The 72,089-nt window shown below is 37.7% G+C and overlaps 1 protein-coding gene across 2 annotated transcripts; it reads right to left on the bottom strand.

Annotated features, from left to right (window-relative positions):
- Positions 1-17,543: 17,543 nt before the first annotated feature.
- On the bottom strand, positions 17,544-71,294 carry tll1 (tolloid-like 1). Of its 2 annotated transcripts, none has more exons than XM_073841869.1 (21): positions 71,117-71,294; positions 58,763-58,873; positions 52,121-52,220; positions 49,306-49,439; positions 49,111-49,228; positions 44,112-44,290; positions 42,552-42,657; positions 42,323-42,447; positions 40,076-40,191; positions 39,770-39,872; positions 39,538-39,654; positions 37,434-37,579; positions 36,657-36,852; positions 36,433-36,558; positions 35,806-35,966; positions 35,485-35,665; positions 31,687-31,812; positions 25,919-26,046; positions 23,721-23,934; positions 22,283-22,533; positions 17,544-22,178 (listed from the first exon to the last, which is right to left on the bottom strand). In XM_073841869.1, exons 1-21 carry the CDS (start codon positions 71,292-71,294, stop codon positions 22,044-22,046), a joined length of 3,051 nt encoding a protein of 1,016 aa, XP_073697970.1. In that variant the 3' UTR covers positions 17,544-22,043. The 2 variants fall into 2 exon arrangements, with proteins under 2 accessions (XP_073697970.1, XP_073697969.1); XM_073841868.1 differs by having other exon boundaries at positions 49,306-49,476; positions 52,140-52,220.
- Between the last annotated feature and the right edge of the window lie 795 nt (positions 71,295-72,089).

The following is a 72,089-nucleotide window of genomic DNA, read 5'->3' as shown; positions in this document are numbered from 1 at the left end:
ATCAAAACAGGTTTAGGTCTTTTCAGGTATTATGGGATTGCATGTTGGTGCCTGTATATTTGATTGCCATACATTTCATAGTTTGTATTTGCTAAAATCAAAAAAGTATTTTACAGTAAAAGTGCACATAATACATTAAAGCAATGTTTCATTTGCAATTTTCACTGTATATGATATCTTACAGTTAACCAAGCTTTTATTAGGTGTCATCAAAAACTACAAAAACAGTAAAATTTCTCTATTTGACTTGTGTGCTACATTATAAGACTCTTAAAATATGACTTTATGGAAGCTTTGTTAGAAGAGAAGATTAGTATAGTATAGTATATACACTACCAGTCAAAAGTTTTTGAACAGTAAGTTTTTTAAAGTTGTTTTTTTTTTTTAAAAGAAGTCTCTTCTGCTCACCAAGCCTGCATTCATTACAATTTTGAAATATTTTTACTATTTAAAATAACAGTAATCTATTCCTGTGATTTTAAAGCTAAAAATATTTATTATTATGCTGAAAACAGCTGAGTAGAATTTATCAGGTTTCTTTGATGAATATAAAGTTCAGAAAAACTGCATTTATCTGAAATAGAAATCTTTTGTAACATTATAAATGTCTTTGTCATCACTTTTGATCAATTTAAAGCATCCTTGCTAAATAATAGTATTAATTTCTATAATTTCTTCCACTGACTCCAAGCTTTTGAATGGTATAGTGTACAAAGCTTTTTATATCGGATAAACGCTGATATTTGGAATTTTCTATTTAAAGAATCCTGAAAAAATAAACTGTTTTAAATGTTGATAATAATAATAATGAAAAATGTTTCTTAAACAGCAAATCAGCATATTAGAATAATTTCTGATGGATCATGTGACACTGAAGACTGCCAAAAGTAATGATGCTGAAAATTTAGCTTTGATCACAGCAATAAATTACATTTAACAATATATTGAAATAAAAAGCAGTTAATTTAAACAGTAAAATTATTTTACATTATTACTGCTTTTGCTGTATTATGGATCAAATAAATGCAGGTTTGGTGAGCAGAAGAGACTTCTTTAAAAAAACATAAAAAATCAAAAACTGGTAGCGTAGTCTGTTCTTCAATCATCATGTTTCGTCTCATTTTTTGTCCCTTAACTTGACAACTTCATTGTAACAAAAGCTATTTCTGTACATTTTTACTATTGTGTTACACAGGAAAAAGAGCAATAGCCAAGTCTTTAGAATTACTTATGGTAAAAAATAAATAAATTCATTGATTTTGTACACATTATTCCTTTAAGACAAATAGTTTGTTGTTAAAACAAGCAGCTATTGTCAAAGGTGCAGACAGACTGAAATAGTTCCTTAAGGTAATAACTCCAGATTTGAACTATTAAATATGATAAATACTCTCTATAGCTGTCCATCGTTTGCGATGATGACACTTGCTTCGGGATTGGGGGGGGGGGGGGTAAACGACTTTGCCGTTGATGCCACTTCTCCTGGGCATTGAGGCCGATCCTTGAGCCGCACACTCGTCCGCAGGTGGTACAGGGGAAACCAGAGGACAGAGGAGCCCCGACTGCCCTCTGGTGTCTTTGTCTGTGTCTCTCGGCTCTCCGCTGTTGGTCTTTGTTGAGGATTTGTGAAACTGCTTGGGCACAGGTAACCTGCCAGGCTGATCTGTCATGTGCCAGAGCTTCAAGCTGCATAGGATTGATGTTGGAATGCTTGAAAAGTCCCTTAATGTGGTTCTTATAGCGCTTCTTTTGTCCACCAGCTGCTCGTTTGAGTCCTTGCAGTTGGCCGTAGAGGACTTGGCGAGGCAAGCGGTGGTCCAGCATACGGATGGTGTGCCCTATCCACCGTAGGTGTTTCTTAGCCACAGCGGCTTCCATGCAGATAGAGTTAGTGCTCTGTAAGATTTCCGCATGTTGGACTCGGTCCATCCAGGAGAGGCCGAGGATCTTCTGGAGGCAACGGATGTGGAAGGATTGCAAGAATGGGATATGTCCGCTGTATGGAGTCCATGTTTCCGCGCCATAAAGCAGGGTGGAGACACACACGGCATTATAAACAGCAACCTTGGTGCTGACCTTTAGGTTTCGGTTTTCAAAAACCCTGCTACGAAGGCGACCAAATGATGAAGATGCTTTTTTGATTCGGGTGTGTATTTCCATATCAAGGGAGGAGCAAGAGGACAGAGTTGAACCAAGGTAAATGAACTGATCTACATTTTTAAGTGGGACGCCGTTTATATGGAAGCTGGGGGGTGGAGAGGTTTGAGAGAAGATTTGGGAAATAACTTCAGTTTTTTTAATGTTAACCTGAAGACCAAAGGATTGGTAAAGACTGGCTATTGTGTTGAGGGCGTGCTGCATGGATTCAGGACTATGTGCTAGAATCGCGCAGTCATCAGCATATTGTAGTTCAACTATACAGCAGGATTTGGTCTTTGTGTAGGCCTGCAACCTCCGGATTTTAAAGAGGCTTCCATCAAGGCGGTGTTCAAAAAGAACACCGTCCTTGTGTCCTAAGGCACAGTGAAAAAGATGAGTGATGGCAGAGAGAAGGAGGTTGAAAAGGACTGGGGCCAAGACACAGCCCTGCTTCACCCCAACATTAACATTAAAGAACTCTGACTGAAGTTCTCCTGTGGTAACTCTGGCTTGCATCCCATTGTGCAGCTGCTGTAGAATGTAGAATGTTAGGGAACTTGGGTGATACCCCAAGTTTGAAAAGCTGTTTCCAGAGCATCTCACGGTTGATAGTGTCGAATGCTTTGCTGAGGTCAATGAAGGCTATGTATGTAGAGGTCTGTACACTGCTCTCTGCTTTTTTTCTAGCAACTGCCTTAAGACAAAAATCATGTCAATGGTGGATCTAGTCTTCCGGAAGCCACATTGCGTTTCCGGGAGTGCAGCTTCCGAGATGTACTTAACTAGCCTATTGAGCATGATTTTTGCCAGAACTTTCCCTGCGATGGAGAGGAGGGAGATTCCGCGGCTGTTGCCACACACGGCTCTGTCCCCTTTTTGTTTGTAGATGACGGCAATATTGGCATCCTTCCAGTCTTGTGGGAGGATCTCACATTCCCAGATGTGACAAATGAGGAGGTGCAGGCGGCGTGTAAGGAGGTACCCTCCATGTTTGAAGACCTCTGCCGGAATGCCATCTGGTCCAGCACTTTTATTGTTTATAAGACTCGCAATGGCTTGGCGTGTCTCAAGGAACTGAGGGGGATTATTGAGATGTGTGACTGGTGGTACGTCAGGGATGTTATCCAGGATAGAAATGTCAACAGGGTTATTGCGGTTGAGGAGAGTCTCAAAATGGTTTGCCCAGCGGGCAAGGATCTCATGGTGGTCCTTGATAAGAGACGAGCCATCAGCTGAACGAACTGGAGCATTCGCTCTCTTCCTAGGGCCGTAGAGAGTTTTGATGGCATCATAGAAGCCCTGTGAGTTGTTGCAATCTGCCATGCGCTGTATCTCTTCTGCCTTCTTCACCCACCAAGTGTCCTCCATGATCCGGAGGGTACGCTGGATTTTAGATCTTGCTGCATTAAAGGTGGCTTTCAAGGTAGGAGATCCAGGGCAGGACAGGAGAGCTTTATGGGCATCATGTTTTATTTTAAGAAGTGTCTGTATCTCAGCCGAATTGCTGTCAAACCAGTCCTGGTGGTGTTTCCTCGACTGGCCCAATGCCTCTGAAGCTGCACTGTAGATGGCTTGGCGCAGCGCTGGCCAGTCGGCTGATTCCTCAGGGATCTTTTTGAGGTTACCAGCGAGGAGCTGTCGAAGAAGGTCTCGTGAGGTGGGGCTATTGAGTGCTGAGTAATTGATTTTTTTGTTTTGGGGCTGTCCTCTGACCACGGGGTCTAATACTCATGAGGAGTTTGGATCTGACCATGCGGTGGTCAGTCCAACACTCTGCTCCGCGCATGACTCGAGTGGAGAGGACATCTTTCCGGTCATTTTGACGGACTATTACGTAGTCTAGGAGGTGCCAATGTTTTGAGCGTGGGTGCTGCCAGGTGGTTTTGAATCTGTTCTTCATCTGAAATATGGTGTTGGTGATGACCAGTTGGTGTTCTGCACAGAGAGAAAGGAGCCGGAGGCCGTTGTCATTCATCTTTCCAACTCCGTGCCGGCCAATTACCTTATCCCATACCAGGTGCTCCATGCCCACTCTGGCATTAAAATCTCCCAAGAGGATGAGTTTGTCTGTGGCTGGTGCTTGTCTTATGGCAGAGTCGAGGGCAAGGTAAAAGTCCTCTTTGATGTTAGACTCGGCAGCAAGCGTTGGTGCATAGGCACTAATAAGGGTGGCAAAGCATCCTTTTGCAAGGGGGATGCGCCAGGTCATAAGCCTCTCATTGATGCCGACAGGGGATTCAGGGATATGCTGCAGCAGTTTGGACTTCACTGCAAAACCAACTCCATGGATCCGGCAAGTGCCTTCGGGGACCCCTTTCCAGAAGAAAGTGTACCCTGCACCAACCACCGTCAGGGAGTCCTCTCCATGAAGTCTGGTCTCACTGAGGGCTGCAACATCGATGTTGTACCTTGCTAGCTCTAGGGCCACAAGTGCTGTTCTACGATTGTCAGGTGTTTTAGCCAGGTCCAACAAGGTGCGGACATTCAATGTAGCAATGCTCAGGTGTCTATTTCTTTCTTTTTTTTTTCGACTGCATGGTGGGATGCTCCGGCGGTTGCGGTTTACCGCCCGGAGTGAATGGGGCAGACATTTTTTGAACCACCTTTTCCAGGTCCTTCCCCATCTCAGGGCTGAGCAGCGTGGAACTGCTCAGTCGCAATAGAAGCTGCCGAGGCAATGTGCTGCTCCATCCCACAATTGCAATGACCATCACTCCATTGCCGCCTGTGTGCATGGTTTGGCTAGGCACTCCTAGCCACATCCTTGGCCTGTGCCTGCCACCATTCCACATCGCCACAGGACTTGTAGGTGGGGGGAGCAAGGGGGAAGCAAGAGGCTTGCACATAGGTAAGGATTAAGGTGAAGGTGCAGGTGTGCATTCCACACTCCCACCATCTTGGCTCCTTCCAGATAGACCTCCGGTGGCATGAGAGAACCCATGACGACCTTCGTCTGAAAGGAGTTGCAGGGGGCTGCCGGTAGCCCGGTCTGCTGGGTTCCGCCTGTGTCTGTCCCCAAAGGCAGATTTGTCATCAGGGTTTACTCCCTTAGCCACTGTACCCCTCCGGGTTACCCACGTGGCGGTGGGACTGCCTTCTTCAGACTTTGCCGCCCTTATGGTGGTTTCTCTCACATCCGCCATTTTCCGGCGACTCCATCGTTGAGGCATTTGGGATCACTCTCAGTCTGGCCTCTATCCTTTGACCTGTTCGGCATGGGTGGCCCTACCAGAAGTACAAGACTCCCGCCGACATAGCTCTAGGGGTCACAGAGACGCGCAAAGTGCCCCACCACGATAAGGTGGTGATCCCGTCGAGACACATGATAAATACAATGCATGCTGTCTATGCAGGGTACAAAAGCTCTCGGATTTCATCAAAAATATCTTAATTTGTGTTCCTAAAATAAACAAAAGTCTTAGAAGTTTATAACAACATGAGGGTGAGTAATCAATGAATTTTCGTTTTTGAGTGAACTATCCCTTTAATGTAAAGTATTTGGTTTTATCTACTATGCCTGAGTTGTTGGCTAACTAAGCGCTGTTGAACACTGCTGCTGGAAGCTTTATCTTCATGTTTCATTTCTACAGCTGTATTAGAAGAGGAAGAAACATTTCCCCCATCCTCGCTCTCTCTGACTCTTTGTCTCTGTCCTTTCCTCCAATTTAATGTGAAAATCATTAGCTTCGATCAATGACTGTTCCACCTCCCTTATCTTGTGTGGAGCAAGCTGGCGGATTTTTTCTGCCCATATCAGCGTTTAAAAAGCCCATTAAAAATGAAGTGGTCACATGGTCAACACAACTCTTCTCCGCCGCTCATCGATTCATAGTTTCTGTTATGATTGCCCTGTGCAGTTTTTATCAGAATGGATTTAAATGGGTTTTCACCCAAGCACAGATTTTACTGTAAATGCAAAATACTGTCCCTAACCTTCCCTAGAGGTCATATTGATCTATTTGTGTCTATGTGTGTGAGTGTGTCTACAGTTCCCAGTAGAAAACTGATGGAGGTGGAATTGCATTGGGTAATAAACTATTTCCAGCATCGCTTAGCAACCAGAGCAAATAGAAGACTAGAGAGAGTTATAGTTTTTAAGTACTTGATGGCACACTTAAAGCAGATGCCACTTTGTCCAATTCTGAGTCTTTAAAGAGACAGACACACACCTCACTGATGCTTCCAGGGTCTCAAAATGATTTTAGTTTTTTTTTTACAAAACCTTCTTGCATTAGGCACATGCAGCCTGGTCTCATGATGAAAATGTACCTCTGGTAAATTTTTTGCAAGATGCAAAATACATACCGCCATGTTTCGGCATATTCAATGTGAAATGTCTACTGAGCAGCACTAAAAGAGTGTTCTTTTTTTTTTTCTCCGGAACAGATGAACATACATATGGTTTGTATGTGTCACCACAGGTCTGACATAAAAATATCTGTTGATTGTCGTTATGACTCTAATGCTCTGTGATGTTTTAAAATAACATACTGTAATGTATAATGATGGTATACCATCTGCACTACACCTAAACCTACCTGATAGAATGAACAAAAGTTTTAGTTTGTTTTTTGATCTCTCATCTTTCAGCTCTTTCATCGGGAGTCATGTTTTCTACAGCTGTAATCAACGATTACAAGTGCTCGCTGTTTTACCACCTCTAGTGTTCATTTTTGTTGGAAACTGCGGTGATATGTACTTATTGGTATGTATTTCGTGTCTTGCAAAAAAGTTCCCAGAGGTACGTTTTCATCATGAAGACCAGGTAGCACACATCACAAAGACCACATTAGCCACTGAAAGACAATGAGAAATACAATTGGTTCAATTAAAAACAATTGTTTCATTAAAAAAACATCTGTCAATCCATCAAAGCTGTGCATCATTTCTAACTGAATTGGGAAAGTCTTTTAAAATTCCATTTATATTGCTGAAACTAAATTGAGGCAACAAACAGGATGCAAAATTGTGGTTAAAAGTTGAATTTAAGGCATGAAAATATAACTAAACTTTAAGTGTAGGTTTAGTAAAATATTTAATTGATTTTTCGACTGAAAGAAAGACATGAACATCTTGGATGACATGGGTAAGTAAATTATCAGGAAATGTTCATTCTGTCTAAAACTGTCAACTGGAGCTTTTAAATCTGTGGTGGAAGGAAGTATGTCTACATACAAAATGTTTTTAAGACAGTCATTGTGCCATCAAACTGTTGTATACATGACATACTTCTGTTGGCAGTATTTTATCATTAATAAACTCAAATGTTTCTGGATATACTGAAATACCTCATATGTTGTTTTAACATGTTTGTGGGTAAAAATTAAGGTTTTTGAAGAAAACATTCCAAGTTTCTTTTCGACTGAAGAAACAAAGACATGAACATCTTGAATGACACAGGGCGAGTAAATTATTGGGAAATTTTAATTCTGGTGTGAGCTAATCCTTTAACAGCTCGAAAACATCATGAACGAACACTGAGTGCTTTTGTCACATATTGGTCGTCTTGTCATCATTAACTCTTGCACTACACATCATGGACTTCATTCCCCACAAGCCACTGCACTAATCACTGCATTCACCTGCTCCTTGTTTCTCACTGCACTGATTACCGCTCACAGCTGCACCTCATCACACTGACTGCATTTAAGCTTCTCACACACACAGCCACCTTGCGAAGTCTTATTGTACCGTATGGTCTGTATTTCCGAGCGTTTCTTCCCGAGTTTGTTTTCCCTGTGTTTTGATTCCTGGACTCCCTCCCGTGTTTGATTCTTGCTGCCAGCCCCGACCTTTCTGCCTGTTTTTTGACGACGATTTCTGCCTGCCCCTTTGTGTTTGTTTTGTTTCAAATGCTGCAAATGGATCCGTACGTCTCTGACCTTCCTTGTGACAGCTTTATTGAAAGCTTTTTGTATTACTGTATTAAAAGCTTTCTGTATTACGTACAGTATTATGAGAGAAATGGACTGAGCGAGTGTGATCTCACAAAATTTGATGACTAATGAAACTCCTGTGATTTTCTTTGAATTGTATTTTTCTTTTCTTGTTATTCTGATTTAAAGGTGCCATAGAATAGAAAACTGTGTTTACCTTGGCATAGTTAAATAATAACAGTTCAGTACATGGACATGACATACCATGAGTCTCTATAAATCTATATAAATCTAGTGTTTGCAAAAGACCACCGAAAAATAGGTCAATTCCAACATAACACCGACTGTTACGCAATAGTCCCGGGATCATTAATAGTTACGCCCCCAACGTTTGCATCGCCCAATTAGGGCTGCACGATTAATCGCACAATGTTGTGAGGCGCGTTTAGTCAATGAAGCCGGTACTTTGATTAGTAGTAAATCTCCATCACGTGCATTCAGCTGGAGCGGCAATTAATACAGAGACGTAAATCACTGACAAGCTACGCCAAATCAGGCTCAAAATCACATTCTTGAGCACGATTTTGAGCGCAATTTGGCGTAGCTTGTCAGTGATTTACGCCTCTGTGTATTAATTGCCGAACGCTGAACGCGCGTGCTGAACTCACGTGATGGAGATTTACTACTAATCAAAGTACCGGCTTCACTGACTAAACACGCCTCACAACATCGTGCCATTAATCGTGCAGCCCAACGCCCAATCATCGGTAACGTCAGCACATCAGTAAAACAAGGCAAGCCACTGAAGGGACACGGTTAGCTTAATGCTAGCGCTAGCCTGTTACATTGCAGTACAAAAGATTTCACTTACCACATAAACAGAGAGACGACTGCGCTGATGATGGTGAATGATGGAGAAATAATTGCGCTGATGATGGTAAATGATTTACAGATCCTGAGTATCACTGAAAAGCTGAACTTGTGTGGTAAGTAAGCACTCCCTCTGCATTATAACTTTACACAGAGCACATGCGATCACAGTAATGAGACTAAAATGTCGGCGATTCAAAACGGCAGATTCAACAAACCACACATTAAAAGCGGCTAGAGCTCCTAATTAAATATATATTTTTATCCATGTGCCAGCTATAGAGATGAGCAGCTCTGTGAAACAGCCAATCAGAGCAGAGCTCATTAATATTCATGAAGCTTCCAAATAAGGCAATAACAGCATTTCATTCTAGGGACAAATCCTAGGGTTGTAAATGGACCTGTAAAACCGTTTCTGGAGATTGTCTGCCCGTTCTTATGCCATATACCTTCTATGTAGATATCAGAGAACAATTTAAAATATTGTATAAATGCATTCTATGGCACCTTTAAATTTCAATTTAACATCCTGTGTGATAAACAATTCAATTCAGTTCAGTTGAGTTCACACTCATTAATTGAAAGGAAGTCAACTCAAAATTGTGCCCAACAAAACTGCAGTCCACATCATAATCATATCAACCGACAACCCACAAAAGGACCAGGAAATTTATTCTAATTTGTCTAACATCCAAAATAAAATGACTGGGTTTCCATGTCTGTCAATGATCAGGCAGGTTAATCCATTAATTGACAGTGTAGAAAAATAATCAGGTATGCAGCATAGCAACAGAAGAACTAAACCTTCCACAACAGGTGTGTGCAGAAAATCAGGCGTGTGTTTCCTGGAATAACTGTGTGTGATTGTGTGGGAATAAAGGGGCTTTCCAGTTATCTGAGAGGTGGGTGATAAAAGGCTTTTACTGGCAGACAAAAAGAGTGTAATCATCATCATGATTAAAAAGAGGAAGCTGCTCAGGGAGAGAGAGAGCGAGAGGGGAAAGGAGGAGAAGAGAGGAGAGAGATGAGGAAAGCAGAGGTTGTTTTCCACTGAAACTGTGTTGTTTATAGAGGTGACGCCTGTGTATGTGTGTGTGTGTTTTGCACAGATCAATGTAACTCATCCACTTAAATCTCCTGATCCATTCATCAATACAAACTAATGAAACAACCAGACACAGACAGACACAAATAGAGAGATGGGGGAGTAAAGGAAAATCAGAAATAAAGACAGTATAAAGAAATGGAATTATACACATATATAGCATTAGAACAATGACATGTAGCTAAATCTTATGCCACTGAATGAGCTTTCAAGGTTATAAATACAAATGTAATTGTCATATACAACAATATCACAAGCGTTATAGAGTACTTTCACAATGCGCCATTAATCAACCATATTGCCAGCACTGAAAGTAAACAATGCCACTGAACTGAATGAAACTGGCAAATTTTGCTGATTATTGCTGCCGAAATTGGTCAATTGTTGTCATGTTTTGGGCTGTACTAATCAGTCGGACCAGGAAAAACATTTGGAGTACTATAGTCTACGCCAAAATATGAGGTTCCAAAAGTGCCAAAAAAAAAAAGAAGAAAAAGTTGATTGCTTTGTGCTTTGTACTATACATTTGTCTTTGTCTGCAGTCACTGCTTACTTGTTTAGGTAATTCAGTATATGTTGACATGCTGTGCAAGTAATCGAAATTCAGTTTTGATTTTGGCTTCAAACAATCATGAAAATACAGTAATCGAGATGAAATGATTATTGCACCCCATTCTGCCCCCTTTCCAGTGGTGCGTTTTAGCTCCTCTATAAAAGCCTAATTTCACATGCAAATCAGCAAAATCATGTAACGTGACTTTCATAAAATGGGACGTGCTTGATTTATTAATATATCTTTGATGTTGCGTTTTTAAAAGTGCAAAAGAAAACGACGGAGACGGAGCAGAACACTGACATGTAAAGTTAGCTCAAGGTGCGCATCTAAACGGTCAACAACACACAAAAATATTTCAAAATGAGGCGCTTGGTGATTATTCATGTAAACCCTTGTCAGTTATGTCTTAAATGATCATAAACAGTTGAGACTGAAAGTACGTGTGTAACAGTATATTGGATCCGTGTGGCTCTGAAAGCGGCAACCAATAATATTCCTTCTGCCGTCTCTGTGCTTAATATTAATAGAACATAAAAATTAATGTTAATGTTTTCCTGCTGTCTTTTTCTCTGTTGTTTTTACTGTCATCCTGTTCTGTCATCTTATTCTGTTGTTCTTACTTTTCGTCTTGTTCTGTCGTCCTGTTCTGTCATCCTAACTGTCATCTTGTTCTGTTGCCCTGTTCTTTCATCCTAACTGTCATCATAAGCTTCTTCAGCGCAGTAAAGTTAGTTCTGTCATGACAACTCTCAGAAAAGTTTAGCATGGTAATGGATATGACAATGTTAATGTATTTGGTCTTGGCGGAATAGATCTGCTTCGCTGCTGCAAGCAAGTACAGAACTTGCTACTGCTAAAGCATATGGCGATATGGTGCTGTAAGTAGGGGTGGGCGATATGACCTAAAATTAATATCACGGTATTTTTCATCTTTTGAACGGTGACGGTATAATATCACGGTATTACTTTTTTTGGTACATTTTGGGAGAAGCAACCTGTCCTGTCCCTTTAATATTTGAATAAAGTTAATATTTTTTATAATATAATATGTAAATGGTAGGTATCCTTATCAAAAAGAGACATGGGAGAGTATGCATTCTTAACATATTTATTTTGCAAAAAACCTAAAGATCTTACTTAACAGTGTACAACAAAACAAAAATTATTTTTTATTGAAATTTAATTTCTGCAATATTTAAAACCTTTAAATAACCGGGGGAAATCAACCCATGGCAACAGAAATCATGTTCATTTCAAATACTTATATCACTGACAACAGCAGTCCGGCCAGGATATTGTCATTTAAAAGTGAGAGTTGCAGCCCTCAACTGATGTTATTGTTGTCATTTTGTGTTTTGGTCTGAGGCTCCACCCTCCAGCTATCTACCAATCACGAAGTCAGTAGAGTTTCGTCATCCGGGTTACCAGCTCTGTTACAGCTGCAGCTATACGAACGTGTCAGATAAAACATGTATAACGTTACGAAACGTAAAAGACCTCGCTATGAATCCGAAATACGTCGTGACAAAGTCCGTAATAAAAAAAGGATTTGTATAGGATATGCCTTTGAAAGATGGAGACGGCTGAAAACGGAGAAGAATTTGAAGATAGACGCCATCGTTGGTAATTTTCTCCTGGAGGTAAGATTCATCTATGTTTGGCTAACTTTGCTTCCGTATACAGTGGATTTCCCACGGTCGGCCGTGCTAAATGCGTTCATAAAAAGCTTTATATCGCACCACTAGCAGGGTATGAAAACAATCTATGTGGTATTACAGTAACGTTACATCTTTACGAAATATTTGGCTAATCGCCATCTGTAAATTTTTGCGATACATAATTACTTCGCAAAACATCTCTTGTGAAGCATAAACATAATTAACAGAAGAAAAAAATTTCTGTGACTCGTCACTTGCCGTTGGAAGCTCCTTGTAGCAGCCAGAGCCATATAAAAAGAGAGTTGCGACACTCCCATAGGCTTCCATAGGAACTGAGGAATGCGGAAGTAAAGCGTGTCATGGAGTGGCCAATAGTTCCAAACAACCAATAGCTCCTCCATTGAAGCCCATTCATTTCAGCGCTTCTCAAGCACAGTCGCAAGTATATTGAAGAAATTACTGCATTTCTTTACATTTTAACGCATCAGTTGACCTCTCGAAAAACTGGCCAATAGTGGTGTTTTATGAAGCGTGTTATAGTTAATGTTTATCGTTAAAAAATAAACAGTTAAACTGTAAATGCAGCTGGATAACGTGAGAAACACCGTAATAGCGACCATAACCAGATACTAGTTGTCATATTTTTATGTTTTTAGTCTTTCTGCAATCTTTCTCTCACTGTAGGAGGTTGAATGAGTTTCAGTAAAGACTGCATTCAAGAAACACGATAAAAATGTATGCTGAATGCAATTCGTTGCCTTGTGTTTTTTTAAACATTATTTTCATCTTTTCTATTATGTTAAATGCCATTTTTGCTTGCCTTTTATAATATTCACTTATGTTGTATATTTGAATATCATAAAACAAGAGTAAATTACTTTTTTTTTTTTTTACATTAAATCGTTAAATCGAAACATACTGTATAAAAAAGAGTGTTTAATCATGTCCAAATACACATGCCGATGTATTTAACCTTAAATATTACACTAACTGTAATATAAATACTATATTAGAAAATGTTATCTTTTAAATGGTCAGGATCATTATTGCACATATTAAGTACAAAAAAACCTCCTCAAAATATTTACTAAATAGAACTTAACTATATATATTACAGTTATTTAATTGAATAAAAGTTACACTTAAGGTGTTTGGTCACATTTGACTGCCAAAGAGTATGAGAACATATTAATTATGTCTCTTTATCACTCCCCAGAATAAAATGCGATTGTAAAGCGTATTCAGAGAAGTTATCAATACACAATCAATGCACATTATGTGTTAATAATTACTCGAAATTGCTGCAAATATAGTAAAACTGCTGTCTATTCTATTTAACTCCATTCAAACACATTGACAGCGCGGAGCTGTTTGGAACTATTGAGAGCTCCATGAACCACGTGACCGTGCGACGGCGAGATCAAAGCGTGTCGCAACTCTCTTTTTATACGGCTCTGGTAGCAGCCTACTCCTGCAGCTTAGCTGGCAACCTCGAGTCAGGGGGGAGCGGGAGGGGATACACCGTTCTACAGTATTTTGAAAGTGATTGCAGTACCAGTTTTGGCCGCAATCCTACATACGGTTCCTTTAAGTCTTATTACTAAAAACCAAGGGGCAACCTCCCGCTCTCTCTATTGAAACCAACACGGAAGTGACTTAAACTGCAATTCATCGACTGGCCACTAGAGACTGGCTGCAGAAGGGAGTCAGTCCCATTGACTCCCCATGTTAAAATGCCCAACTTTACAGCAGAAAAAAGTATGTTTACAGCCTGGTTCAAAAAGTGGTTTTGGTCTATATAGCTAATTTCGCTCTTCATGTCAACTGTGAGGGGGGTGAATTTTTTTTATAACTCATCCGTTTAAGTTATATTAAGCCTTAAAGTTCTGCATAATTAAGGGCGTGGTCACTTGAGTGACAGGGGGATTGCCGCTGCTCTCACCACTGGCGCGCTAGGCGGGCGTGGTTTCAGCAACCAGCTCCACCCACGTCCCGCCTTTTTGCCCATTTTTGATTATCCGGGAGTGACGCGCGGTGACGCGATTCCAAGATGGCGACGGCCGACTCCCGCCCACTATAGGCTTCAAAATAGCGCTTCAGAATCCTACGGGTGACGTCACGGACACTACGTCCATATTTTTTACAGTCTATGCTAAAAACATACAGCCTTTGTAACATGAAAAAGATGAGAAATTGGAAGTATTATCTAATGCAAGATATTGGCAAAATATATTTAGTCAGTTTGCCCGGCATTTACTATAGTCCTGTAAACATAAATTTGAATTAATAATTCGACTTTGTTGTGTACAGTGAGGTAAATTTGCTGATGATCCCTAAAGCAGCCAAGTGGAATTTGCAGCGAATATCAAATCTAAAACTAACTTTACCGCGCTTAAAGAAGACAGAACAAGAAGACATTAGGACAACAGAATAAGATGACAGTAAGGATGACAGAACAAGATGAACAGTAAGAACAACAGAATAAGACGACAGGAAAGACGACAGTTAGGACGACAGAACAAAACGACAATGGGACGACAGTAAAAACAACAGAGAAAAGATGGCAGGAAGACAGAATAAGACAACAGACAACATGTATGTCAGTCAACATATACTGATTTACCTGAACAAGTAGGCAATGACTGTAGACAAAAACAAATGTATAGTACAAATCAGTCGACTCTTTTTCGGCACATTTGGAACCTCATACCAAAAGTTATAACAAATCAAGGAGAAGTGCGCAAAAAATGTAGGTGAAATGTTAGGCTAATTTCTTAATTAATAATGCTCATACGTATCTTTACCACCTAATAACTTTAGTTTGACATAATATTTTGCCCTTTCCTTTCTACTAAGTCATTCTCTATATGATTTAACAGCTTCCAAACATTGTTGTGTGGTTTAGACAGAATAATTTAGCAGAACAACGTATTCAGTACATTTACCGTGCAAACAATCCGAGTATCGCCAATATGTCTGGGTAACTGACTAAACCATGAGGTAAGTTCAAACCCTCTATCGTCAGCCTTATTCACAGTCTTGTTGATATTCATCATGAATGTAAGTGTGATACTGATATATAAAACTATATATAAAAGTTGATACTGAGTAACTTACATTTTACTTTGTTTATGTTTGCTTTGAAGACGAAAATTGTTCCAAACAAAGCCAAAGCAGATTCAACCGCTGTCTCCATACAACAGCACACAGCAGTGGTGATTTATTCATGAACGAGTCAGTAGTGTTTTAAATGAATCACTGGTCAGTGATTCAATGTCACTTGAAATCACCTACTGGCATAACGTAACAATATAATTTACTGTACAGAAAGTCACTGACAAACATAACGCTGCCAAACAGTAGTGGTTGAAATACATGGAACTTTAACATACCGATTAATCATTCCTATATCGTCTACAGTGGTTATAACCCTGCATTATTATAAAAACGAGATAATACAACAAACAACAAATGTGACTTCTAAAATGGTACGTTGGCTCCAATCTAGCTATCAAAAGAGACCTATTAGTCCTGAAGGAAAATCCAATTAAAATCGCAGTGTTATCTCTGAGCAATTACCCAGAAAGAATAAGGGTGAAAGAGAAAGGAAGAATCATTCAAACCTAGGACAACAGAACAAACACAATCCAATCAATACAGCTTAAAAAACTAAAATAGCTACAAACACACAATGGGAAAAGGCTAGAGATGCATAATATACGCTTGAACTGAGCTCTCTTGTGTGGGTATATGCTCAGAATTCATATTCCACCCCATACCACACTCACCTGATTTTTTAAAAAAAGGCACAAATACAAAATTAGCAAACGTTTGTGTAACTCCATCTGTTCTAGAGTCCATTTTGGCCTCTTGTTAATGTTAAAGAGCGTGCTGCCATCTGGTGGTAGTTTTCGGATATTACACACATCTATTAGCAAACATTTTCTATTTTAATTCAGGCTTCATCAAAACTGATGTAATTTCCAGGGCAATACTGTCACTGATAATATAACTGAACAAAAAAAAAATTAATATATAATATTTTTGTTATTTTGAAAATTCTAAAAATAAAATAAATTCAGCATTGTTTTATGACTAATTGTTCAATAAGTCATTTGATCCCCACAATGCATAACCTGATTCATACACACAAATGACTTAAAAATTATATTTATTGCATAAGGGTATATTTACCCATAGGGATAATGATTTTTCAAAAGGTTTTGAACAGTAAGTTTTTTTTTAATGTTGTCTCTTCTGCTCACCAAGCCTGCATTTATTTGATCCAAAGTACAGCAAAAACAGTAATATTTTGAAATATTTATACTATTGTTTTCTATTTGAATATATTTTAAAATTTAATTTATTCCTGATTTCAAAGCTGAATTTTTAGCATCATAACTCCAGTCACATGATCCTTCAGAAATCATTCTAATATTCTGATTTGCTGCTCAAAAACATGTTGAAAACAGTATTTTTCAGCCTTCTTTGATAAATAAAAAGTTCAGAAGAACGATATTTATCTGAAATATAAATATTTTTACCATTATTAATGTCTTTATCACCACTTTTGATTAATTTGAAGCATCCTTGCTAAATAAAAGATTTTTTTTTTAATTTTTCCAAAAGAAGTACTGACTCCAAGCTTTTGAATGGTATAGTGTTTAATGTTACAAAAGCTTTTTATTTCAGATAAATGCTGACCTTTAGATCTTTCTATTCATCAAAGAATCCTGAAAAAGTGTACTCAACTGTTTTAAATATTGATAATAATAATAATGTTTCTTAAACAGCAAATCAGCATATTAAAATGATTTCTGAAGACTGGAGTAATGATGCTGAAAATGTAGCTTTGATCACAGGAATAAATTAAATTTTACAATATATTCAAATAGAAAACAGCTATTTTAAGTAGTAAAAATATTTCAAAATGTTTATGTTTTTGCTATATCAAATAAATGCAGGCTTGGTGAGCAAATGAGAATTCTTTAAAAAACATAAATTTTACTGTTCAAAAACTTTTGACTGGTAAAGTACTTTTTTTGTATTTATGTAGGCTATGTACAGTGTGTATGTATGTATAATAAATAATTTGGACAAAATTAAACGGAAAAACATCCACGTGTCCATGGCAATTACTTTAGTATTGTTTAAAAAAACATCAAGGTTTTTCATGAAATTGGAACAATTGAGACAATGTTCAACTGCGAGGAAGCTCATATATAAGATAGTTTTGACTTTTCTATCTACATATACATACATCTTCCACCGGCCTTTAAAAAGACTGAGTCTAATGTACAAAAAGACAGGAAGAGAAAGAGAACAAATGAGACCATACATTTAATTGACCTGACATGAGTTTAATCACTGTTGAGAGTGAAGAGTCCTTCTTCATCATTAGGCTGATGATATAACAGGTGAATAAATCATGTTTCACATTGTCATACGTCATAGTTGTCATAGTTCATCTAGAGTGGAATCAACAGGAGCTTGGCACATACAGAAATACATGAGTCAGAACAGAGTCATATGACCTGTGCTGCGTAACACAGACCAATAGATGCACACATACATCACAGTTCACACAGTCTTACAGTCAACTTTAAAGCATTAAGAATGTAACATTATTTTGTTTGTGTGTGTGTGTGTGTGTGTGTGTGTAACTGGACAGAAGGGGACGGCTTCAGGTCAGTCCATTATTTCTTTTTTAACATAAAGGTTCAAGTTCTTAAAACTTAATATCAAATAAAATATAATAATTTGAAAAAAAAAATTATCTACAGAAACATCATGTGCAACAATGTACATTTTGGTTCTAAGGCAATAATTGTTCCTCCACAACACTAGTGCTGTCAATGCTGTGAGTATTTTGTCAATGTTCTGAGCAACATTATTTCAACGCTGCTTCTCCACTGTACCAACGCATTCACTGAATGGCTGGAGCATTGCCTTTTTTTTTTTTTTTTTTTTGAGACATTGAATAGCACCGTAGGAATTCCCTTCAACTGCGACTTTGCATTTTTTCCAAGCAGGGAAAACTTGTCATTGGGAATATAGCAACAGAGAACATTCCCTTGATTTTTTTTGTTTGTTTTTTTCAGCTTCATTGGTACTGCTCACGGCTTCATTTCCATGATTGGAGAGCACACAGTTTCATACAGTCTTTCTGTGTTAAGTGCATATAAAGCGCACAGGGTTAAGGTGGTTGTAGTCAGTTGTCACAGCTGTAACAGACATCTTATGCAAGGCTTTTTGACATCATTTCCTGTTCACATCATGTTCATTGTACACTTCTTTAGGAGGCGTTAACTGGAAGAGTGAGAAAACCACTGGTTTCCTCAACAGACGATTAGAGAATATTCTATCAGCTTTCTCTCTCTCTCTCTCTCTCTCTCTCACACACACACACACACACACACACACACACACACACACACACAGATAAACAATTCAAACTCAACTTTACACGGTTTCTGCAACTCATAAGAAGGGCCGGATGGAATCTGCAGATGTTTTCACATTGTAACATAAAAATGTATAGAAATCTGCGCAATAAAATGTAACCCTGGACCACAAAACCATAACGTCATAATTTGTATGTATGGGTCAAAATAATCAATTTTTCTTTTATGCCAAAAATCATTATGATGTTCCATGAAGATAATTTGCAAATTTCCTACCGTAAATATATTAAAATAAAGTTTTGATTAGATTAGTAATATGCATTGCTAAGAACTTAATTTGAACAACTTTAAAGGCGATTTTCTCCAAATTTTTATTTTTTATTTTTTTGCACCCTCAGTTTCCAGATCGTTGTACAGTTGTATCTATAAATATTGCCCTATCCTAACAAACCATACATCGACGGAAAGCTTATTTATTCAGCTTTTAGATTATCTCAGTTTAAAAAAATTGACCTTTATGACTGGTTTTGTTGTCCAGGGTCAGAAATTGTGCGGAACACTCTTATTGATAGCTGAAAGCATTATCAAATAATGCAAAGTGAATAAACAAGGTGTGGGGCAACTTCGTACAGTAAATGTAACTGCAATGCAGATTCCTTGTGGGCCTGCTCATGAATGAAGCACAAGACACTGGGTCCCATTCACTTAAAATTGAATATGTTCTTAACTGAGTATTTTTAAATGAGTGTGGTAAGGTTATTTGCATAAAACACGCCAAATCCATGTCAAACACAAATTAATATTCCACACCATTTTGTACATATTTTGGACTATGTGGTGTGCCATTATTTCTATGGCGTGAAATGTTTGCACTACTTTTTACCGCAACACAGCTCGGAAAATAAAATAGTGATACAATGCCACATTGTGCGGCTTTTGGTTGTAATTGTCGGTCAAAAGGCAACAAGAGAAGCGATGTGAGGCTACGTTTACACTAGTACGTTTTCGTTTATAAAACAAACAGTTCCGTGCCTTGATTCTGATTGGTTGAGACGTGTTCAAAGCTGTAAATTACTCTACAAACATACAGCTTTGTTTGCATTTGCGTGTTGCTCATCAACCACTTTGGTGGAAGAATAATGTTTTTGTGAAGCTGTGGTTTACAGTGAATTTATAACATGGCGTGGGGCAACTCCGCTTCACATCGTGCCTAACAACGCCCCTTAGCTGTAATAAGTTCAATGTAAACCACGGGTTCTTGGGGCTTATTGCTTTATTCAAATGCATAACTTTTGCTAGAGTTACGCCTGTCTTTTACACTACTCTGGTGTTTTCGGCCCTCCAAAACGGAGACTTAGGGTGTGTTCACACTTGTCATGTTTGGTTTGATTAAAACAAACTCTGGTACCTTTGAGTTCATTTGAGTAAGTGGGAACGCTGCCGTTCAAACCTTGGTTCGCACCAAACAAGCAGACCGAGACCGCTAAAAAGATGGGTGCATTAAGTGTTTTTGACTTAAAGTGGGCTAAGCAGACCGATCAGTGAATTTGTACCTTTTACTTTTGTCTTTGGTGAGTTCCGTCACGAAATATACGTCATTCAACCCGACCAATCAGGATATGAAAGTATCACTTTAAATTCGGTATCTTTAGGTTTGCTCTCAAAAACGCCAGTATAAATGCTAAGCGGACCAGGACCAAATGTATCATTTTCCTTTTTGGTCCAGACCAAATGAGCCAAACGAACCGAACTACAAGTGTGAACACACCCTTACAAAATGCTGCAGACCGGTTTTAGTCTGAAAACAGTGTGGGTTGCATTTCAGTGTAAATGGACCAAAACGAAGACTTCTTGCTCTGCATATTCTGTGTAAACTGTGTAAACAATAACATCATCCTCATGCTTGAGTTTGTTTCTGAACCGCAGTGAAAACGCAGTGTAGACGAGGATTGTTTACGTTTTAAAATGAAAACACACTAGTGTAAACAGGGCGTAAATCTTTACTGCTTTCCTAGCTATAAGAGGAGAAAATAATGGGAAGATGCCTGTGGATGAATAAAACTTCCTAAAGACCTGCGTTTTTGTTCTCTCCACTTTAGCCTTGATGCCTTTGAGGCTTTTAGCAGACCACAGCTACTGAAAGAGCTTACAAACGGCAGAGACAATAAACGCTAGATGCCATTGTGGCAGGATGTATCTCACTCGCTATCTGGGGGAGTTTAGACTCATTGTGGAGAAAATCGATGGTATAGCTTATGGTTTAAGCCTACACTTATATCCACTGCCACCTGTAAGCTCTTTCAGTAGCTGTGGTCATCGTATCAGTATTTTATTTTCGGAGTTGCGTTGCAGTAAAAATAATAAAAGTTAGCGTCAGTAGCTTACTCGTTTTACGCCATCGAAATAATAGCGCCGCCACATTTTTTTAAATAACGTAAATCTTTCATGGGTTTTCTACTACATATTCCAGTAAGAGACATAATTTACGTTATATTAAGCCATACAAGTCTAAATACCCAAGGTTCCCTTTAAGATTAAACATGTATGTATAACATTTCAGTCTAACACGATTATAAGGCCACCCAGAGCATTTGATTTACGCAGAATGCATTTTAGAATAAAAGTGAATCGTGATTTGTTTGTGAAAACGGTTGTACGCAGACTTGCTTTGTGAATAAGACCCACTGCCTTTAAACAGCTTTGTAAGTTCTAACCACTTGCATCAAATTCTGTTTGTCACAGCGTAAACAATGGGCTACATGTATGTAAGGAAGCTTATTGTTAAATAGGGCTACATATTTACTTTCGCACTTTTGAAAATGGGTTTTGCCATAAAGCTAACAGAATAATTGTAAAATTACAACCACATCATTTTAAAAACATTTGAATGAGTTCAGGCTGGTATTTGAAGGCCTCTCTCTCTCTCTCTCTCTCTCTCTCTCTCTCAAACACACACATCCACATACACACATATTTTAGTTGAGGTACAGTGTGGTGTGGCATCAGCAGCTAAACTGTCCATGCTGTCCAGAGCAATATGCGCGCACACACACAATAGCAGTTCCTTGTCTTATTGTCACTGTCTCTTAGTTTCAGTGTGCTACTCTATATATAACTGGCTTATCTGAAGAACGGAGAGCCAACAAATGTTTTTGGGTATGAGCGTGTGTTATTTCCAGGGGTTCATTTACTACACCGGTCCAGTCAGAGAGCGCAGGATACCACTCCAGTGGGCGGAGCTATCCCACACATAAGAGCAGCTGATTGGTGTTTAGGGTCAATATGACAGCACTTCCATAGTGGCTGAACATAAAGAGGCAAATCCAATGCAGGAAACACATCACGGCGGGGTTTCTCAATAGTTTTCAAGAGTCTGTTTCTCCTTGTAACATTTCATCCCTGTATTTAGTCTCTCTGGAGTCTCTCAGGGGGATGTTACTTGCGTGTGTGTAGCGCCTCCTGAAACTTTGTGCTAGTGTAGCGGATATGAAAGCCTTTCTTACTGATTGTGTCATCGGAGTGGAAATGAATCAACACGGCATCGCCAGCAGAGTAAAGCTCCTCCCGAGGCTAAAAAGAGAGAGAAAGAAGTCAGTTGAAGAAATATAAAAAGCTTTATGATATATTTTTAAGAAAATGTAAGAAAATCCTAAACTCATCAGTATCACACATACCCCAGATCCACAAAAGCGTCCAAGTTTGTGCGCTCCGGTGTCGTAGCCATCGTAAAGTTCGATGTAGTCGTACCCGCAGTCGGCTTCCTCCTCTACCTCAAAGGTGGTGAAGGTGAGCTCGATGCCATAACCCGACTCTGCCATTATGAGCCACTCGCAGTCGGTGTGGCCGGGGTAGTTATTATCCCCAAACTGCGCATGAGAATACAGGTTCTTCTGCCGTGCTTCTGCTTTCAGCCTACCGCCACATTCTGCACAAAGACACACACAAATATTCATTCGATTAGAAACAGCTCTGTTCACTTTTACTTATGTTACCAGTTGTCACAGTTGACAAATATGTCTCTTCTCGTTTTAGATGACTGTAATAAACAATAAAAACTAGGGTACAAGTCAAATGAGAAAAGGCAACACTTCAAGGACTGTAGTTAACGTGCAACGCAGTAATGATCCACTAGAGGGATCTGTTAAACTGTCAGGTTGACATGAGAATTGCTTTTATGAACTCTTGCAAATAATTAAAACATACACTACCAGTCGAAAGTTTTTGAACAGTAAGATTTTTAGATTTTTTGTTTTTTAAAGAAGTCTCTTCGGCTCACTAAGCCTGGTTTAATACAAAATACAGCAAAAGCAGTAATATTGTACAATATTTGTACTATTTAAAATAACTGCTTTCTATTAGAATATATTTTAAAATGTAATTTATTCCTGTGATCAAAGCTAAATTTTCAGCATCATTACTCCAGTTTTCAGTGTTACATAATCCTTTAGAAATCTTTCTAATATGCTGATTTCCTGTTCAAGAAACATTTATTATTAATATTATCAATATTTAAAACAGTTAAGTACAATTTCTATGATTCTTTGATGAATAGAAAGATCCAAACATCAGCATTTATCTGAAAAAACTTTTGTAACATTATACACTATATACCATTCAAAAGTTTTTTGGGAGAAAGAACTTAGAAATTAATACTTTTATTTAGCAAGGATGCTTTAAATTGATCAAAAGTAATGATAAAGACATTTATAATGTTACAAAAAAAATCTATTCAGATAAATGCTTTTCTTCTGAACTTTCTATTCATCAAAGTAACCTGAAAAAATTCTATTCAGCTGTTTTCAACATAATAATAATAATAATAATAATAATAATAATAATGTTTTTGAGTCGCAAATCATATCAGAAGGATCATGTGACTGGAGTTATGATGCTAAAAATTCAGCTTTGAAATCACAGAAATAAATGACATTTAAAAAAAATATTCAAATAATTATTCAATTTTTATTTTAAATTTTGAAATAATTTTACTGTTTTTGCTGTACTTTGCAGGCTTGGTAAGCAGAAGAAAACAATAAAAAATCTAACTGTTCAAAAACTTTTGACTGGTAGTGTACCCCATAACATCAGACACAGAAAAGAGAGGGAAGTTACCAGTGGAATGAGTGGCCTGAAAGCCTTTCCTTTGCACTGAGGCATCGGAGATGAAGCGCAGGTACATCTTGTTGCCTGTAGAAATGAGCGGTTCTGGAATCTTGCTGCCACACAGACGGCTCAGGATAGGTGTCTTGTCCGAGTCGCCGTCGAAGGCCTCCAGGTGATCATATGCGCATTCTTGGTGCTGCTCAATCTCAAACTCATTAAAAGACTAGAGATACGAAGACAAAACAGTGGAAAAATCATTAGGAGACAAGAATGTTGGGGCAAATGCTCTTCTTTAACCTTTTTAGATAAAAATTGGACACATCTAACATATTTAACGAGCAGAAAACCATGTTTGGCAGTGACTTGAATAAGCCAGTTTTCATTGTGGCAGCTATAGGAATTAAAATCTCAAGCTTTTTATTCCAAATTGTTCATGCACATTAGCAGGACTAAATAAAAATCAGATACATTTGATTAAACTGAATAAATGTTAAAAATACAATACAATTCTGAAACATTTTTGAAATGACACTTTACTGTTCAAACTTTTGGGGTCATAAAAATTAAAAAATAATAATAATTTTATTTACCAAGGATGCAATAAATTGATCAAAAGTGACAGAAAAGGCTTGCATTGTTACAGAAAAGGTTTCTATTCATCAAAGAATGAAAAAATGCATCACTGTTTCCAAAAAAAAAATTAAGCAAATCAATGCAGCCTTTTTAAAGCACTTCTCTGAAGCACTTAACAAATTTGCCAAAATATAAAATAAATAAACATGCAAGGGTCAGGATGTGCAAATGATGGGTGTTTCAATTTTGCATGCATCTGCAGAGCTTTCTGTGGGAATAGGTTCATTGTGGGGCTAAACCGAAAATCGCTGCTTAAGGATGTTGCCAAAATGGCCAGTGAGTGAACTGGCTTGCCTTAGCTTCAAACTGGGTTGTTTTGGAGCATCCGCAAATCCCTGAACCACTGCATGGAGTTTGAATTACATGTTTTAAAGTTGTACCTTTAGTGTTTACAACATTATCATTACGTAAAAAGCCAGCTGTTACAGCTAAACAGAGAGAGAGAGAGAGCAATAAAAGCAAGAGTGTGGTGATAAAGTTACTCTACAAATGTACAGTACAATGAGAACTTCAAACGTTACTGCCAAAATGATATATTAAATCTAATGGACCCTAAAACAATCACTCCCAAAACACTTCTTCCTCATCCAAACAAACAATAAAATACTCATTTTGGTGACTTCACTTGCTTTCTGATAAATGACTTTGAGGGCCATTTAGAATCACTTTAGGAGTAAAAAGACATCTCAGAAGTCAGATCCAGAGAACAGTGGGAGACACTGAGGTCACCAGTAAACTCTTGCCATAACATGTTTATTAATCTTCAAATCTTTGAATTAAAACATGAGCAAACTAATAAAAATGTACTTTATTAGATTTTGGGTTACTTGTATCTTGTGCGTGTTTGTGAGAGCACGTAATGCATATATCTATGTAATATGTGACCTTGGACCACAAAACCAGTCATCAGTTTTGAAATTGAATAAATAAGCTTTCCATTGATGTATGGGACAATATTTGGCTGAGATACAAAATCTGAAATCGGAGGGTGCAAAACAATCAAAATATTGAGAAAATCACCTTTAAAGTTGTTCAAATGAAGTTCTTAGCAATGCATCTCACTAATAAAAATGAAATTTTGATATATTTTTGGTAGGAAATTTACTAAATATCTTCATGGAACATGATCTTTACTTAATATCCTAATGATGTTTGGCATAAACGAAAAATCAATAATTTTGACCCATACAATGTATTTTTGGCTATTGCTACAAATATACCCATGCGTACCTAAGACTGATTTTGTAGTCCAGGGTCACATACAGGAAAAAGAGGTTTTGATGCACGTGTAAATGTTTGCATGGTCATGTGTTTGTTCGTTTAAGAGGAGCTTATACGTTCGTGTTTATGTGTGATTTAAGATTATTTGCTTTTGAACATAGCAGGACACAATAGGATTACATGTGTCTGTGTGTTTGTGTTTCTGCTCCGGTCAGTGACCGCAGAGGTCTGTGTGCTTGTTTTGTGAGTTGTTTGTACTGAGTATAAAGGTTAAAGTGATGTTTGTGTTTAATGTAAAGGTTGTGTACTGTAACAGATATAAATTTATAGCACAGAATTATATAAAGACTCACAATCTTGACCCGGTGGCCTGGGGTGGCGGTGATGTCCCATGTGCACTCCTTCCTGCTGGGGTATTTGTCAGGCCAGTTAGGACTGCTGATGGTTCCACTTGTGCTGTGAATCTTGTGCTCACACTCAGCTGATAAACAAGTATGGGGTGAAAAGGGCAAAGATCATTAGAAACAATGATGCCGCACAATAATAACATGTGAGTAATACAGTTTAGATAACAATGACCCATGAGTACATCCAGCTAAATTTTTGAAGAAAAATCTATTGGAATTCTGTGTATTTATGTGTTGAGCTGTTTGAATGTTTATCATTCAATAATTTATTGTTTTATTGCATTGATTTTTACAAACCTATCAAAAAATAAATAGTCTTTTCAAGGTTCTCAGTCATCATAATTGGCTAAACTTCTATAGTTGTGAACACGAGACTACAACAAATATATATATTTTTGCATTCCCATTTGCTCCCATACCAAATTAAAAACTCCACAATAGTGTTTCTATGACCTTCCAAAAGAAAAAAAAAGTGGGATTGATTACAGTGATCAGAAAAGAGAAAAATGTCAAATGTGCCATTTTTAGAATTTAATGCCAAGATATTAAACAAAGTATAGTGTTATAAAACTATAACACAGTTATGTCACAGACACATTTGTCTAAACAAAGAGTTGCAACTCATACTTTGAACTTTGCCCTGCTTATGAAGTGTGCACATCACAGAAACACCATTAAAGAATGCTTAACCTTTAGTATGTTTACCTGGGCTCATTGGTTTACCTGAGACTCACCTTTACAGTAAGCTAGAGTAGATCTCTTTTACATGAGACTAGATTTCTTGACCTCTTCTCACTCATCCTACTAGAAAATGGTGTGTGTGTGTGTGTGTGTGTGTGTGTGTGTGTGTGTGTGTGTGCGCGCAAGGACAAGTGATTACAGCTAGATCCATGCTGTCAGTAAACTAGCCGTGAACCTGAGGAAGCAGGTCAGACAAACATTTTCAACAAAACCCTGCTGAGTGTATATATGCGCGTTAGAATGGGTGTGCGCCTCTCTTGCTAATTAACATTAATGACTAAGAACAATCTGACCTGCTGTTGCTTTCTCTGTCTCCACATACAGAATGGACTAAAGTCTGAAACCACTAGTGAAAACGCTTTTATTTTGCACTACACATTATATACACTACCTGTCAAAATGTTTTTAAAGACTTCTTTTCTGCTCACCAAGCCTGCATTTATTTGATCCAAAATACAGCAAAAGCAGTAAAATTGTGAAATATTTTCACTATTTAAAATAACTGCTTTCTATTTAAAGATATTTTAAAATGTAATTTATTCTTGTGATTAAAGCTACATTTTCAGCATCATTACTCCAGTTTTCAGTGTCACACGATCCTTCAGAAATCTGCTAATATGCTGATTTTTATTATTATCATTATCAATATTTAAAACAAAGTAATTTTTGTTTCAAGATTCTTTAATGAATAGAAATATCAGCATTTATCTGAAATAAGGAGTCAGAAATGATAGAAATTAATATTTTTATTTAGCAAGGATACTTTAAATTGATCAAAAGTAAAGACATTTGTAATGTTACATGAACTTTTATAATGTTTTTATGAACTTTCTATTAATCAAATAAACCTGAAAAAATTCTACTCTGCTGTTTTCAACATAATACTAATAAATGTTTTTTGAGCAGCAAATCAGAATATTAGAATGATTTCTGAAGGATCATGTGACTGAAGTAATGATGCTAAAAATTCAGCTTTGAAATCACAGGAATACATTACATTTTAAAATATATTCAAATAGAAAAAAATATTATTTTAAATAGTAAAAATATTTTAAAATTTAACTATTTTTGCTGTGCTTCGGATTAAATAAATGCAGGTTTGGTAAGCAGAGAAGACTTCTTTTATAACATTAAAAATTTTACTGTTCAAAAACTTTTGATTGGTAGTGTACATTGTAAAAAGTTGAACTGATTAATGTACATGAGTTTTTTTTTTTTTTGATTGTGCACTGGGTCTTTTTATGTAACCAATTTTAATGTAATTTATGCTATTTTAATTTATTTACAATTCATTTATTATTTATTTTTAAGTACTTATTTTTGCATTTTTTCTTTTTTTATACCATTTTTATTTTTATGCAAATCACTTTGAATTACCATTTTGTATGAAATGTGTTCTATAAATAAACTTTCACTGCCTTATGTTTTATTGACACTACCACTCTATATGAACTCTATATGAAAAGTTTGTGTATAATCTGATGATCATCTCATCCAGCATGACTTGAGAATGTTTCAAGATCATGTGCTTTAATGAAAGCTTTTGACCTTTAATACAAAAGAGTCCACATGATCAATTTGCTTATTTGATTAGTGACCTACTGTAGATGTTCAGAAATCTAAATGTTTGTCTTGCCTTTCATTTAATTTAATTTAATTTAATTTAATTTATGTATTTCTAAAACTTAGTCTCCAGGTTTAAAAAAAAGATTTTCAGTGTGCTATTAGACTTTTGGACCCCACGTACAGTACTGACTCTATCACACTACATACACACGCAAACACACATGAGCACTAAGTCTGGTTAAGCCTCTATTCTTCCCTCTCAAAATCAGGTCAGTGTGCATTAGTGAACAAAGATATGTTCAGTGTTCAGCCTCTGGTGTTCACACTCACACATACACACACACAAACACATGTACACATGCTTTTCAAACACTGTGGCTGCTTTGAAAGCTGTTGGTTTGCGTGTGTTTGAATGTGAATACATAAGGTGACTTGAAAGGAGTTTTTTGTGTGTGTTTCTAGGTCATACTGTATATCCTCTAAGTGTGCTATATCAGACTATCTGTGTTGCTCAACCTCTCTCTGTTTTCACTGGACTAAACTTCACAAAATCATCCATTTTACAGTTCTATCATTAAAGACACAATCTCCTAGACAACTCTTGACTCTTGTGTAAATACACTAGTAAAGCTGATCTAGTGTTGCTACTCAGAGACTTTTAAGAAATACACATCTTACGCACACACATGCACATGCATAAAGTAAAATGAAAACAGAAGCAGGATTAAGACTTTGAAGCTTTGTGAAACTCCAGATGTTTAAAATCAGAGTCAAATCTGCTGGCCTTGAAGAGACAGTAAAGACTGAGTGAGTGAGTATATTCTATGTGTGTGTGTGTGTGTGTGTGTGTTCCAGGATGCCGCTGGTTTAACTTCTTGACCCTGACTCTAGAGCTTAAAGGGTAATATCTCTATCCTCCTCTCCTCAGGTCTAGCTGTTTTTCTTTTCAAAGAGAAACACACACACACACCGCTTTAAAGTTTCCAAAGCCCACAAAAATGTTAAAAGGCCTGCAGGGCAGAGCTGCACTGGAGGTTGACAGTGCTTGTGTGAAAGGCAAGGTTTAGTGGGAGACACTGAGTACGTTTACATGGACAACAATATTCCGATTTTAACGCGATTAAGACAATACTCTGATTAAGAAGCAACCATGTAAACTGAGATTTTTGATTAATTTAATCCGACTAAAGTCATAATCGGAGTAAACACAAATCGAATTAAGACAGGTGGAGTATTCCTATTTTAGTCGCATTATGGAAGACATGTACACACCTTAATCACACTATTCCCCTTGTGTAGAACTTTTCGCCACATTTTGTGACAGGATACACACTAATGCTGCGTTCCAGGCAGGTTTTTGAGCTCGTCTTCAAACCACGACTCAGGACTTTGTAGCGTTCCAGGCAAGTCACGCCAAGCATTTATTAATTTTAGCTATATTATTAATAATTTGATTGCAACGTTATATTGTCTTATACTCTATTTTTCCACCGTGTGCCACTTGCATAAACACCGCACCCAAGAGGCTTTATTGTTGTTTCGCGGGCTGTGTCACCTCAGAACTCAGAACTGGGAGTACGTCGATCTAGTACGAGTTCACGGGTGGGAATTCACGGGTTTGAGTGCCTTTCCAGTGCACTTTCCCGGGTAGAAGTTTGGAAAAACACGGGTAACGGGTTGCCTGGAACGCGGCATAACGCTCTCAGTTGATCGCACGTGCTTATGCTTTGGTTTCATTTTTATTTAAATTATTTTTTTTCTACAACATGGGATTAATCAATGCTCATTGCTGATAAATGGTTTGTCTGTTATCATAATTTATAGTTTTATAGAAACGTAGTTAACATTCAACCTGTTCTTTTTCATTAGTATTATTTGTGATTTTAATTTTGTGAACGGGATTTCCGCTATTAGAATGTCTTAGGATGCTTTTCACTTTTACTATCGAATTCATGATCTTGGTTTTGCTTACATATAGGCTACACCTATCAATTTTAAGATTAAAACAATTTTTTAAAAGATGGATTTGTTATTTTTAATTAAACATAACAATAAAATAAAACCAGCTTATATCATTTATTAACAAAAACTAATAAGACGAGGCATGGACTCCATCACATGCTGTGTTATATGCCGACTAAACAATTTATTACAGGGCACGCAAACACTGAGCAATCAAATCAATTAATAAAAAATAAATAAAAGAAAGCCTCTAAAGCGTAATGTGAGGTAAACGGCAAAGATAACAGGGTTTTCAAAATGAAAAAAAAAAAAAAAAAAAAAAAAAAAAAAAGTAAAACTAAACTGGCTTTCGACTTGCGTGTGTTTTTTTTTTTTCCCCCTAAAAACTGACTGGCTCTGAAACGCTCGCTGTATGGAGCAGACGCTTTGGAGCAGCACAGCATGCACTCGCACAAATGCGACCACGGCAAATTTTAACTCACACATTCTAAAAAAAATGGTTGCATATGTCCAGAGCCACTTCAAGCTTTTGTAAAATTAAAACCGAAACATCCAAAAGTCTATAACGAAGATGAACTGATCTAATGATGTGTGTCATTAATCGATCTATGTACTATAACATGTAAAACGGCAACATGAAAGGAATATTCTAAAAGCAACTCATGTAAACAGCTTAATCATATTATTGTCTTATTCAGAATAAGGTCATTAATTAGATTACTGGTGTCCATGTAAACGTAGTCACTGTTTGACTATAACAGACCATCTAAATGCTTCAACATGTGCAAAGATTCAGCGGACAACTGTTTTACAGTTTGCAGTTTGCTTTAACGCATTAAGTTCAGTCACCTCATTTGTTGTATTTATAATGCAGCTCTAACAATCTATAGCATAAACATTTAGTTTTATCATCAAATTATTAGATTACATGTTTTAAAAGTTTGTCTGTCCTAATTTTATCTCACTCTGACGATAAACAGGGTTGTTTTTTTGCTTCTATGCCTTTAAGACCCCTGCGTAAACTGCCTCTTCGGATGAGAAATTATCAACTATGCTTTGTTGTGCACCAGTGTAACTGCCCTATTCTTCGTAACTACATTTCTTCAAAGCCTGCATTATATTGTGACAGGTTCACACAATAATCCACGTTGAAATGTTAAGATCAGATTGAAATTGATATCAGAGTAAAATCTTAATTGCCAAAACACAGACAAAAAGAGAAAAACCTGCCAAAGGACCAGCACAAAAAATACATTACTCTGCATCTTAAATGCTGAGAAGAAAGATGCATGTTTTTTTTTGTTATTTGTGGGCTTTTGCTTGTCCTCAGCAGAATGTAGTATGAATCAACATGCTTACACACGCTAGAAGCACCACCGCTAGATGACTACCCTCACTTATCTTTTTCTAGCCACTATTATTCTTTTGCGAGTGCTTGTACATACCTTCCTTGCAGTCGTGTTTGTTCTCATGCAGAATAAAGCCGTTGCGGCACTGGCACACATAGCTGCCAATAGTGTTGATACACTCATGCTGGCATCCACCGTTATCCTTTGAACATTCATCTTTATCTGTAACAAAAGAAGAAGAGGGCGATAAATTGTTAGGTCATTTGAAACAGAAAGAAGATCCAACCAATTCCTTTAATTGAGATATGAAATCTGTGTATGAGATGACTTCTGAGAGTGTAATGATAATAATTCTGACATCTGGAGTCTGATTTTGTTATTTATTTTTCTGTTAAGAGCAATTACAGTGAGTGACTGAGGTTACATGCCTGTAGCAGTTCATTAGCCAAAAGAGAAGGAGGAAAATCTTAAGAAGAACTGAGAAAAGACAAAAGATTGATAGGTAAATTCACTTAAAAGGAATGTCATATTTATCTGTGATGTTTCAGCACAAACTTGCATCTCCTTCTGTAACGGAGTAATACCAAACGTAAATAAAGCAACTGTCATTTTTCTAGCACAAACACACCTTCATTCTATGTAAATTATCCTCATTATAGATGCATTTATTATACATGTACCATTATCTGATTTGCATAATTCCTGTTAATTGGGCACAAAAACAACACGCTTGCAAATAACCCGAGATATCGTTGGGCACAACTGCTCGATTTTCCCCTTTTAAAACAAGGAAGGCAGGAGAGAATCATACTGTATGTGCTAAGCTATGAAGAAGTGATAGAATATTTAGTCTGTTAGTCTGATAAGTGCAAACTAAATGTGTCGCTTAATGGTTGCAAGTTCAGAAACAGTCAATGATTCCTTATGTTGTTTTTTTCCCTTTGCGCATCTCTACGCCCCCGGTGTCCCATGAGTCAGGAGCCTCATGAAAGCTGTTATTTCCCTGGAAGTCTCAGGTTTAGCTAATTATCACACTTCAACCGCTGCTCAAAACCACCAGCATATTCATCTTACAAACACAACGAATGACAGATGGAGAGAGACCTAAAGAGACCCAAGTCTTTGTGGGTTACCACACATTTTTCATAATGAATGCTGTTTTCAAAGCATGTATTATGTCTTAAACCATTTCCTGCTGTTAGTGTGCACATGACACAGTGAATAGCGCCCTTTCTGTACAAAAGATCCTTATTTTTGCTAATAAATGAATGCTTGATCAAAAAATGCCACAGTTGAGGAGATTAAGTGTGCTTCTTAAAAATCAACCCTAATCCAAAAAATCATTTTTAAGGTCAGCTGTAGCAAAATCTTGCTTCTTAACTGTGCATATACAAGAAATGAATCAGCTCTTTCACTATTTCCAGTTCAGCGCTCTCATTCGGCTCAGTACACACTCATACAGATTAGGAGTGTGTGGGAGAGCTCTGGGGACCTCCCTAAGTCTGCCGGCACTGGGCCAGCAAAAATCCAACCTCAGGGACTTCCAGACAATGAAAGTGACGCTAATATAACTCATTGAGAGTTAAGCTTATTCTCTCTCTCACCCAGATACAGCGGGACTCACTCACCATTTGTGTGTGCGCTAGACGTTCATTTGTGCAGTGCAAATATATCCAGAAGATCCAAAGACAAACAGATGAATCATAAAAAAAGCAGACCCTGCTTGTGTTTCATTTTAATATAATAAGCACAATAAGTTATGTGATTTTTTTAAACATGAATATAGCTAGAAAATGTTTGTCTCTTATGGATTTGGGTGTATAGTTATTAGATTAACTGAGCTCAGGACCAGCTGGTTTAGACTGGTCCTTACTGTAGTTGGTCATAAGCTGGTTTAAGATAGTCTCGCGTTGGTTATAAGATGATCTTGAGCTCAGGACCAGCTGGTCCTTAGTTTGTCATAAGTTGGTTTAAGATAGCCCTGAGCTGGTTATAAACTGTTCCTGAGCTCAAGACCAACTGGTCCTTAGTTAGTCATGAGATGGTTTAAACTGGTCCTTAGTTGGTCATGAGCTGGTTTAAGATAGTCCTGAGCTAGTTTTAAGCTGGTCCTGAGTTCAAGACCAGCTGGTCCCTAGTTGGTCATAAACTGGTTTAAGATAGTCCTGAGCTGGCAATAAACTGATCCTGAGCTTAGGACCAGCTGGTCCTTAGTTGATCACAAGCTGGTTTAAGATAGTGCTGAGCTGGTTATAAGATGATCCTGAGATCAGGACCAGCTGGTCCTTACTTAATCATTAACTGGTTTAAACTTGTCCTTAGTTGGTAATAAGCTAGTTTAAGATAGTCATGAGCTGGTTTAAACTTGTTCTTAGTTGGTCATAAACTGGTTTAAGATAGTCCTGAGCTGGTTATAAGATGATCCTGAGATCAGGACCAGCTGGTCCTTACTTAATCATTAACTGGTTTAAACTTGTCCTTAGTTGGTAATAAGCTAGTTTAAGATAGTCCTGAGCTGGTTATAAACTGATCCTCATCTTAGTTAGTTAGTTATGAGCTGATTTAAACTGGTCCTTAGTTGGTTATAAGCTGGTTTAAGATAGTCCAGAGCTCAGAATCAGCTTATAGCCAGCTCAGGTCCAGCTTAAACCAGCCACCATGCTTCAAAACATACCTAGCCAGCATATGCTGTTTTTTCAACAGGGTAATCCTAATGTAATTCCAAAAAGATAAATAAAATGTGACTTTTTTTTTACGTTTAATGTTGTTATTCCCTTCTTTAAAAAATGATCTAGTTTTACTCACAATTTTGTTGTTTATCTGGTTCATCTTCTGAAATCAGAAAACCTATTTTTCTCTTTGTACCATTGCCAACCAATTTGAGTCTTCTCATATATTCTGGATCTCATGTGTGTAAGATTATGAAATAATAATAAAAACAGGGATTCGCTGCATGGGGGAGGAATTGTTCATAATTGATGTGCTTGTTTCATGGAACTGACTGGACTATTTACTTCTGATCTATTATCAGCAGATATTAAAAACATATTTATACACAAAGTAATATATCATTTTCTTTTCTATTGTAGTATATAATGCATATGAGTATTATAATACTGTCATATAAATCTTCTACATATATTACTTGTTTCATTTATTACTAGTTTGTGAGCTCTCTAGACAAGAAACTTGAAAGTAGAATAAAATGGTTGCAAAAAATATTTAACCATTTGCAAGAAAGTTACACAATCTTATTACCGTGCAAGTTCAACAAATGCTGCTGAGCCAAAAGGATGGGACATTTGTTGCCATAGAGACAGAGCCCAGTTTCCAAGAGGATGAATGGATTCTAAAAATCACCTCAGATGTGAGGGCAAATCCATTCCCAAAAAATCAATCAGGGAGAGAAGGCTGTACCTGAAACACGCCTTGACATGACCTGCTGGCCAATCAAATCTGGCACATCATTACCAACGTCCAGGCAGGACAAAAATATAAAGAGACGTTGTTTGCAGTGAGCAGGCTTGTCTGTGGAAGAGAACGCCCTCATTCACACACATTTAAAGTTTCAGTGCACTTTTCATTTTACAAACTACATTGTCAATGTATATTAACATGCCTAAGTTTACATTCACACATCCAAATAGATTAAAATCATAACTGTGCTTCAATCCAGAATCCAGTGTTTGGATTCCAACAAGGAACCAACCCCGCAGAAATTCTCACGATACAGTCGCGTGAGAGAAACAGGGAGGCTTTTTACCTCAGCAAAGCTTTTGAAATTTACATTATGAAATTCATGTATACAAGCGAGCTTGGGTGGAGGTGTCAAAACATAGCTAAAGACCTCCAAATCTCCATTTCAAATGAAAAGCGCTGACACGGTGGTCTTACCAGAGAAGAAATGAGCTTTGAAGCCTTTCTTGGAGACTGTGTTGTCGGATTTGAACTCGATTCGCATGTTGTTGTACTGGGAGGTAATGACCTCGGGAACCTCTGTACCGCAGTATTTTCCATGAAGCTTCGAGTCTGACGACAAACCGCTTCGCACCTCGACATAGTCATACTTGCACACCTGCACAAATAAAATATACAAATAATACACTGATAAACATCCATCCTTCTGTCTGTCTGTTTGTGTATCTACCTACACAAACAAAAACACACTCTCCCATACTGGTACATACATGCACACACACAGTTAGAGAGGCTCACCTCATTTCCCTCGAGTTCAAAGGTTTCAAACTGCATGGATATGCGGTACTGAGTGGGAGCCACCACTTGCCACACACAGTTCTTATTGGGAGGGTATTCCTTAGGCCAACCTGGGGTAGTAATTGTGCCATTCAACTTAGTCAGCAAGCCACCACATGCAGCTGAAAGAGAAAAAGAGTGATAGATTTTTTTCTGTTTTATTTTTAGTTCAAGATTTAGTAAATTGTGTGTTTTTCTTTGATTAATAAAAAATGTATGGTTTTTGTTTTAGTTAACTATAATAACTCTTATGAGAACAAAGCTTTAAAAACACAACAGTGAAAGCTTCACTGGCAGTATATAGACAAACAAGGCTTGAATTAAAAAGAAACTCTAGCACACGTCTTTGATGGTTTTTGTGTTATTTTTGCATAACCACAACACATTGTACTTTATTAATGACAGAAATCATATGGTTTCTGAGCAGAGTGAGTGTGGTCTAAGTGCTGTTTGTTCCTGTTGTTTTCCTGTTGACTGCGGATGTTTTCCTGAACCGTTCAGTTTGGCTTGAGTATCCGCTGAGCATGTTTGAGTCAGGCAGACGGATGCACCTGTGTGCAGTGTACTCACACACAAACATTCTCTTACCTTCACAGCTCTTCTTGTCAGGGGCCAGTTCGTATCCAGGATCACAGGCGCATTTGAAGCTTCCTAAGGTGTTAACACATCTCTGTTCACAGCCCCCATTATCTGGCTTCAGACACTCGTCTTCCTCTGTTTTAATAATAGAGACACACAGTAACGTCAGTTGAATGGCTAAGTACCAACTCATTACCATCTAAACAGCACTATTTTGCTATATGTGTGTGTACCTTTGAAGAAGTTTGCAGCAAAGCCTGCTTTATTAACCGTCCCATCAGAGACAAATTTCATCCAGAGGGTGTTGGAGGTCGAACGGATGTCTTCAGGTTTATCATAGCCGCAGAATCGCCCAATCAGAGGGCTGTTCTCTGACAATCCATCTCTGACTTCTAGGTAGTCATATGCACAGCTGTCATGCCTCTCAATCTGCACAAACACAGGCAGAATACAGTATGTGTTAATGGCATTAGCATGTCTATGGCACCTAAGGTGTTAGTGCCTAGGAAACAATCCAATAAAAACAGGATTTCAGGCGTCTCTGTGTATGTTATATGCTACAGTGGGCTCTTAGGTCTGGTACATGTCCTGCTCTTATAGACTGTATGCGTGCAAAAACAAGTGTGAATGTGTGTATGCAAAGGCAGAGAGTGTGTTTTCATTCCCTCGGAACAATTCAACACCTTTGACCTACTGACACACACAATGGTCTGCATACATACTTACGGTATGACTTGTAACAACATTCTGACATTTTAAGATAAATATTCAAACATGCCTGTCTTCTGGCCTCACACTCCTGCAGTCTTATAGGAAATTTAACTTGACAAAGATGTGTGTCTATCTGTGCATGCATGACATAAACAGAAACATAAGTGTGACATTAAACAGCACACGTGTAAATAGCAACAACTAACCTGTTTTCATGGTTAAACAAGAAGAAGGATAGAGAAAGGCTAAAGTGAAAACAGAACTACATACAGCTAAAAGAGAGGAGACAACAACCTCACCTCAAAGACCTGAAAGCTCAAGCCCACACTGTAGCCCTCAGACACTGTGATCCTCCACACACATTCCTTAGATGGACGGTAGTCATCTGGGTAGTTTGGAGACTGAATCTGTCCAGAGTCTTTACTGATCTCACCTCCACATATCGCTGCCAGACACATAGTAAAGAGACAAAGAGAGAATTAGACTTTTACTTTGTCATCAAAATTTTTTATATTTCTGCCGTTTTCATTGTGCTTAAACTATGAAAGTTTCCAAAAGATAATTGCGACTTTAGATCTCAATTCTGACTTTCTTTTAGAATTGCGTAATACAAACCAGCAATTCTAACTTTTTTCTCAGAATTGCATGATATAAACTCACTGTGAGTTATAAAGTCAGAACTGAACATTTATATCTTGCAATTCTTAGAAATAAAGTTGTGATTCTGAGAAAAATGTCAGAACTGCGAGTTTATATCTTGCAATTCTAAAAAATAAAGTCACAATTCTGAGAAAAAAGAGTCAGAACTGCAAGTTAATATCTCGCAATTCTAAGAAATAAAGTCGCAGTTCTGAGAAAAAAGTCAGAACTGTGAGTTTATCACCCAAATAAAGTTGCAATTTTGAGAAAAAAGTCAGGACAGCGAGTTTATATCTCGCAACTCTGAGAAATATTCACGATTCAGAGAAATAAGTCAGAACTGCGAGTTTTTATTACGCAATTCTAAGAAATAAAGTTGCAATTCTAAGAAAAAAGTCAGAACTGTGAGTTTATATCTCGCAATTCTAAGAAATAAAGTCGTGACTCTGAGAAAAAAGTCAGAAGATGAGTTTTTATTGTGCAATTTTAAGAAATGAAGTTGCAATTCTGAGAAAAAAGTCAGAACTGTGAGTTTATAATGCAATTCTGAGAAATAAAGTTGCAATTCTGAGAAAAAAGTCTTATCAGTGAGTTTATATCTCGCAATTCTGAGAAATACGTCAGAACTGCGAGTTTATATCTTACAATTCTAAGAAATAAAGTTGCAATTCTATGAAAAAAGTCAGAACTGCGAGTTTATATCTCGCAATTCTGAGAAATAAAGTTGCAATTTTGAAAAAAAAAGTCAGAACTGCAAGTTTATTCCTCACAATTCTGAGAAATGAAGTTGTGATTCTGAGAAAAAAAGTCAGAAGATGAGTTTTTATTGTGCAATTTTGAGAAATGAAGTTGCAATTCTGAGAAAAAAGTCAGAACTGTGAGTTTATAATGCAATTCTGAGAAATAAAGTTGCAATTCTGAGAAAAAAGTCTTATCAGTGAGTTTATATCTCGCAATTCTGAGAAATACGTCAGAACTGCGAGTTTATATCTTACAATTCTAAGAAATAAAGTTGCAATTCTATGAAAAAAGTCAGAACTGCGAGTTTATATCTCGCAATTCTGAGAAATAAAGTTGCAATTTTGAAAAAAAAAGTCAGAACTGCAAGTTTATTCCTCACAATTCTGAGAAATGAAGTTGTGATTCTGAGAAAAAAAGTCAGAAGATGAGTTTTTATTGTGCAATTTTGAGAAATGAAGTTGCAATTCTGAGAAAAAAGTCAGAACTGTGAGTTTATAATGCAATTCTGAGAAATAAAGTTGCAATTCTGAGAAAAAAGTCTTATCAGTGAGTTTATATCTCGCAATTCTGAGAAATACGTCAGAACTGCGAGTTTATATCTTACAATTCTAAGAAATAAAGTTGCAATTCTAAGAAAAAAGTCAGAGCTGTGAGTTTATATCTCGCAATTCTAAGAAATAAAGTTGCAATTCTATGAAAAAAGTCAGAACTGCGAGTTTATATCTCGCAATTCTGAGAAATAAAGTTGCAATTTTGAAAAAAAAAAGTCAGAACTGCAAGTTTATTCCTCACAATTCTGAGAAATGAAGTTGTGATTCTGAGAAAAAAAGTCTCTCCACTTGCCTACACTTGTATTCTGAGTGTGATTCATTAGCCAAAAAACTAAAACACAAAGTTTTTTTTCCCCAAAAAATTTCAACGGACATCACAATTTTGTTATCTTTTGAGCAGGAGTCTTGTAGTGAAAATCTGATATTGTCACATCCATAAACCACACAAACACACACACACACACACACACACCTTCATAGACTGCTGCGAATCCCTTTCCAACCCAGTTGCTGCTACTGCGGAACTCAATCCACATCCGACTGTCTGTAGAGACCAACACTTCTGGAATTTTATCACCACAGAATCGACCTGCACACATACACACACACACACAATAAATAATAGTGACCTATAAGCATGCATTACATTGGTAATACAAATTATTGCTTAATTGTTGCTGGTGAATTCACCAGCATGTACGTACCCAGCAATGGCGCCTTTCTCCAGTATCCGTCCCGAACCTCAATGTAGTCATACCAGCACAGGCTGCTCTTGTAGAGGTCCATAGTGGTGAAGTTCAACACTATCTGAAATGGAGCATGCAGACACATGCAGCTGTCATATACATCAAACTTCACACATTAGATCAGCATTTCTTTATCTACAACCTCACAGTGAAGACAATTACAGGAAGAAATGGATTTAAAATTGCAGATACAGATAAATGTGGTACAGTGCAATGCAATGAATCTTTGTAAAGTTACACACTTAATACACAGAAGTGTTTTACCTTCTCCCCAGGTGTGACGGAGATCCTCCATACACAGTGTGTATATGATGGGTATCCATTAGGATATCCTGGAGATGAGAAATTTCCCACCGAGTCTTGTAGTGTTTCACCACATGCTGGAAAGTGACCAAGACAATAGCATGATTAATGAGCGTCTATTATTAAAAAACCTGAATGTGTAACTTTAATTAGATGTTAACTTAGTAACCTCTCGAAATTCAGTGAATGATTTGTTAGACTGAGTCTTTTTGATCTGTTCAATTCATTACAAGAATCAACTCAATAGAGTCACTCGCTTATGAATCGGACTACACTGAACGTGCAATGTGTTTGTTTTTTCATGCACTCTGGAAGACAACACAATAGAAAGATGTTCACAACTCGGCTAAAAATTCTTGTTTCATAGCACCGTATACTCGGCAGTGGCGGAGCGCCACCGCTAAATAGCAGTGCAGGAAACATATCCACACACACACAATGAAGTAACAAAGACCTATTGACTGTTCTAATGAGATCTCAGGAGCCAAACAGTGCAGGATAGGGGAGCAGATTCTCTGTTCAAGAGAAGCCAAATCATCTGCTAGCATTTGCCAAATGTTCCTCCCAATTAGTGATGTAGCGGTTGGCCAAACATTGGTCTGAGAGGCCTCTGTTTCTCATCACAGTTCATTATAAAGTGATTGCGTACGAGGTGCTTTTGGGTGTCAATTTCAAGGAAATATAAAGACGTAGTCACAAGTCACACCACAATCCGATGCAAAGTTGTGCAGTAGATAAGCTGTTATCTTTGGCTTGGGTGGAGACAGTCACCCCTATTTCAGATGAAACTTTGACTCATAACCTGCATGTAACAGCAAAGACAAGAACTTTGGACGTACAACAGTAGTTTCCAAAACACACAATGAAAATTGTAAAAATTAACTTACTAAATTATTACTATTATTCAATCCACTTGTCATTTGATCCATGGCCATTTATTTTTCAGTTTCACCCAAAATGTAAAAGCAGATGTAAGGCATAATGTCCAAGCTAGTGTAAGTAAATGGTGTTTTTACAGTCAAGAGCCAAAAATGACCAAAAAAAGTCATTTGGCCTACTTTTATAAAACTTGCACTATACTTTTGTCCTTATTTCCTTCTTGGATAATTTTCCCTCCAGCTACCTTGCAGGGAAAAAAAACTGTTCAGATATTATGTTTAACTCTGGCAGGGTAAGCTACTCGTTTTTGGCAAACTGTTCAATAAAAGTGGGCATTCAGTTCACAATTTTTTTCACAGACAGTGAATATCGTGCAAGAGAGAGAGCTTTGTCTTTGAATGTGAAGTAGGCCATGCGTCACGCATTTACACACACACACACACACACACACACACACACACACATACATATCCTCACTAGTAGTGCATGAACTCAACACAATACAGCAGTAAAATAACACACTTATATGCCACTAACATGGACACACACACGGGCAGTAGAGCGAGAGGGTCTTATCATGTCCTTTGTCCCTAAAATGTCAGGGTGGCCCTCTTTTCTTTCCTGAGTGAAAAGCACATCCATCCATCTATCCACCAACCCATTTGTCCTATGTAGGGCTGCAATTTAGTGTCTCCAATTCACCTACCCCACATGTCTTTGGATTGTGGGAGAAACCGGAGCATCCGGGGAAGCCCGCGACAATGTGGTGAGAACATGCAAACTACACAAAGGAAGTGGCTACCCACTGAGTCACTGGAAGTAGCACATGTGCATCATGAATGTAATGAAAACAAATGATCTCATGCAATTTAAGGCACAAAATTGGGTAGTGGTAATTATCTGCACATAAAGTGAGGTCATCTTCATGCAGTTAACACCCTTGGTCTTCCATCATTTAAACTTTCACTGGTGGTGCTTTTCCACCTCATGGTACGGCTCAGTTACAGTTCACTTTTGAGGGGTTTTCCACAGTGTACAGTACCTAGAACCTGGTACTTTATTAGTACCACCTTGGTTGAGGCTTCAAGTGAGATACTAAAATGTGACATGTAAACACTGCAGATAACTGATTGGTCAGAGAGAGTCATCACTGGATTTACAACACAAGACACAACCCGTTAAACAGCCTGTTCGCACAACTTTTATAAAAGACTTGCTTTAAATGACTATTGCAACTATAACGATAATCTATAAACCCACCCACTTTGAAGCGGTCGAGCCAAATCGTACCATTCAGTGGAAAAGCGCCATTACACACTGTAGGCCTACCTGGACATCTGTATAACTTCTTGGCTTGGGATATATCTCCTTTGCTGAGTCTAGTTCTCTGACCAATAGCAGGCCTGATGCCATTCTCATCACGAGAGGGAAGAATCGTGTCCAAAAACATTCCTCTATGGAAGAGAAAGACAAAAGGAGAACATATATATTTGTGTAGAAAGTTCTGAATTAAAGTACTTGCTGTGAAATTAAAGTACTTGTGTGACAGAAGTCTTACCTGGAGAAAGTGTTTCTGGCATAATGCATGATGCTGTCAAAATCATACGGCTCACCAAGAGAGTTGACATCCCCTGGTTCCATCTTAATGAAGTTATACTCCTGACCTGAGCGTGCACATATACACTTGTATTAAAACAAATATGCTACATTTACAAAGCCAGCATATAGAATTGATTTACTAACAGGCGTGACTCTAATAAAAAACTTAAATTATTGCATTGCATAAGTATTCATACCCTTAACTGGGACAGTTGAAATTTAGCTCAGGAGCATTCACATTGCTTGTAGATGTTACTACATTTCGAGTGAAGTTAACCTGTGGCAAATTCAATTGAATGGGTATGATTTGGAAAGGCACACACGTCCTAATAAAAGGTTGAAAAAAGGTAAAAATGCTGAAAATGCATATCAAAAGTAAAAACCAAGCCCTGAGGTCAAAAGAACTGTCTATAGAGCTCAGTGTCAGGATTGCATCAAAGCACAGCTATGGGGACGAGTTCAGAAAAAATCTGCTGCACTGAAGGTTCACAGAAGCATGTAGTCTTTGTTACCCTTAATGGAAGAAGATTGGAATAACCAGGACTCTTCCTAGAACTGGACTCCTAAGCAACGGATGAAGAAGAGCTCTTGTAAGACTGGTGATCAAGAGTCATTGTAGTTTAGCTCCATGATTATATGTGGAGATGGGAGAAACCTACAGAAGGACAAACATCACTGCAACACTCCACCAATCCGGTCTTTATGGCAGTGTGGCAAGACTCAATCTCTTCTCAGTGAAGACACATGAAAACACAATTAAAATTTCCAAAAAAGCACCTAAAGGACCATCAGACTGTGAGAAACAAGATACGTTGGTCTGATGAACATCAATTCCAAGCATCATGCTTGAAGGATACCAGGCACTGCTCATCACCTGCAGAGTACCATCCATAAAGTAAAGTGTACTGGTAACAGCCTCACGCTGTGAGGTTGTTTTCGAGTGGCAGGGACTTGTCAGAGTAGAAGGGAAGCTCAGCACAGCAAAATATAGATATAGCCTTAATGAAAACCCAGTCTAGACAACTCTGTAAATGTCCTTGAGTGGCCCAGCCAGAGCTCCCGGGATTGAACCCAATCAAATATTTCTGCAGAAACCTGAAAATGTACGTCTGCCCCCATCCAGGGGCAGAGGTGAAGAGGTGACGTGAAGAATGGCAGATAATTGCCAAATGCTGATGTGCAAAACTTGTCGCCTCATACCCAAAAAGACTTGAGGCTGTAAAGGTGCTTCAGCTAAATACTGAGTTAAGGAATATACTTATGCAATGTACATATTTCAGGTTTTTCATTTTAATACATTTACAAAGCTGTGACACTTCTGTTTTTGCTTTGACATTATGGTGTATGGAGTGTAGATTGATATGGAAAAAAGTAATTTAAAGTTTAACATACGGCAACAACATGACAAAACATGAAAAAATTAAGGGGTATGAATACTTTTGCAAGGAACTGTATTGTCATGCTGAACTAGCAGTTACTTTGTAGGACGCAAAGACTTGAGTCATGGTTCATGCAGTACCTGGTTGGATGTTGTCTCGAATGATGGTCACATGATCATCACGATCAGGTCGTGTATGCTCATGCCAAAAGCCGATTACGTGTCCAAGTTCGTGTACGACAATGCCAAACTTGTCACAGTTCTTCCCAATGGAAATCGCCTGGGGACCATTGCCACGACGTCCGACGTAAGAGCAACACCTTAAGAACCAATAAATAAAGAGTTAAAAATCTGACAATGTCAATTAAATGTCATCAACTTGTTGGCTCGCCCCACTCTTGAATAACTCAGATTCTGGTTATGTCACAGGAATGTCATAATGTGCTACAATATTTGTAATGAGGGGGGTGATGGGAGGTGAGCTGAGCTAACTCATAGTTGTTTGGGGTAATGTAGTTTAGTGTGGGGTGAACAGGGGATAGTGTGAAATGATGAGAGCTGATTAACGGTAATTAGGGTGAGTTGGGGTTAGCGTTCAGATTCTTGCTGTGTTGTTTCCTTAACGACAAATACGCACACACTGTTCACCTCTGACTAAGTGCCAAGGCAATGAATCGCCGGAGAGAAACAAAGAGGAAAGAGAAAGGAACAGGTGGATCCCAAAATAAGTGCCAAAAGACAGTCTAAAGCATCAAGTGGCGAATTTTGGCCTCTACTGTATCAAAATTGTTGATGGGATGAGCATTTGTGGCTAAAAAGTATAGTTTTTTTATTTTTATTTATTTATTTTTTTGTAGAAAATGACTTATCGTTTCACTACGTAAGATCCTTATTCCTCAGGTGGGATCATGTAGAGCCGTTTGAAGCTGCATTAAAACTGCAATTTGGACCATTGAAGTCCACCATGTAGAGAAAAATCCTGGAATGTTTTCCTCAAAAACCTTAATTTCTTTAAGAAAGCAAGAACATCTTGAATGACATGGGGGTTAATTATGTTAATTAGTTAATTATGAGGAAATTTTTAATCTGGAAGTGAACTAATCTTTTAAGCAGGTGAGAATACTTGGCACATTAAGGTGAACTGTTTTACTTGCTGGTGTTTGCACAAGCCTGCAAATCCGATTATTATTAACAGAAATATTGCCAGCAGCCTCACAACCCTGCTGACTCTAAAGTTTGAGTTCTGGACTGCTATGCTCAGTGCCGGCCCATCCAACAGGCGATACAGGCAGTCGCCTAGGGCCCCGTCTTAAGGGGAGGGCCCCGCGGTCGCGAGGTTGTCATTTGGATTTTTAGGTGCGTTCGAATTGAAGCAGCGCTGCGCAGAAAGATCCTTGTTTAAAACCAGAGCTATAGAGCGCAGACGGCTCTGCAAGCTTTCAAATCGTTCTTGCGGCCATACACCGATCGGTGTGCGCAACGCAACTTCAAGCCGCACGCACCTTCTGTCAACATAACTGGGGTGACGCACCTGAGCTGTACAGTGCGGTATATGTGTCAAACGTATGGAAAAACCAGTCTGTGCGTTCAAATTGACCTCAGTAAACCTGCTGTCTAAAGAGAACATTTTAATAACATAAGTCGAGTGTTTGAAATTACTTTCTTTTGTGATCTGACGTGGTTTCACATCACAAAAAAAGGAAAAATCATTATTTAATATAGTATATTCTATAAAGTGATAAAGACTGTTGATTATCATTGCGTTGCATCTAGTTTATTCATATAAAAATACCGAATATGGCTTGAAGAACAGAGATAAATAGTACAGATATGTCTGTTTCATCAGTTAAAAAAAAAGTCTTTGTTCATATTGTCCATTAGGGATTTCTTGTATGAATGAAACATTATATTACACGTGTGCACTCACTAAGGCTACAATACCTTATTTTGTGGTTAATAAATAAATAAATAATAGGAATTGTAATACTTTTATACTTAGAGTTTTTCCTCTAAGTGAATGCAAGGTTTTCTGACAAAAATATGATTTCAATAAGAAATTATTTTATAATAAATCCTTATACCTTTCTAAACATTTATAGTTTAATTATTCATATTAAAAACATCACTGTGGCCAAATTGTGTAGCCCTATGAACAGGCATAACAAACTCAGTGTTCTTTATAATTTGGGGTAAATAAAGTCTGAAATTCTTTTGTTACAGTACAGATTTTGTGGTTATGGTTTAGATTTTGGAATTTACCTAATATTGCCTCTCAGAATAGTATCTCGAATTGTCTTGTTACACATTAATGCTATTTTTAAATTATTTGAAATGAAATTAAAGTGAAGTTAGAAATGGAATCCAAACGATATCTTTCCAGAGCTGTAAAAAGGGATGTTTTGACTGCTACATAATATTTATTGCCTTAGTACTTTGTTTTATACATGTAATAATGCCCATAATCACAGACAGACTTGTAATACAAGGACAAATTGAAACACATTTAGCATGTTAAATAATTACAGACCCAGATCCAGTGTCTAATGCAATAAAGTTTTTTTGTGATCATCAATGAATCCTTAAAAATAAGCACATTAGCCTTCATGTCTTATCATTTATGAATATTAGTAGGCCTGTGTTTATTTTGTCTACGATCTGTTTATTTTATTCAGTTTTTGTGTATACTTAATTTTTTTTTTTTTTTTTTTTACTTTCTTGTATCTGTTTACTCAAGTTCACTTGCACTTCTATTTTTTTAATTGTTTAAATATTTTACATATGTTTTTTGATTGTGTTACAATTAATACATATTCACACTTAAATATTGAAAATTTTTGTGGGGTCTATTTGCATTATCTTGCCTAGGGCCCCACAAACCTACAGGCCGGCACTGGCTATGCTTTCATATGCCGACCAGTTACTAGATTTGATGTGCTGTTCATTTGTGCCTTAATTGTTTTTTCTAAATAACAGTGCATGTTGGCACTTGTATAGAATGAGCTGTCCAATCAGAGAACATTTTAGTTTTTCAGTGTAGCAAGTGGTTGAGAATTTTTGTTATTTCAGAGACTTCTTTGTTATTAAGATGCATTTTTGTGTTTCGATTACAAGCGGTCAGTGCTAAAAGAGAAGGGAGGGCCTTGCTGAAATCCGAACGCAATCTTAATACAAGGTGGAAACAGGGCCAAAGACAGGTCAAACCTGTGAAGTCAGAGTTCGAGGAATCCAGATGGAACCTCAATAGTTCACCATTAAGCATGGCTCAGATTCTCAAACACACCCACAAACAAAGCAGTAATCTCGATTCCACTCCCTCACTATTTATAACGTGGATTAGAACACCTTAATCCCTCATTTCATAGCCATTGATAGCGTGGAGTAGACACACAAACACAGAGAAAGACATATTCAAACAAATAAAAGAAAACAGACTCCAAATAAAACACATTCACCAATCTACATCATAAAGGAGAAGAGAATATTTAGCTGAAACAAAAAGTATCTATTTTTGTAATGCTTTGCTTTGGAACCATTTGCATGGTTAAACGCTAATGCTTTCTCAATATACAAATATACGCACACTTAAAAAGCACAGCACATACAGTGGCGTAGAAGGTTAACGCTTAGTGCTTGTGTTGGTCTATCAATAGGTTTACAGCTGAATGACGTCTGCTGATTATAACAGATATGACCACACTGAGATGGATAATATTATGTAATGCTCTCACTACCTCTCTCTCCTCTGCTCTAATCTAGCCCTGTCCTTCTGTCAATGGTCATTCTGCCTATTTCTCTGCAATCTGTCTGGATCTGCCTCATTATTTCACCTCACCTTCAATCAGCATCATTCCCACACAGATATGTAACATCCTTTGTTTCCTTTTCATTCCAGTTTCCATAACATTCACAGACTGATAACACTTCTACAAGTGGTTAAAAACCCTCTTATCAGTTGTTGTGGCATATTAAACAATGTTGTATGTGATCAAATAATCAATTAAAAGCAACGTTTTCAGATACGAGCAATCGCCAACAATGTTTATCTAGACTTATGCGATTTCCGTCTTCCCGTCTCCCTCTCTCTCTTCCTTGTTAACACGCTGTTAGGATTCCATTCCTAAGAACAATGGGCGGTTTGCTCACCGTGGTAACAGGGAAGGAAGGAAAGCCAGGCCGACTGTAGTCATCTCAGTCGACTCTCACTCCCTCGCTCTCGCAAAAACACACATACCTTTGTTTTAAACACACTTTACAGGATACACTCATAACAATGAGAGCTGAGTATCTGAGTGCGTTCCTTAATGGCCACGTTTCATTCAAGCTTTCAACATCCCATACATGTAAACTACTAAAGGAGCCCAGAAGTTAAGAATCTCTAAATTAGATTGTACCCCAGTAAAGTGGAACTGGTAGCCAGCGTTGAAGTGTTTCATGCATTTTTTAAAACACCCATTCATGCATATGTGTCATGGTACTCTCATGAACATATGTCAAAGACTGACACAAAAGAGAAGAAATTGTTGCTATTTTTGTTTTCTTTGCACACAAAAAGTATTCTTTTAGCTTCAAAAAATTTGGTTGAACCACTGATGTCACATGGACTACTTTAAATATGTCCTTACTACCTTTCTAGGCCTTGAAAGTGTCAGTTGCAGTGCTGTCTATGGAGGGTCAGAAAGCTCTCAGATTTCATCAAAAATATCTTAATTTGTATTCTGAAGATGATTGAAAGTCTTATGGGTTTGGAACGACATGGCAGTGAGTAATTAATGACAGAATATTCATTTTGGGGTGAACTATCCCTTTAAATGAAACATGCACTGAATAAGCATTCACAATAAGATCTAAAATATGCATTTAGAAAACAGATAGAGTGAATTTTCATTTCATGCTGACTTTAATGATTATATTTTTAAATAATAATGTGAACTGATTCATAACTTCTGATCAATTAATCAAATTTAGCTTGTGATTTTGAGAAGATACTATGTTTACTATGTTACGCCAACATTCAGCACCATTACTGAATGTCATTACTTGGTGTCAGAAGCACAAGGGTTATGATGGATGGCACAGTATCAGTGTGTGCATTTCTTTTCTAAAATAATTATATAATACAAGTGAACAAACAAATACGAACCCGCAGGGTCTGTAAGTGAAGACGATGTAGCTCTCCTCATCCGTTTTCTCGATGAAGGTCACACACGTCTGTTTCTCCCAGTGTCTCATTGCTTGTTTTAGCATGGCCCTCTGACTTCCTGAAAAACACATAGAGAAATCATTATGTTTAAATCACACACATTTATATACTGATATTAAACACAGAGACACTTACCGGTGAAGTTGCCCCCTATGACGTAAGGGATGACCCCTCCGGGCCAGATCTTCTCAGCTCGGGATGTGGCAGCACGTGGCACTCGTGATTTCACACCTCTGCCGCTGTTTACGTTCCTCCCACCAGCTTTGGAGCTCGGCACATCTTTACTGCTGTTCACCGGCCACGACTCTACACCACAGAGAGAGAAGGCAAAATTATAGAACATCTTACAGTAACAATTAATGTTACACTTTTCTTTTTTCGAGAGTCTTTTTTGAGTTTATTCTCTTAGGGTTAAACACAGGGGCGCCGCTCGCAATTTTGGGCCCTATGACAAAATATGGCATTTATTGTTTAAAGTTTGAATACTGCAATAAATGTTTGCAGACTTTGTTTCATATCAAAAGTAACAAAGCACAAAACTTACTCTGATTTATTGGATGGAAGGTGCGCTGCAATGTTCAGTTCATTAACTGAAAACAGGTTAGACTAATCGATTCTTGGGATTTAAGAATTCATTGTTTCGTAAAAATGAGAATCGAATAAAATCGAGAAATCAATATTTTTTACCCAGCCCTATTAAACATTGAATGAAATCCATCCTGACAACACATGACAGCACTATTGTTATGATTCCAGTGCATTAAAGAAAAAAAATAACCAATTGTAAATAACGTCATGATTTATATATATATATGGGGTGGAGCCGAACCCGAATACGGTATTCGGAAAGGCACAAAAAGCGTCTTTTTTACGAATACTTATTTCGAACAAATACTTTAAAAAATATTTGTATTCGGGAACAAGAAAAACTTTATATCAAAAAGTTGCGTTTCCTCATGAGACCGCAGTCAGTGCATGTCCGCGTGAGTGAGTGACATTCAGGAGTCGAGGGGTGGGGTTAAAAGAGGTGACTGACACAGGCTGCTCAACACAGCAACAGAGAAGTCTCGGCTGGGTGAAAGAAGACTTCACTGCATCACTATTTTTGTTGAATAGATTTTTGTACCTTAACTGGGTTCTGGAGGCAGTTTATAGCTTTTGGGAAGCAGAGATTGATCGGGAGATTATTCCATTAGGGGCCGTTCACATGCGCGCTCAAGTTCGTTGTTTCACAAGTAGACGCGCGGTATGCGCGCTCATAATGGAAGCGACGCATCCAGATAAATACATCTCAACTTTTCAGAATGCCACAAGCGCAGCGCAGCTCATGTGACCAGAATCAACCAATCAGCTTCACCCTTTCCCTTAATAACATTGAAAAACAGCCAAGTTGGAGGAACAGCTTATCATATCTGTACAGGAATAACCATTTTAAAATAAATTTAATAGCAGAGCTACTGCAAGCGATTTTTAATGCTGGAAAGCCATTTATGCTTTGCTGAAGCTTCCGAGTCTTCATTGAGAGATCAGGTCATGGTTGCTTAGCAACGGCAGACGCCACAGGAAAGAAGTTCATTCAGAAGAAGAACTGTTCAGCGTCCTCCAACAAGGACGGGTGGTGGTGGTAGGGTTCATAATGTTCACAATGGTATTTTATTAGTTGTTGGTTTAACCATGGATGAGGTAATGGCTGTTATTTTCTTTTCAATGGCGTTCCTTGTTACATGTTCAAAAACATCAACCAATATTGCATATACATAATTATTATAATGGATATAATTAAAGAATACTTACACTCTAACGTAAATTATAAGTGTAACGCACAAAAAAACAACAACAGGATTTTACACCTATTTTGAATTTTACTCGAATACAAATACAAATACAAATACTTTTCCCCCCTCAACAAATACAAATACAGATATAAATACCGGCTGCTTTGCACACCCCTAATATATATATATATATTATTTTGTTGTTAATTTTTTTTACAAACACAGGTTCTATGGTCTAACTGCATCAAAATGCATAGATGCAAAAAATATACAATATGTGACCCTGGACCACAAAAAAAATCATAAGTAGCATGGGTATATTTGTAGCAATAGCCAACAATACATTGTATGGGTCAAAATTATAAATTTTTCTTTTATGCCAAAAATCATTAGGATATTAAGTAAAAATCATGTTTTATAAAGATATTTTGTACATTTCCTACCATAAATATATCAAAACTTGATTAGCAATATGCATTGCTAAGGAATTCATTTGGACAACTTCTCAATATTCTCAATATTTAGATTTTTTTTTTTTTGCACCCTCAGATTCCAGATTTTGTATATTGTCCTAACAAACCAAACATCAATAGAAAGTTTATTTATTCAGCTTTCAGATGATGTATAAATCTCAATTTCAAAAAATTGACCCTTATGACTGGTTTTGTGGTCCAGGGTCACATATAAATCGGCATTCATTAAATAACACAACATCTTCCCAAAATTTTGTAGAATAAATCTTACATTTATACAAATTGTACATCTCATGGGACACATTCCACAGTTATTGAGCTGTCATGATAATTAAAACCACCCATACAAAGGCTGCAAATCATTTTACATTTGTCACATTTTTTCACATTCATACACATTTCCTGCTAGAATTTTTATGGAGAAAGATTATAAATAATTGCTCTCAGAACTGTTAGAAATTGCATTTGTATTGAATTTGTATAAAGGGTCAAATTTAAGAAAGAGATGGGGTTTGAAGTTTTTGGAGTCCTATATTCATCACCAGAGAAAACTCGAGAGTTATGCGTTATAAAATGTTGAGCTCTAAAAATATATAAAAAAGGAAACATGCATGAATGAATTGTTAACAATAAGATAGATAAGGTGGACAATACTAATTACTAATGGTGCTGTGGGGTTAATAAGAAAAAAGGCTGAGAAACTATTCATTGTTTAACTTACCAAAACCTAACCGTCGTATTCTGTCCAGCAACAGATATAATGAACCTCTCTTCTTACTGGGATTATGCTCTTCTAGACCACCTGAGAGAAAGAACAAACAAGGGAGTTATTTTAAGAATGCTGTGAAAGTGATGTTTCAATTTTGTGAGAACATTGTGTGAGAGCTTTTGTTACGTGTTGAGTAAACTTTACTTAAATGTGACCCTGGACCACAAAACCAGTCTTAAGTAGCACAGTATACAATATTTGTAGCAATAGCCAAAAATGCATTGTATGGGTCAAAATGATCTATTTTTCGTTTATGGCAAAAGTCATTAGGCTATTAAGTAGAGATAATGTTCCATGAAGATATTTTGTACATTTCCTAATGTAAATATATCAAAACTTAATTTTTGATTAGTAACATGCATTGCTAAAAACGCCATTTGGACAACTTTAAAGGTGATTTTCAAAATATTTTGCACTCTCTGATGTTATACTGACAGTCCAAACACTGATTGAGCGATCAAATGAGACATGATACTGATTCCGGTAACTTTATTTTAACATATCTTCTGATGTTCATTCATGTTTATTTCAAGCTATACCTGTTTTTAAACCATGACGCTTCTCTGGCGCTAAAGCGATCTGTCAATGCACATTAAATAATAAACAGGATTTATTATTTGTATACTGCAATATGGGTCAAAATTATCGATTTTTCTTTCATGCCATTAAATCATTAGGCTATTAAGTAAAGATAATGTTCCATGAACATATTTTGTAAATGTCCTACTATAAATACATCAAAACTTAATTTTTGATTAGTAATATGCATTGCTAGGAACTTCATTTGAACAGGCGATTTTCCCAATATTTAGATTTTTTTTTGCACTCTCAGATTCCAGATGTTCAAATAGTTGTATCTCAGCCAAATCCCAACAAGCCATACATCTATGGAAAGCTTATTTATTCAGCTTTCAGATTATGTACAAATCTGAATTTGGAAAAATGTACACTTATGACTGGTTTTGTGGTCCATGGTCACAAATCAAGTTTGACTAGTGCCATTATAATGTTACAAGAACTCTGTCAGTGAGCTGAGAAACTTCAATCAGCAGCTCTCTGCCATTATCACACCTATTTCATCCATCGATCCTCACCTCACCTCACCTCATCCCCACATACACCAGCCTCTTCTCCTTCATTCAACATCACACCTACTCTTGTCTTTCACTCCCAGGGTTCTCAACTGAACAACTCTATTCACACATGTCAGTTCCTCTGCTATCTTTCTTTCGCATTTACTCTCTCTCTCTCTCTCTCTCTCTCTCTCTCTGGAATTTCTCTGATGCAGACAGGAAAGTGTGGAAGAAACAATAGTTTGAATCCAAGACACAGGAAAAGGCTGAGCTTTGGGATTAATGTGCGCACAAACGCTCTCATGTCATACACATAACACTGGCAGGTACACAAGTGTGTGCTGTTGTCATGAAAGCATCCTGAGGAATCTGGAAATATCCAAGAAAGACCTGTCCTGACTGGTTTGAACATGCATCAGTTCTTCTATTCCTGGTCCTGATGCAGTTTGCTCTTTTGCCCCGGTGGCACATCCTGTAACAACCCCATTCAGAACGGAAACACAACGCTGAATCCTTATCGTCTTTTTGGCCGAACTCAGACGATGATAAAGGTGATGTTGCTGACACTGCCGCTACCCAGCAAGGTAAAGTTTTCTGCTAGTCTGTGAGTAGTCATTACTCATACTAGTGATTGTTTCCTGCTTTAGACACTGAGAGTTTACCTTAACAATGTGCCACTGGGAAAGACACACGCACGCACATTTTGACTTCGGTCAGTTTAGATATCAGCAAGGAAGGATTTTGTTAACAATGTTTATTCTAACTCGCAAAGAAACAAACATTTGCACACGCACTTGCTTCTGCACTTTTCCCATTACATAAGGAGTAAAAAACAAAGACCTTGCTATGCAAACACACACACAGTTGTTTGCTGATGGTGCAGGGGAGTCGAGACAGGAGCATTTATCAAGTCTAATCACCTGAAGCTATAAACTCCCAATATCCCCACACATTCTTCAACTTCAGTACGACTTTAATAAGTTTAAATCACCCACAGCCCACAACACAATGGACATCTATTCCATCCTTATGACAGCTCAGCATCTCAGACTGAAAAAAAAATGAAGACATACACAATCCACAGAGGATACTGTATGTGTGTGTGTTCTCTGTGTGTCACCATGCAGTCGAGGCCAGCGCTAGTTCAGAGCATTTAACGCCTGGAGGAAGGTCTGACTTCAAACATGACATCAGGACGAAAAAAGCGCATGGGCGGCTTCAAGGACTAAGTCAAACAGAAGCCCAAACCTTGAACCTTACTGTAGAAAGAGTCATTGTTGTCGTTCTGCACCAGAAACAACCCTCAGCAGCTGCTGACTGCAGCTTTAACCTCATCTACTGCACATCTGCTACTGAACTCAGCTGAAAAAACATGTGCATCAGAACCTCAAACTAAACGGAGGACCTTTCATTTTTTAAATCCAGATTATGTGACAGATTTATAATGCCTGAAGTGTGATGTAGGGCTTTAGACAGAAAAAAAATACTAGGAATAACATGAAACATTTAGCAGACTTTTTAGATGCCAAATTACATACTAAAGCTGATTGTTCAAAAGCAATGGTCTATAATATTTTTTGCAAAACATGTGAATTCTGTTGAGAATATTTCAAAAAGCATAACAATTTAAAGGTATAGTTCACCCAAAAATAAAAAAAAATCTGTCATTAATATTTCACCCTCAGGTCGTTCCAAACCTGTAAAACCTTCATTCATCTTTTGATGAAATCTGAGAGCTTTCTGACTCTGCATAGACATGTTCAAGGCTCAGAAAGGTAGTAAGAACATTGTTAAAATAGTCCATGTGATATCAATGGTTCAACCGTAATGCTATGAAGTCTACACAGGGTCAGAAAGCTCTTAGATTTCATCAAAAATATTTCAATTTGTGTTCCGAAGACGAAGGTTTACGAGTTTGGAATGACAAGAGGGTGATTAATTAATGACAGAATTGTAATTTTTGGGTGAACTAACCCTTTAAGTCTCAGTCACCTGTGAACGTCGTAGCAACTCAGAAGATTTATTAAGGCTACATTCACACTGCGAGCCTTAGTGTTCAATTCAGATTTTTGCTCAGATCAGATTTTTGTGTATAGCTGTTCACATTTTTATTTTAAATGTGGCCAATATCAGATGTCAAGTGTGAACAGATCATGGTTCTGAACTGAGCCGCATACGCAAAAGAACACTACAAACAGAGTTGCCAGGTTTCTGCCCAATTGCTTTTCAAAATTAGTCCAAAACTAGCCTAATCGCGTTTTTTTTTGGGGGGGGGGGGGGGTAAATATCACGTTAGGTGGGTCACTTCAACCCACGGAGTTGAAAAACAACTCGCAGTAACAGTGGAAAAAGTAACCCAATTCTGCTGGAAAACTGTAGACTTGGCAACACTTGCGCAGAGCCCTGTCCTACGGAAGTAAACGGAGGACATAAAGTAAGCGATTATGCATTTATTTATTGTGTGGTCTGATGCAGAAGCCAGCTGAATTATTGCACAGGCACTGTGACAAGTAAAAAACAAGGAAGTGGAGTTTCGAAAGAGAGGAGTTTTGAAACTTTTATGATACAAAGTGACTCCCACGGCCACAGAATCGTGACTAATGCAGGGGTTAAAGTAAATTTTAAAAATTCTTTTTTAAAACTTTTTTTTTTTTGGGGGGTTGGTGGACGTTCTCGAGTGCACTCATTCAATCCCACAACGCACCGCAAAAATGAGTTGTCAACCGATGAACACTCAACAGCTAGAGATAACCCATAATGCACTGTGAGAGTCGCGTGCCGATTGAATTCGCGATCCGCGTCTCACCAGAAGATGGCGCCCGCAGCTGAATCATCCATCCGTTCATTTTACAATGCGCTCGTCCACTGCGTAATACAGCGTACAACAGGTACACGTTCGTTGTGAATTGATTCTTAAATTGTTTAACTAGGGTTCATACATAATTTCTGTGACAGACTTCAAGATCATTTAATCTTACTACTGGAGCTGCCCATTTGAAATGATTATTAAACAGTAAACACACTATGCAAAAGCAGCAGTCCTTCCCGTGCACTTAGTGTCCGAATTCACTCATTCGTTTTCATTTACTCCTTCAAGTGAACTGAATGAGTGGACTAATGTAGGGAATAGTGAATAGGGTAGGGTTGCACGGTATACCGGTACTACGGTAGTATCGCGATACTAAAGCTTAAAAATACCCGCGGTGCCATTGCATTTTTGAAACGGTAGTATCGTCCACACGGTAGGACCGTAAGATATGTTGTATGCACGGCAGGAACACTGTTTAAAACGTTCATTTGAACATGCAAGCCAGCACACCAAAATGTCTTTCTGCTGTGCTTTGTGTAGTACAGGCTGTCTCTACGCTTCATATGGTATCCAGTGTTTCCCGACGCTTCAGTTCAGTTTGAAATGAGAAGGTGCACGCGCACGTCGTTGTTCACGCTGCAGTTTATCAGAAGAGAGGGTCTGATTCAGACCGTCTGATGTAATTTAAAAAAATAGCAGTTCAAGAATCACTTATTCAACATATTTATAGTTTTTTCGTATTTTCATTCCTTTGCCCACTTTTAGAACAGGTGAAATAATTCGTTTCTGGAAGGATCGTTGATCACGAATGCAATTCCATTCATTAACATACTAGCTGCTTTCCACTTGGTTCTTATTAATCATTATATATATTTTATATATTATAAATTAATGTTTTAATATATAAGCTGCTTACTTTCAAGATATGCTAGCAAAAATGCTCCTGACAGTTCAGCAAGATGGTTTTTGTTTCGTTTCTGTGTTCGAATCCATATCTGCGTTGGTTTGGGCGAATCACTGATTCACTAAGCCATTCATAAAAACAGTCATTTGATTCACTCTTGAATGATTCAGCTGTTTTGAAAGAATCGTTTGAACGACTCAGTGATTCAATCACAAACACTGCTGCCACCTGCTGACGGGTTTAAGTTTCTCATCATATTACATTCTTTCCCATAATATTTCTATATTCAGAGTTTTGTATTTAAAACATTAATCTGTAATCTATAATTTATGCAATTATAAATAAAGTCTAAATGTATAAATACCACATCTAAATGTCACTTCATGCAGCTTCTCCGCATTGCTAAGATGAGTTATGTTGACATGATTTCATGGAAAACAATAGCCAGTCATTCATTCACATTAATGAAGTATTCAGAGAAAAATGTTGTCTGTTTTCATTTACATCTTTTTATTTATGAAATTTTGATTCATTTTGTAGAATAGAATTTTAAATGAACAAAATACTGCATGGTATCGCGATACTACTTGGTATCGTGATACTTCAGCTGGTATAGTATCGTAAGTCATTTTTATGGTATCGTGACAACCCTAGAATAGGGTATAGGGGGCGATTTCGGATACAGCCTAAATCATGGCGAGCAAGCACTTTCTTACCGCTGCTGGCATACAGTAGCTTCCTCGAGCAAATCGTGCAGAAACAAGCCCCAGGCTCTCTCAGTTTCTTGCACCAACTGCCAAAAGGCTCGCCATCTCTACTTTCTTCAATCCACGCCCAGCGCCATTTATTTTTGAGCCCTTTAACTATTGCTAGGACATCATCCCCAGGCTTCATAAACTTGCGCTCCATTTTTTTTTCTCTGACAACGCTAACGTGACATTGACGTATGGGTGTCAATCATACTGTGTTGCAAGGACCCGCCCTTCTCTGCTTCTGATAGGCTTGTAACGTTAGTTAAAGCTGCGTTCCTCTCATATGAATGGTAGGTGAAATAAATTGGCTCGAAAATATTAAACCGCAAGCGCAGGCTCTAAAATATATATTTTTTTCCCTCACGGCCGCACGCCGGAGATCCGGCACAGTGCCGGAATACTTTAAGCCCTGCTAATATTGATCTAGAGCAGGGATCCTCAAATCTGGCCCACGAGATCCACCTTCCTGCAGTGTTTAGCTCTAACCCTAATCAAACACACCTAAGCCTGCTAATCAATGTCTTTAGGATCATTAGAAACTCACAGGTTGTTGAAATTGATCAGGGTTGGAGCTAAACTCTGCAGCGCATTGGCCCTCCAGGGCAAGATTTGATGAACCCTGATCTAGAGTAACGTAAAAGTCGCATGATTTCCGATATGACTGTTCACACTGTGGTCACATTTTGCAAAACATCTGACCTGTATCGGATTTAGTACCACAAATGGAAGTGGCACAATTTAGAATTAAAAAGATCAGATTCCATGCGGTTTGTGCTGTTCACACTGTCATGAGTAAAACAGATCTGAGTCACATGTGAGCTAAAAAATTTGATTGGGGCTACATTTGCCTGCAGTGTGAATGTAGGCTAATTAAGTCTCATTCAAATGGCTAAATCACAAGTGAGTTTAAGGCCGTTTTCAACTGTAAATCCTAAAAAGAACTAGTTAATAAGAGTCATTTGTTCAAAATTTGTCCAATTTTAAAAGACTGTTCGACAACTGCAGTCTGGAACCCTGTTAAATCTGAGTTGTCTTACCCGACGTGTGTCCTTGTCTCCCATGTGACTGCTGTGAAAGCTCTATCGTTCCATCGATCTGAAACATTTTCAAGTCCTCTTCATCCAAGGCAATATCTCCCCAAAATACAGCTGGGAAAAGAAACAGAGAAGGATGTTATTAGAGGACACAAACACACACTCTTTGGCAGAACCATAGATTGATGGTCTGCGTGGCCTGAGCTATTGACTGATGCTAATTTAAGGTTTGCTGCATATGTAATCGATTGACAAGTTAACATGAGAGGAAACATCTTGGATTGTCAACTTGCCCTTCGCACTCGCACCCTCAGATTCTGATTAAAAATTAACAAGCGGATGTCAAGGAACATGTATATACTTCCTGTTGCGATCACACAATGTCCGCCAATAACGCTAACGTTCAGTTACGGTCATGACATCATACATCCTCAAATTAGCCTGTCGCCAAGAAGGTCCTAGAGATGGCCATGAAAAAGCAGATAATATTGGGAACTCCGCCATGAGTCGTTTTGGCAGGGAATTCACTCTTCAACCTTGATATAAGACAATAAACAATGAGGATTATGGTTTAAGATATCTTGATTGTTCCATATTGGAATAAACTCTGCCCTAGTGCTTGCATGTGTGTGAGTGTGCATATGAGCATGTACACGTAACACTGAACTGCACCTTTAGGCCACCACCATTGTTTCATATGCATTGTTTGTGTGTATGCGCACGTGTGTATACAAACATCCTTCCCTCCCCCATCAACTCCTCAGAGAATGTTCAGCTTTAACTCGTGATTGAGATCAGTATCAGTTCATATAAAGCCGGAGTCTCCTGTGGATCACACCCTTCATAGAGGACTAATATTAGCAATGATCTAACTCCACTCCACTTATCAGTGGGACTCTCTGCTACAATCTAAAACAAAATGAACATTAAAGGCACAATATGTAATTTTCATCACTAGAGAGGGCATATTCAAAACAAACAATGAAACAAAGGCGTAGTTTGATGATGCAGTGATTGAGTGTGGAATCATGGGAGCTGTTGTCTTCGTCCCCACAGCCGATGCAATCCAAAGGGACTCGGCTAATATACTAAAGTTCTATTATGCCACAGTCGTCCACTTCCACTTATTCCAGTCATGTATGTGGGGTAAAAAAGCGTTGTTTTATCATACTAGATATATTTGAGTGTGTTGAAAGTTCTTTTATAATGCTACTCTGTGCGTTCGTCACCCGTCTAATACAATGCAAAACAAAATAAAGCGTCTTTAGTGTTTTCTATGTTTTCCACAAAATGATTTAAACATTTTTGGAAACATTTGGGACTAATGTAAGTATACAAGTCAACAAAATATATAACACTGTTCTGGTTTTTGGATATTTTAATCAAAAATCTTTAAAAAAACAACTTCTACTCTTCCGTGTCAGTCTTAAATGTGGGTTCACAATGTTGAACGTGGTAGTTGCACTGCTGTCTATGCAGACTTCATCAAAAATATCTTAATTTGTGTTCTGAAGGTTTGGAACAACATGAGGGTGAGTAATTAATAACAGAATTTTAATTTTTAGGTAAACTATCCCTTGAAATGCTATCTTATTTGATCAAATGCAACATTTACTTAAAAAGACAATGTGCAAAAATACCTGGAAGTTATACAGTTGTTATAAGTATAGAGGAAATTCCAAGAAAAGCATATTCAGATTTTATATTTAAAGATGCAATTGCAAAATAGACTTTTTACAGTAAACTGTGTTCACTGTGTGGTCTCAAAGTGTTTCTTCCACATTACCCAAAGTCATGAGATTACATGTCATCAGAGTTTAGACAGCTATGCATATTTCAGTTTCTGCTAAATAATTTTATACTTAAAAGCTGACATGCGGTCTCTCTACGGTTTTCATAACAGCCTTAACAATTAAACAAGACTGTGAAACAAGTATCCAAACGAACAAGGCAAAGTACTTAGACTTGACCGCAGAGGAAAAGGCTTTGTGTTGAATTTGTACATTGATTTGTGAAGTCTGGGAGTGAAGCCCAGTAATGCCTCAGCAATCATGTATTCAGTTAACATCAATGAGTCTTTGACTGCACATCTTAACTTAGCACCACTCAATAAGTTCAGCTGTGATGATCGATAAACACAGAGCAGAAGCTGTACTTAAGAATCGATTATGAACTGTAGGAGGGAAATCAAATGGGTTTTGTCTAACTTGTGACCATCACAGTGACATGGGATTATTAACTCTGTGGTGTCCATTTCATTTAGCAAGTAAAGACAATTGAATTAAATAAACTGATAGTGGAAACAAAGAGACCATGAAGAGACCCATCTGGAGAGGAATAAAAAAGTTTTGCCAAATATGAAATGATAATCCAGTGTTTCCCCTACCATTGTCTTAGGGGGGCGGCACGCCCCCCCCAACGGCACCCCCCGCCCCCCTTGAACGTCAAGTTCGTTTTATTTTCGATATAGCGTCAGATCACAATAGAAGTCATTTAAGGTTATCTTTCCTATAGAACAGGTCTATACATTGTTCTTTGATTAAACAAACTAAATTGCCTTATGTTATTTATCTTATTTACACGAAGGCATGTTATTTCTGTCTCTACATGGTCGCGCGTTTACACTGTCTCCTCCGCGAAAACACGGACGGGATCGCGCACTCCATTCATAAAAACGGAATTTACTCTATAGCGCGAAATGCCACGTAATTCGTAGATTTTTGGATTAATAAATCAAAAGTTTATCTGTCACTTAATTCAAATCGCGATATGGACTAGTGTCTGTGAAAACTGAAACGCAAAAAGACCATTTTAATCTGAATCCTGCATGTTCCGTTTGCCTCTGTATGTATGAATGGCGGAGGCACGTTTTTTTTTTTTTTACTACAGGCATACTGAAGCACGCGTGACGCTCACGCTAATTTTTGGCATTTGCATCTCACATGAACAGATAAGCTCAATCTCCAAAGCTGATGTGAGTGACACTTTTACCGTTTCATTTGAGAAAACTAGCATCATATCATACTGTACACACAGAAACTTCATGGCAACCTGTCAAAATAAAAGTATGGTTTAACATGTAACAACAATATTAGTCTTGTATTACTTGTGTACAGTATAATGTAGGTGTTTATATATTCCTATTTAAATAATTTACATAAAACAATATATATGATAAAAAAATATTACAACAAGATTAACCACTTAATTGTAGAAAAAAATCCTACAATTATTATTTAAACGTTTTAAACTGAATATACTTTTTCTTCCATGTATTGATTTTAACAGTAAACCTCTGTTTGTTTGGCAAAAATTAAAAGGGTTTATTTTTCATTTGATTAAAATCAAATAAATGTTTATGCTTTCATTTGATTATCAGAAAAATTAAAACACATTAAAATGGAGAGTTTTGGACTTATTTTTCACTGAAATAAATGTTTTCGTTATTACACAAAGTAGGCTAAAGTACCGGGTACCTCAGTTCCAAGGTTATTGTAGCACGGCGGGAGGTGTGTTTTTAATCTGGGCGCAGATGAAATTGTGTATTAAAATGGGAGATTATCCTGGAGGTCACACTACAGTTCCAAATGAGACTCTCCAGGTTATCCTGGAAACATCCAAGTCGTTTCCTTTGAATGATTTAAGAGTTGAAGGAGATTGCTGAAACTAACTGTGCATTCAATTTGAGGAAACTTGTCTCAGCAAGTCCACTTTTTGCATTGCAAATTTCAACAAAAGTCATAAAAAGGTGATACATTCAGTTAACCACTTCAGAATCTAGTTTCTCTGTTCCAAAATCTATGAGCTGCCAACCTGAACAGCATTTTTAGGCATTCTAAGCTTTGCTCTTGAGACAAGGCTGTATAATTATCAAGAAAGCAATTGACAGCAAGACAGCTTATTAGACTTTGGAACAGAGCTGAAGACTGTACACATTAGAATGAAGAATGCCCACTGATCGTCTTTTCTTGTCGACTTTCAGTTTGACTGGCAGACTGTTTTTATGTACAGAGACAGCAGATGTTGTGGAGAATCCTGGAGGGAGGCACCGATCAACACACACTACGGGTTTAGAAAGTCTGACCATATGTTGACGCTTCATTACTGTGATGTCAGTTTAATACCGAGAATCCCTTCCTCATTAAACCCACAGAAACATGCAGCTGAGTTTGATGAATGACTATCATGGGAGCTGAAGGATGAGTGGGGTGTTTCTGTTCGTCAGTGACACGCGTAACTAAAGACATCTGCGCCACATGTCAGAAAGACATGACGCAAAGCATTTTGGGTGACAGCCCAAAAAACATTCCTGCGAGCTTGATCACAGGAAGAATCAGGGACAGACACACTCAAACAAAAACGCATATGCATCCAAACACAACTCTTTAATGTCACCTTGCATCCTGACAATGATGAAAACTGATGTCTTGTTTTTTTAGACTGCATTAATCATAGCAGTATTTAGAACAATGACATTTATGTGCCTATGACACCCAGCCAACTGAAAAAAAAATATTTAAAAAATATTTGCATTTGCATTTCTCAAGAGTGTCAGTCTGAGCTATGAGCATCAAGGGCCTGTTACACCTGGTTTTATGACCTGTCTCTGTCATTCCATGATGAGATCACAAGTATTCAGCTCAGACACATTGCTGTTTACACCTTTTTGATACTACATACATCACTCATTACGTCAATGTTGCTGCAAGTTTATAAGGTGCAAAAAGACACGAAAAACGTGACAAGTCCACACACTTGCTTCTAAATATATATTTATACAGAAACATATATGTATACTGCAGCCATTCTGCTTCAAAGGGGATACATTTCAAGATGCAAAGTAGCATTAAGTCTTTTGCATGTAAGTTTTTTTTTTTTTTTTTTGGGATGGACACAACTGACCTTACGACAGCGATTGCTTAACCACTTCCACTGCTGCTCAAGGGTGGGTACTGTATTGTGTTGTGCACACAACAAAATGGCAGTGATGTGCAATATGTGTTTGGAATAAATTACTTAAAATGCAGTTTATCATTGCGCAAAAAACTGAAAGCACAAGCTTTTGTATTAGGTTATATCAAAACACTAAATATAATGACAGTAAAACTATAAGGGGAATTCTACCCAAGTGTGAAAAACTGTTTTTCTTAAACTTGGTCGTATGTGTGTAGCCTTTGTGTTTAATCGTGAATACAAATCACTGAAGTGTAAAATAAACAAAAGTCATCTTAGGTGTATATGACGTCTTCTTACAGACAAATATGATCTAAGTTATATTAAAAAATGTCCTGGCTCTTCCAAACTTTATAATGGCAGTGAATGGCTGTTGAGATTTTGAAGCCCAAAAAAGGAATACAAAAAAAACAAAAACACCGGTCACAAATTAGAAGTACAAAATTAGGACTTGTAAAGAATGATTTCTATATGGAATGCCACTCTCTCGTGAATGTATAACAGTTAGTGGAAGCTAACATTTTAAATATATGTGTTTTTCATACACATTCATGTTGCTTTGCTTCAAAGGGCCTTTATTATTCCTCTAGAGCCATGTGGAGTACTTTTTATGATGGATGGATGCACTGTTTGGCCTTCAAAATCTTGACCCCCATTCACTGCCATTATAAAGCTTAGAAGAGCCAAGACATTTTATTTAATATAACTCTGATTGTATTCGTCTAAAAAAAGAAAGCCATATAAACTTAGGATGGCTTGAGGGTGAGTAAATCAAGGGGTAGGCTCATTTTTGGATGAACTATCCCTTTAATAAATCAATGCTATTTGGACTGTCATCTGTGTTAAAATCAATTTGTAACCTTCGTTTTAGCTCAATGGGTGATTGACAGCTGATTTCTCTTCACTGTTGTGAGATTACACTACAAATGCTGTCTGGTCACATGTATTTGACTACCTCTAAATATGAAGTGATCAGATCACAAAATGTTAATTTACATCTGTATTTATCACTGACAACATGGAATCATCCGAAACGGATGTTAAAACTGGTCTGGGAGAGATCAGCAATCACTGTCATCACACTCTCAGCAAATGTGCACGAGAGACAGACAGAAAGACTTCCGTCAGTGGCATTGTCGGAGCATCAAAGTACCTTTTCACACGTCAGGATGTGTAAAGCTGTAATTGTTTAATTAGCGAAATGCATTCTAGGAGGAAGTGTGCGGATCGCTGACTCATGTTTCCCTGCTCCAAAACAAACAGTCCATGGCGGAGCAAAGTGCTGACGCTGGAATTTTTGGGAATTTTCGGAAGCTGCCTGTCAGGCTACAGTGCTCCTGGAAAATCCTTTCATTAAACTGACCATCTCCATCTCACACAAATAAAACAACTCAACTACTCTAGTTATGACAAGCTGACTTCAGAGAAAAGTTTAAGTGAGTGCAGTCAAAGAGCCAACAGCCGTCTGATGTGGTCTTGAAAGCTTTGAATTTTAATGTGAGTGTGTCTAGACTTGTAAAGACAGGCTGATGTCATGTGTGATGTGTTTTACATTCGAGTAAAACCTGAATGAGTCTATCTGAATACAACTCTCAACACTTCCATAGTGCAGATACTCAAACAATACAACTGCAAGTGAAAGTTTTTTCCCTTTTCACTCACTCACACTCTCTGTTTTGCTGTGTGCACAGTTTTATGACAAAACCCCTCTTTTGTACGGGGCATGAATGAAGGCGCGCGCGTGTGTGTGAGTGAGAGAGAGAGAGAGATTCTTCTCAAGCTAAGTGGCAGGATGCAGGCTACCAGGAAGAGATAAGTGCCTGAATGAAGTGGGCTCCCACATTCGTCACACACACGCGCACATACACACACAGTGAGGGAAATCAGCGTACAAAGAGATGGAAATGTGTTTAGTGCACTCTAATGGCATGAGATAAGCACACAGCCAAATATTCACATTCTGTTTTCCCAAGAACAACAGCAGCAAGATGATCAACCACGCAGAGTCATTTCCACCATACATACACACACATACAAGGTCACAAGCAATATGTAAACAGATGGATATGAATCTGACATGTATGTAGAGGTGAAATTTACACCCAGCTGCACCACATTATACAACATAAACACAGTTACACAGATGAAATAAAAGACCAGACTACTGTCAGACCGACATGAGATCCTCCTACACATTATTCTGACCAGCAGTTCCAACAGTACAATGTTTGAAATTAACGCATTTGGTGAGTAATCAAAACTAAAAAAGTGATCACTAAGTTTTTTTTAAATGGTAAGATGATCCTGACTTGATCACATCAAGTCAAGTCAAATTTCCAACCTGATCTCATGACGAAAATGTACTTCTCAAGATGCAAAATACGTACCACAATGTACGTTTCGTGACATATACGATGTGAAATGTCCATCGAATGGTGCTAAAAGAGTTTTCATTTTTTTTCCCTGGAACAGATGAACGTACATGGTACGTTTTATGAGACATTGGTTTTGTATGTGTCACTGCAGTTCTGACTTGAAATGTCTGTTGAGTGCCGTTATATCTCTAAAGCTCTGTGACGTTTTAAAATAATGTACCATCTGCACTGCTTAAACCTAACCGATAGTGTGAACAAAAGCAACTGTGACGTAAAACCCAAATGCAAGCATGCCATTTTAGCTTGTTTTTCAATCTCTCATCTTTCAGCTCTTTCATTGTGAGTCATGTTTTTCATGGGATTCGTACCCAAGTCCAATTCCATGTAATCTATACTATACTGGCTGTGATCATAACTGTGTACGAAAACAATTACAAGTGCTCAACGTTGTACCGCCTCTAGTGTTCATTTCTGTTGGAAACTACAGTAATATGTGCTTATGAAAAAGTTCTCACAGGTACATTTTCGTCATGAGATCAGGTAGCAAATTTCTTTGTAAAGCACCTTCATAACATTGTTTCAAAGCAGCTTTACAAAAATAATGTTAATGTTTGTTATATCTTCATGTGTTTTAGTAACATTTAGCAGAAGCAATAATATGGTTTACATTTTGCACTGATACAAGCAGTTACAGTATATATTTGCCCATGCAATGTTAGAGATGTGAAAAAATCTGTAGCAAATCTGTTAAAAGCTATCAAACCTATTATATTCAGACCAAAATTCTGTGTATTCTTCACATTTTTGTGACAGGTGCAGTTTCTCAAAGACATAGACACTAGCTTATCTTGAATAAAGCAATGACTTGACAATAGTGCTGTTTATCACTAATATAAAGGAAAATATCAGCTAAACAAGTATAATTTGCTTTGTCAATTAAACTTTGACAAATTACTTGTGGTTGCCAAGCATAGCAAAAAGTTAATTTAAGACGCTTTGTTTGAAGACAGCATCTCTAGGAGTACTTCTCTCTTATTAAGCTGCTCTTGTTTACTGGACGCAGTATAAACTACAATTCCATAAAAATCAACCACTGCCCTCTATAAAACTAATTGGGGAAAAATGAATGCGTAGGCAATGAAGAAAGAGTGAGGAATGAAGTGCAGAAAGTATTTGACAGGAACTGCAAACACTATGAAAGAACAATACAAAGGGGGAAAAGAGGGTAATACTATAGTGTTAGTTTTAGTGGGTGTTACTTTGATGGATGATCAATTTACTACAATTTTCTGTACATATATTCACCCCTAACTTTTATATTTCTCTTTACTTATATTACTTTCTTTACCTGGCTTCATCTATTTTCTGTATTGTATATTTCATTATTGTACAAACTTTGGCAAAATTATAAATGCTATCAATCATGCCAATAAAGCTGTTGACTCTTACAATGAGAGAAATATATATAAATAAGTCCTGTTTGCATACACCCCCAGTGAACTCCCTCGGGTTTGTTTATGTTTCTCTGGCCTAAACAAGGAGGCGTGGGCTAAATTTGCATAATCAGAAAAGATTGGTTATTCTGTGCCAACAGTGTCGTTAGGTTTACAATGTCTTAAGATAACAGAAGCAGATAACATCACCTAATGACTGTATAATGTAACTAGCCCTTTAGTGACCCATTGAAACCAATAGAGCTATTGGTTTCTGTAAACACGAACAGAAGTCCCAAACAATACATTTACCTCATTAATGGAGCTAATAGCCTTCTGTTATGTCAACCAAAACAAACCATTAATAGGAACTCATGAAAGTGGTACACCTCGAACATACAGAAGTAAATGTGCACGCATTTCAGGTTTTGCAACGCTTGGAGTGAAATCCCTGAAAATGTACAACAACCGCAAAACTTCACCAAACAAAGCTGCCATGCCAAAATCCTTTCATACAGTTATATTATAAACTCATGTTATAAACAACATGTGTAAAAGAGAGCTATTTAAGCAAAAGTATATGTGTGTGTGGTCCAGGTAAACCCTATGTTGTTGGGACCAAATGTAACCCTGGACCACAAAACCAGTCTTAGGTAGCACAGGTATATTTGATGCAATAGCCAAAAATATGGCGTACGGGTCAAACTTATCAAATTTTCTTTTATGCCAAAAATCATTAGGATATTAAGTAAAAATCATGTTACATGAAGATATTTTGTAAATTTCCCACCGTAAATATATCTAAACTTAATTTCTGATTAGTAATATGCGCTGCTACAAACTTCATTTGGACAACTTTAAACACGATTTTTCTCAATATTTAGATTCCTCATATTCAAATAGTTGTATCTCAGCCGAACATTGTCCTATCTTAACACATACATCAATTGAAAGCTAATTTAGTCAGGTTTCATATGATGTATAAATCTCAATTTCAATTGACCCTTATGACTGGTTTTGTCATCCAGGTTCACGAATGTCCCATAAATCATGTTAAACTATGGGTTTGTTAGTTTTTTTAATGAAAAACACAAAGTTTTCTGTGAGGATTGTGTTTAGGGGGAAGGTTAGAGGTTAGAATATACCGTTTATACAGTGTCCAAAACATTATGTGTGTTATGCCATGGTTTAATACTGTACGCCTGTAAACAATTAAACTAAATTTGGGCCCATTCATCTGAAAAGCACAGCAGCTCCCCCCATTGACACCTTGCATTTAATTAGCATGGCTATTTCTGCTAAAACATCAACACAGAGCAGATATGCTAATGCAAGGCTACACTGCAAACGCATTGGTAAAATGCTCCATCAGCTAAGAGAGTGGCTAACGTTAGCATTAGAGAGAGCTGGATCGAACACGCTCAATGACCTGGACAGTTTTTGGACAGTCAGCATTTCACCTGGTGAGATGCAAAGATCCTCAAGCAGTCTAATGCACTGAAATGAATATCATTGTGTGGCAACTACATATAAAGTTGTGGTTTATGAATTACATCGGTTTTTTTTTCTTTCTAATATTAACATCATGATGTTTTGGAGAAGTGTTCTATCTTGGGGCGTGATGGCAGATTAACCATATCTGAAATATCCAGAGTAGTACATTCAATCATTTTGGGTGTACACTGGTATTTATAAGGGAGTTTGGTACATGTTTATATACATGGTACAGGCTGTTTACTAGCAAATTAGGATTGCAGTAAGTGATAGATATCTGACAGAAGTGTGTGTACTGTAATAAAGATTAAAACTGTTTTTATGTCTATTATTCACGTATGTGCTTAAAGTTTACGTGATGATAATGTTGTCCACCCTCTCCCTGTAGTACTGCTATCAACAAGCCTGTCAAATTTCTAGGCTGAATATTTCAGTTTGTAAAAACAGAGGTCCTCCCTATAACCGCCAAACAGTCATACTCCTACACGCATACACCCAAACAGACGCACTAATCCAAACATACATACACACTGCACGCATACAAACACTCTTACAATCCCCTCTCAAAACCACTGAGATGCTTATTTTTCATGCTCATCAGTAATCCATATTGCCTGTGTGTACAGTATGCATGCCCTCTGCGTGTGTGCATACATCTGTCTCGTGAAAGCCTGGAAACAATGCCAACACATTGCTGCAGAGAAACAAATGCTCAGATTTATAGTTCCTGAGTAAACATGATATATACACAAAGGAAAACGCGAGAGCGAATGTGGAAAGGGAGATTATGTGAGTAAATCTGTGTGTTGGCATTTTTACAAGAGCAAATGTAACTGCAAATGATGCATGTAAATATCTGTTCCGCCTTAGGTGGAGTTTACTTAAACATCCAAAAGAGGACAGAGTAAAAAAAACATCATATTACTGACCTTCTGTATGAGGTTTGTGTCAACATAAAGATACAAACACAACTAAAACGGACTGTACAAACATATACACATGGTCCCTTGAGTCTTTCTAATCTTTATAGTTTAACCCCTCATTTTACACGAAAGAATCTATACTACTAATTCTATAATCATTACACTATGTAAACGTAAAATACAAATATGCACAACATAAACATATGTGACCCTGTACCACAAAACCAGTCTCAAGTAGCATGTGTATATTTGTAACAATAGTCAAAAATACATTGTATGGGTCAAAATTATAGATTTTTCTTTAATGCCAAAAATAATTATGTTCCATGAAGATATTTTGTAAATGTCCTATTGTGTATATATATATATTAAAACTTAAATTTTGATTAGTAATATGCATTTCTTAGAAACGATTTTCTCAATATTTAGATTTTTTTTTGCACCCTCAGATTACAGATTTTCAAATAGTTAATATCTCGGCTAAATATTGTCATATCCTAACCATACAATAGAAAGCTTATTTAGCTTTTAGGTGATGTATAAATTGAACCTAAATTGAACCTTATGACAGGTTTTGTGGTGCAGGTTCACGGATTGTTTGTAACTGCTCGTTCATTTGTCTTACATAATGTTTAATCATTCTAATAACATTCGTCAATATCTTTTGCATGCCAGCTGTCTGTTGGAAGTACTGGACGGAGTGAACTCAGCTTCAACTTTGTTAGATTGATATCATAATTGCATAAGAGATTGTAAATCGTGCAGGCGCGCTCTACCTGCACGGACAAACGTGCGCGCGGAAAGCACGGGTTTATGACAGCGGAGCGCACGTGGCCTCCGGGATCATCCCGGGAGAAACCGAATTAAAGCGGGCTAGATCATATCAGCGGGGGAGGAGGGGTCGTGCGAGGCTTGCGAGGGATATTTCCACGTCAAAAAAAAAAAAAAAAAGATTAAAGTAATAGATGCGCACCAGAGGACTCAATGCGTGACCGGTGCGCGTCTCCGCGTAAAGAGAGAGGGAAAAAAAACTAAAGTTTGGGAGTAAAAACCTCAACAACTGACTCCTCCGTACGTTTATCACTATACAGATTATATGTGCGAATTGGGTGTTTATGCTTTGTCCTTTGATCACCTCACAGAATATAAAAGCAACAAAAACGCACAAAAGCGCCTTACCAGCCTTGCAGGGATCCTTGTAGTCTATCGTTTCTGTTTTCTCCTCTTCATAATAATCATAAGTGTCATCATAATCTAAGCAGCTGTGCACGGACACTTTGCCCCAAAAAGTCAAGCCGGCCAGCAGGAGTGTGATCCAATTCATTTTACTGGTCAGTGCAGAGTGAAGGTAGTCCATCTGAAGTTTGAATGAGCGCGGATCAGAGTGGAGTGTCTCGTCAGAGTCCGGTAGTGGTGATTTAGCGCTAAACGCGCCGTGTGGACATCATCATCATCTTCATTAGCATCATTGGTCCGGTTCGACAGACGGGGCAGGACCGGGCAGGACCGTCAGCGTCTCGGCATCTCAGCTGGACGCCCAGTGCATCTATATGAACCTCTACAACTAAGGCAGATACCAGCTCACTTTTCTTTTCTCTTGCACAGTCGGTTTTCCTGAAGAGGCAGAGCTGCAATGAAAGCCAGTCTTTAAATGAAACAAGTTAAAACACTGGTGGCAGGGGGTGAGGCGTGAGGTATTTAAATTAATATTTAAATGAAGATGTTTAACATATTTAAATGACTCAGAGCAGAAGCTCAAAATCTCTATAAATAGATACTTATACTTTTTTTAAAACAACAACAGACATAAACCTTTCGTGCATTATAAAGACAGGAAACTATCTGGTTTACTTTAACAATACCAACCGAGTTCAGCCAAAACGAGCCGGTAGCTGTAAAAGTCACACGTTCACTAAAATTTGAGCAATAATCCGGCAAAAGCACTGTTTTCCCGTCGCCCATACAAAACTTCAGGATGTAACGCAAGTTCCATGTAGGTGAGATCGTATTTAAAAACTGTTATAAATACAATAGCTGCTTTATTAGGAGGTGACAGTAAAAGCGGCTGTGGTGTGACATTTAACCAACCTGTTTAACTCCCCTCATAAAGTAGGTCTGTCTCTCTCTCTTTCTCTGTCATGTCTCTGAACTA

The sequence above is a fragment of the Garra rufa genome, chromosome 6 (genome assembly GCF_049309525.1).
Source record: "Garra rufa chromosome 6, GarRuf1.0, whole genome shotgun sequence".
NCBI classification, from domain to species: domain Eukaryota; kingdom Metazoa; phylum Chordata; class Actinopteri; order Cypriniformes; family Cyprinidae; genus Garra; species Garra rufa.
Note: the sequence above shows the minus strand (reverse complement) of the source record. Positions and strands in the feature narration are given on the sequence as shown.

Excerpts from the sequence above, each read along its gene's own strand:
- tll1 (XM_073841868.1), bottom strand. The coding sequence starts at position 71,294 with ATGGACTACCTTCACTCTGCACTGACCAGTAAAATGAATTGGATCACA. Across the intron at positions 49,229-49,305 it reads CATAGGGGGCAACTTCACCG|GAAGTCAGAGGGCCATGCTA; the intron begins GTAAGTGTCTCT and ends TGTGTTTTTCAG. Across the intron at positions 22,179-22,282 it reads GACGCTTTTGTGGATCTGGG|CCTCGGGAGGAGCTTTACTC; the intron begins GTATGTGTGATA and ends CTCTCTTTTTAG.